This window comes from Gopherus flavomarginatus, chromosome 8 (genome assembly GCF_025201925.1).
Source record: "Gopherus flavomarginatus isolate rGopFla2 chromosome 8, rGopFla2.mat.asm, whole genome shotgun sequence".
Taxonomy (NCBI): Eukaryota; Metazoa; Chordata; order Testudines; family Testudinidae; genus Gopherus; species Gopherus flavomarginatus.
In genome coordinates, this window is record NC_066624.1 from 63611618 (window position 1) to 63682029 (window position 70412).

General features: G+C 50.8%; 1 protein-coding gene across 4 annotated transcripts; it reads left to right on the forward strand.

The window, feature by feature from the left end:
* The first annotated feature begins 252 nt into the window (after positions 1 to 252).
* ETV5 (ETS variant transcription factor 5) lies at positions 253 to 37818 on the forward strand. Of its 4 annotated transcripts, none has more exons than XM_050965555.1 (13): positions 253 to 322; positions 2547 to 2694; positions 2837 to 2924; positions 3046 to 3093; positions 3195 to 3245; positions 17370 to 17499; positions 18428 to 18715; positions 24667 to 24923; positions 27902 to 27964; positions 29018 to 29086; positions 29395 to 29564; positions 33928 to 34029; positions 36126 to 37818. In XM_050965555.1, the coding sequence occupies exons 2-13, from the start codon at positions 2650 to 2652 to the stop codon at positions 36345 to 36347; spliced, it is 1533 nt and encodes a 510-aa protein (XP_050821512.1). In that variant the 5' UTR covers positions 253 to 322; positions 2547 to 2649; the 3' UTR covers positions 36348 to 37818. The 4 variants fall into 4 exon arrangements, with proteins under 4 accessions (XP_050821512.1, XP_050821511.1, XP_050821514.1 ...); XM_050965554.1 differs by lacking the exon at positions 253 to 322 and adding an exon at positions 329 to 414; XM_050965557.1 differs by lacking the exon at positions 253 to 322 and adding an exon at positions 329 to 414 and having other exon boundaries at positions 2840 to 2924.
* Positions 37819 to 70412: the final 32594 nt, after the last annotated feature.

The following is a 70412-nucleotide window of genomic DNA, read 5'->3' on the forward strand; positions in this document are numbered from 1 at the left end:
CTTGCAATTATTATGCAAATTAGACTGTGCCGATTGGCTGGTATTCCCCGGAGAATAAATTATGTATATTAGCGCTGGGAGGAGGAGGGCGCAGAATGCGCCGCTGGGGTACTGGGACCAATCAGAACGGGAGGCCCCGCAGGGACTCGCGCCATTGGGCGGCGGTAAGGGTAAACAAGCAGTGATTGACAACTCCTGGAGGGACTGTGGGCTAATGAGGACGGGGGGGGGGGGCGGGCTCTGGAGGCCGCTCGGGCTCTGGCAGCGCAAAGACTCTGGCTCCTAGCGACTCCGTGGCGGCTGCGAGGCGCTGCGGGACCCGGTGAGCACGGGTCGGGGTGAGGCCGCAGCCTTCCTGGGGGAGGGGGCTGCGCGGCCGAGGAGCGCACGGGGCTCGGGCTGGCGCAAGAAGTGGTGAGCGCGCGGGTGTGGGGGTGCAGGCGAGGAGGGGAGCACGGAAATGGGGGGCAGGAGGGTGCGCACGGGGCTTGGGAGGGAGCGAGAGGGGTTTGGGGATGCGGGCGAGGGGCGCGCGGGGCTTGGGGGAGTGTAAAAGGGGGGCGCGCGGGGCTTGGGGGTGCCGGAGGAGGTGCGCGGGAATGGGGTACAGGGGTGAGGGACTAGGGGGTGGGAAGTGCAGGCGGGGGCGCGTGGGGCTTGGAGGTGTGGGGGTGGGGTGCAGGCGGTTGGAGCTGGGGGTACCTAGAGTACGAGACATGAGTTTGGGGGTGCCAGGGGTATGCATGTTTGGGGTACAGGAGGGTGCGCAGGCGGGATTAGTCTCGCCGTGCATGTGGTGGATTTGAGGCTCATGAGGTGCGGGGGGTGGGCAGGCGTTGAGGTGCACAAAATGTGTGGGGGCGGGAGCAGGTGGATGGGTCTGGAGTATAGGGGCGCGCGGCAGCCTGCTCTCGCTCGGGGCTGCCGGACGGAATGGCTAAGCTTGGCCGCGGCTGCTCGGAGTTCTACGAATGTGGGCGATTTGTGAATGAAGCATTAAGTTTCCCCTCAAACCGCGGGGGTGGGGGCTGTCTCTCCCGGGGCTGTGGGGGCGGGGGGCGCATCTGAAGGAGTTTCATGAATGGGGAAAGCTGGGAAGTGTGTGCCTTGTTTTGTGAATGGGGCCCTGTGCTGGGGATCCAGTTACACTCTACCTGCTGCTGCTCCCTCTTCCATTCATAAAGCTAAAGCCAGATTTGTGTTGTGGGGGAGGGGATGCTAATTTTATTGTTTGACTGTTAAAGCTTTCCTGGGGGCACAGGGAAAGGAACAGGCGAAGAAGTGTGGCTTAACTACAGGCACAGTTAAATACATGAGGTCTAGAGCCCTCTAAAAATGCTGCTGTTATTGAAAAACTGGACCCAACCACTACTTGGGAAGGATTTCTGGACTCGAGGCATCTCCTTCGCATTCTTTCCTGCACTACTGAGTGTTGGAGCAGGACTCTGACATTTTAAGAGCAGGCTTTAGTCTGTAACACACAATACTGCTTGGATATGGAAGCTGAAAAGGTCCCTCCCCTCCTAGGTGTTATGAAACTTGTGGTGTGCATTTTTCCTCTTAATGCTAAATATTTAAATACTAAATTCCTTATTTCTGTTTATGGCAAGAAGAAGTAGAAGGTTTATATGCCATTGGATGCTTTTAAAAAAAAATTACTGCAATTGTAGCAGCACAACAATCCTGCACTCCATTTCACACCAAAGCTACTCAATGTTTTAAAAAAGCAGTGAAGTGAAAGTTGCTCTTAGATTAATTTACAACAGTCTGGCTTCTGGAATGGCAAGAGTTGCATCAGTAGCAAGGGGAGTAGTGATTTTCTGTTTCATGTAGACTTCAGTGTCAACTGAACATATAGAAAATGTTTGCTTTTTGTTACTGGGTGTTTAACTTCTCAAACATATGAGAGCTTGGGAAGCCAAATGCTTTTCTTAAAATAATGATTTTCATTATTTTAAAATGGCCCCTAGAGAAGTATTCTCTCTTTCCCTGGCAGTACCCAGAAGAGTTAAACTTTATTTTCTGTTGTCTTTTGGTAGATTAGCTCTGTCATATTTGTTAAGTAAACTGGGACTTACTTTCCATGGACTGGTTGCTATTTATAGCTATCTTTTAGCCATGTAGAGAGAAAATATTTGTACTCTGGGCAATATGATCTCTCCCTTGTAATCCACGCCTTTGCCCATATGCTTGCTTTTAAGCAGTTGTAATCAATCATTAGTGATGTCACAGCAGTTTCCATAGTAACTATGTGACATCACAAACTAAAGGTTATGACCTCTCTGTTGAAGCAAGAAGTTAGGATATAGAGGAGAAACTTGTGAATGAAGATGATCAATCATAGCAAGTTAATTGGTAAGGGGAGAAAATATCAGAGGGTAAATGGATTAGTCTTTAAACATAGTGTGTTTGGTGTGTGTTAATTGAGCCCAGCAGTTAATCTTTAAAGCTCGCAGGCAGTGTTCTTTCCATGCCATTAGAGAAGGGGAAGTCTGTTCAGGCTTAAAGGCAGACCTTGATGCTTTGCATTTTTTTTTGTTCCTTAGTGTTCAATCTGCCATAGTAGGTACTTTGAAGAAAACCCTCTTTCTCTGGAATTGGCTTCAATGCTGAAAACATTTAAGGGGATACTGAAGATATTGAAACACAATGGATGGCTTTTATGATCAGCAAGTCCCATTCATGGTGCCAGGGGTAAGTCTTGCTTGTCTCTGCCTCCCAAGCACTTTTTGTTCTTCATCTCTCTTACCGTAAGATTCCTCTTCCTTTGTCTAGTGTGTGCTGTCTCTGGTAAGTTTGCTGTGTCCTTCATGGCAATATGTGGTCTCTCTTTCAGCAGTCTTGCACAGAGGAATGTCGAGGCCGGCCAGTGACTGACAGAAAAAGGAAGCTTTTGGACACTGACCTGGCGCATGATTCCGAAGGTAGTTAAGTTTCCCCCTCTTCATTAAGATTCAGTTTAAGTTGTCACTACTGCCTCTTTTCTCCATAAAAGTTGAACTTTTTTTTGTAACTGTTCTACACAATTCTTTTCTTCTGTCCTAGAACTGTTCCAGGATCTCAGCCAGCTTCAGGAGGCTTGGTTAGCTGAAGGCAAGTCTTCATCTCTGCCCCTTTTCTCTATCACGTTTTCTAATGCACATGTATTTGGAATGACTAAACTATTTTACAACCCCCCCCCCTTTTTTTTTCAGCCCAAGTTCCTGATGATGAACAGTTTGTCCCAGATTTTCAGTCTGATAACTGTAAGTAACTCCATAGCTTATTGTATGTTTTGCTGTGAAGTGCTTTGATTCTCTGATGTGATAAATGTTATGCAAAATTCGATGCTGCTTTGAGTTGTTCCCTTATTACAACAATGTAAATATAGCTGTTTTCTGCACTAACTCATGTAACTCATTAGGATTAAGAAGAAGGTAGCATGCAGACTTGCATGGTTTTGGTTCCTCAAGATGAGGTTAGCCTATATTTCCAAGTAGTCTATCTTGACTAAATAGCTGTATAAAGATATTTTAGCATTTGTGAACTTGCATCTCTGGGATTCTTTTGAACACCCACTGATTGATTCTCCATAATACAATAGCTTTTAAAATCCATTTGATAGGCACACAGGTGCAGTGCTACTTGGATAGCTAACATCTCTCTGTGGTGGCTTGGAGCCTTTCTAGTTGTAGCCTAGTGAGGCTGTCAAGGGCAAAGCTGACTGGTGAAACTCGAGCTGTGCTGAGCAGCAGCAGGGAGCATTAGTCACTGGCAAGTAGGCATGTTTAAGAGAAGATTGATGAAAATGCAGTCCCTTGTGAATTGCATCAGAAAGAGAATTGTTCCTTAGTCACAGTGATGATAGAAAACACCTGAGCCAGTTAGGTCCTATTTCCCCCCCTTTATATGCAGCAGGCTGGCTGTGTCTGTATGTTCTCCCTGTGTGTATTTTGGACTGACCATACTGGCATTAGAGGCTAAGTAAAAGCAGGATGTTCTTGGATTGTTAACTGCAAACATAAATACCAGCTTGGTCTTTATTAATAGGCCTTTGTACTAAGTCATACTGCTGCAGAACATAGAGGAAATCAAATTTAGCCTGCAGTGGAACAGATTCTTTGCTGAAACTTTGTCACAGCATGCAGCAGAGTATCTTATGCTACAGTAAATGCATGTTAATTATTGCTCTTTGATTACTTCTAAGCGAGTGGGATGCTTGCCATGAAACTGCTCCAGACAGCCAACATTTTTTACACTCTCTCTCTCTGCTTGGAGATAAAAGGCAGGCCTGGAGTCAGAGACACAGGTCTGTGTTGACATTCTAGCCCAGCCCTTCCAGTTCTTGCCTGGAGCAGTATAAACTGCAGTGTGTGTGGGAGGGTGACTCTCTTTTGGCAGAGGTTCTTTCAAATGCCCCTCGGCAGTCTTATTCCTGTGTAACCTGAGGAGCTGCCGAAATGACCACTCCTGGTCGCTGGGGTTTTTGGAGTGAGCCGAGAGACATAAGCTTTCGGGTCGAAGAGGCTTGTCTGTGGCTTGGGTGGCTAAGATGTGTTGTGCTGCCACAGAAGATAACTTAACTGAAACAAGCTGAGTAAAGAGGAGTTTATGTTGAAACGAGGCTGTCCAGGTAACTCCAAATCGACATTTTGGTTTTATGGCGTAGCAGCACTAAAAGAATTTGAATATTTTTACTTAGGCTAAGGCAGTTCATCCTCCTGCCCTTGAAACCTAGAGCACCTGATGCAAAGGGCAGAGGAGGAAGAAGTGGTGGAAGGCTTGGGGGGGGGGGTATGCTATGTGCCATAGTCTGTCCTGCCCCAGGGGAAACCCCGTGCCTGCTCTGAGTAGCTTGCTGCATTGGTGCCTAAACTTAACTTGAAGTGAGAGGTTTGGAGAAACCATGTACTTGCCTCCCACCTCCTTAAGAAGCATCCTGCAAGCAGCACCCTGGGCAGTGGCAGGACCTGAGCCAGCGTAGGTGTTCTGCCAGGCTTTCTGTGGCCTGATGGGAAGGAGAAAATAAGGAGGGGGACACGCAACCTGCCGCGGAAGCAGTGAGTTGGGAGTGCGCTAGCACAACGCCGGCAAGGCTGGTAGCAGCCAGTGCTGGCTTGTTGGCTTCTTTCTCTCTCTCCCTCACCTGCTAGATGGGAGGGAAAAAACTGATGTCTCCCCTAAGGGAGCTGGCTGGAAACAAGGAGTATTCGAACAGACTTGCTCTTTCAACAAAAGGCTGGTTTGGGGCTAAAACCATGATAGTTTTGTGTTTGTTTGTAACACCCTCACTGGCCTGTAAAGAGGGATACAAATATTGCCTATTGTAAAAGGTCATGGTGGGGCCTGGAATGCACCCGTGGGCAGCTTCCTCTGGGCGGGATGGCAGTCTTGCACTCCAGTAGCTTTCCTTTGATAAACTGAATGGTCAAGAAGTACTAAGGGGAGCATAAAGAGCACTTGGATTTCAGTGCCTAGTGACGCCTGTGGACACACTGCTGCAAAAACAGCATAGTCCGTGTTTCCTATTGCACGTGCCGTCTTGGCATTGAACCCAGCTGCTGCACTATTTAAAGGGACACTGTCAACACAAATGACACATTTGTCCTTATTTGCTATTGTTGAGATTGGGTGGGGGCCTTAATTTTGTGGGGTTTTGCTGTCTTTTGGGGATTTGACTGTGCTTTGTGGGTTTTGTTTCATCCTGCTGTTCTGCAATAACATGACATAATACTCACAAATCACTGTCGGTGGCGCTGACAAGACACACCACAAGAATGCTGGGTGTCTTTTCCAGTCTCACAAATGCCTCTCTGGAGGACAAAGTGTGCCCATAGTGACCCTTCCTGTACGTAGTTCCGTGGCAAACATTCTGCCTGGCGTTCTCAGGACTGGGTAAAGTCAGTCTCATCAGTTGCACCTTGCCAGAAGTTTGACAATGCAGCGAAGGCTTCAGGAGGAAAAGCCCCTACCAGTTTTTGCTGTTAATTTCACAGTAACGGAGATGGTCTCATCAAACCCGTTCCTCTGAAGATTTCCATAACGTCATACTTAAGAGCAAACTGGAGTTTAATAATCTTCTGGGTGACAGAGTCACTTTATCATGTGTTGTATCTAGGCTTGGAAAGATTTTGTTTTTTAATTGGCAAAATGTTGGTACCCCTTGATTTTTTTCACCAAACACACAAGCAAACAAATATGTCCGTTGATGATGATCAACATTTACCAAGCGGCAAAGTAAGAAACCTGCTATCTGAGAACCCTAGAGTTCTTTAAGGGTATTGACTTTGTCTATTTTGACATGTGATGTGAACAGTTCTGCGTTTTAATGGTTATGAATCTTTAACTGTTTGAATCTGTCTCTCCTGTCGTTTAAATAATTAGTCCAACCCCCACCATAACTTCCCACAGCTGCAGACATTAAAAAAATGCTTAAAGCCCATCATTTTGCACAACTTTGATAATTTAAATAATATATTGAAAAAATGTTTTAAAATGAACATTGATATTCTCTGTTGAAATAAATAAATATATACAAAATGGAATTCTGCCAAGCCTAGTTGTATCCTGTTATAATGTAGAGGAGAAATGATCCCCTGCTCTCCACAGGATAAGGGAGCCATGGACCTAAAGTTCCTCTCAGTCTCCAGCATCAGAGGCTGAATTCCTGAACTGAGACCCTTTCCCAGTTGTAACTGTAACATTCATCTCCCAGATGTGGCTGGGGGTGGATGTGCCCACAGCCAGGGGTTCCAGTGCATGGTTGGGACAAAGGCGAGAGAGAGAAGACCCTCTGTGACCTCTGGCCACTTGTACCCATTCGACAGGCAGTTTAGTCTGAGGCAGGCAAATATTTTAAGGCCCTATTCCTGCTGTGAGCTCTCTAATGGCAGTTCCCTGTGTCGATTGCTACCTTCATTGATGCTCCACAGGGATCTGCTGCTGCAGGATCAGCGCCATGCTGTCTAACAGGCTGTTACATTTATGATGTTCTTTTAAGCATCAGAGTTTGTTGTAAGCAAGCTTTTCCCTCGGGCTCCAGTAACACCTTAAGTCATTAAAGCAAATAAAGTCACATTGCTTTCGTTTCAGAGGAGAGATGGTTTTGTGGTTAAAACCAAGAAAGCCAGGAGGCTGGTGTTCCGTTGCATGCTGTGCTATAGCTTTGCTGTGTGACCCCCATAGGCATGTCCCTGAATGGCAGCGCCATGAGCTTAAATAAAAGGCTGAACAGGCACAGAGTGGCGAAATGTGCGAACAAAACAAGTGAGCACCATGCTGCTGGATGCTCCAGAAATGCCCAAGTCTTGTGCTGTTTACTTGCATTTCTCTCCGCCTGGACAGCTGAAATCAGTGGAGTCAGCCAGTCCTATTATACAGTGGTCACTGCTTTAATATATTGATTTCAAAAATGACAAAGAAGGTTCACTTGTTTATTGGCCTTCCCAGAGCTTGTTTCTACAGACGCTAGATCTGGGAAGATACTGGGGTCAACAGCATCCCTTCAAAGTCAGAGCTTGGTTGAAAGGGGTTAGGCATGTGTTACTGCTATGAAGGAAAATAGAAGGATTTTAATCAGCAAGTGTCCTTGAACTTACTTGTGAATGGCTGTGGTCTGTTTTGTTTGCACAGGAGAAGGCCTGTTCCTTCTTTCTCACCCCCTTTGGAGAGTCAGTAAAATGGGGAAAATAAAAGCTCTAGGTTGACATGAAACTGAGCCATGTTGAGGGCTTCAATTAGAGCTTGAAAAGTGTCACTCTCCTCCCCTCCCCCCTCCACTTGGGATCAGCTCTAGGGGTTGGGTTGGGATTCTTGCCCTTAATATTTTATAGGCTTTATTTTAAGACCAGAAGAGATCCCTAAGATCTAGCCCCAGGGGTTTGTAACTTGAGGGTTGTGAGTAGCCCTAGGGTGTTACTGCCACTCACCCTTTCTTTATGGGGCCCAAACCTTTTCTCCACTGTACGGAAAAGGTTGAGAACCTCTGATCTAGTTGGACCTCCTGAAGAGACCAACGCAGGACATAGTTGGCAGACATCTGCTTTTTTCCTTTCCAGCTGCAAATCAGATTCTTATCCGCTCGAGGCTACTAGCTCACTGTGGTGAGCTAAGTAAGGGGCAATGGTGTTGGATGCCAGAATCCATTTTTTTTTCTTTTTTTAATATCCTAAACTTCGCCTTGTGGAAAGATGCTGAAACTAAGTCTCTAGGATTGAGTATGCAGGCAGGGAACATGAGTTTGATGGGTCAAATGGGGCATCGTGGTATTTTCTGGTCTGACCCATAAAAAGCAGTGTCAGGCTGATGGTGTGAAATGTAATAAAATGCTGTAGTGAAAGCCAGGCTGGACAGACAGGTGTCCCTTCAATGGTCGTAGGACAGAGGGTCCGTCCTAGGCTAATGTGTTGGTGCTGCCAGGGCCGGTGCAACCATTTAGGTGAACTAGGCGGTTGCCTAGAGCGCTAGCATTTGGGAGGCACCATTTTCTTCAGCAGCGGCCGAATCTTTGGCCACCCTGTTCGCTGCCGGCATTTAGGCAGAGGGAGCTGGGGCAGGGGAGCGCAGGGAGGGCCGCCTGCAGCAAGTAAGGGAGGGAGGGGATGGCACGCAGGGGAACTCCCCGCCCCAGCTCACCCCTGCGCCGCCTCCTCCCCGAGCACGCTGTGGCTGCTTCACATCTCCCGCCTCCCAGGCTTGCGGCGCCAATCAGCTTAGGCACCGCAAGCCTGGGAGGCGGGAGAAGTGAAGCAGCGACGGCGTGATTGTGCACAGAGCTGGGGTGGTGGTGGGGGTGCCTGAGGGTGGGGGGTGGGGAGCTGCCGCAAGGGGGGCACCTCAGGGCGGGGGCGGCACAAGGTGGAAGTTTCACCTAGGGTGCGAAACATCCTTGCACCGGCCCTGGTGCTGCTCCCATGCAAGAGCAGAACTTGGAAGCGGCAAATGGCTTACCTGGCCAGTTCAGACATGGAGCAGCTCTTGTGGGTTCCATCCTGCCAGTACTACGTTCACGGCTGCATCTCATAATGGTATGGGGAGATGCGTTCTCTAACCTTCTCTATAGTTAAGCTAGTCACTTGCTTTTTTCAGCTTTTAATTATAGTGGAGAGCAGTAGAATTGAGAGGTTGGAAGCCTGTTTGCGTATTTGTGCTCCCTCACACATGGCCTTTGAGACATCGCTGCTCCAGCCATGCTCTGGCACAGCAAACCTTTCCTAGGCAGCACCCGGGGAAGCGGTGCTGGTGCCAATAATGGATTATGATCACTTTTGTTGTTAGCTCACTGATGGGTCTCTTACTGGGGTCCCGCCCGCTGCTATGTGCTCCCGGCACCTAGGGGGAGTGAAGCACAGGAGGGTTTGAAATGAAGTGGCCGGCAGAAACATGCCTCATTCCAAGGCTTGCTGTGGGGGGTGTCCTGGGCCCAGCTCTAGGGCAGCCTAGGAGATACAATCAGAACAAGTTCTCCCCTGCCATGGGCTTTAATCCCCCAAAAGTAGCTGCTAAAGGTTATTTTTTCCACCTCTGGTACATGGAGGGACCTCTGCAGTTCATGCTCCTCTCCCCATTCCCTGGAACCTCGGAAATGCATCTATGCTCTGCTGGCCATGAACATGCTCAGTCCCTTGTGAGGATCAGCAGTTCTCCAAGTTGATTGCAGCTCCCAGAAGCAAAGCAGGGCTGCTGCAGTGTGGCTGGGCAGATCTTTCCTCCCAGTGAATAGGCGAAATAGAGAGGAACGGCGGGGGGGTCCCAGAGTGGTCCACTGCCTAAGTCAGTGAGGGAAATCTCACCCAGACATTAGCACGCAGCAGTTGTGTTTTGAAAAAAGGAGCCCAAGTTTAACTTCTTGCCTCCTCCTTTGGCTGAAAGGCGTTTCCGGCCTTCGCCACAAGCTGAGTTGCACAATCGTGCTGGTTTGGAGTGAACGCTGCAAGAAGCCAAGTTCCCCAGTGCAGTGCAGGCCATTCCTGCAGTGTTTGAATTCCTTATGTAAACGTTGCGCACAGCGCAGGCTTCTCTGTGTGGACAGCTGGTCTCTGTTATGATCTCAAGTGTTGTTTCCCTTTTCTTGAATGGTAGCGCTGAGCGGGAGGGATTGTTTTTTGGTCTCTGGTGAATGGAGCGTTCCAAATTGGTTGTGAATGGAGGGCGGTGCCCACTTGCAGACTTTTTCAATGAATAACCAGGCCCCATTGTGCTTCTGGCGGAAAAACAACCCGCTCAAACAACACAGAGGCTGTTGGAGAGAAACATGCCTGTGATTGACAGTTGGAGCACCTCCAAAATATGTTTCCTTTTGCTTTCCCTGCTGCTCCGCTGCTCAGCAAGGCCAGGCTTAATGGGTGTGATAGTCTTTCTCTTCAAGGGAGGGAATTAACACTTGGCATGCCGAAAGGCAGCCTGAATGTACTTGGGAAGCGTGGCTGCCGCTTAATGTGGAGCGGGGGGTGGTGATGGCAGTAAACCTACCATCCATTGCCGAACGTCTCTGCCTTCACTAAAGCAAGGTTTGATCAAGAGAGTAATTACTCTTCCCTGCCCCAGCTAATGGCACACTTGTGAGTGCCCGTCTCTGCATGTCTCCTGGAGAAGTATCGGCCAATGGAAGGCCAGGTCTATACGCCGTAAAGGATTCTGCGGCGCCCTCTGATCTCAGGCAAATTTTTTTAAAATCTAGTGATGACCAACTTAATTAGCTGAGCCTGGAGCTGAGCTGCCTCCTCTCCATTTCTGGTTGGAGAGAAAATGGGGGAGTGACTTAGCTATGAAGCCTCTCTCAGGATTTTTCCTAGTCCCTTAGTACCAGCTGAGCAATTGGGGGGGGGGGTTCCATGCTGGGGGCATTAGCCCTGGGGGCATTTGGGGAGCAGCTAACTAGCTGGGAAGGCTGGGAGCATTTAGTTCAGGACTGATCTCTGAGAGTGTATGGGGGATTTATTCAGACTGTGTAGAGCTAATACTCCACTTCTGGTTAAGCCCAACTGTATTGTTCAGTCACTACTGGGTAAAGAACTCTGATGTCCTCCCTTGCCTAGAGTGGCTGCTTTTAGCAATTAATTAGGTTAAGCATTTATTAGTTGGTTTAAAAAATTATATATAGTGAACAGACTTTGAGTATGTCAGAGGCAGCCTCAACTGGGAGTGATCTGGTTTAGGTTTTAAAGGGACACTGTCCTTTGAACTATTCAGGGGCATGGCATTTTTTTATTCCACCTTAATCTGACTAACTTGACTCTTAGTATTTCCATAAAGCCATCTGCAAGTTCAGACGGCCAGTAGGATGGGCATTTGAATTTGTCTCATGACTGCTTGTGCAGGCAGAGGCAGTGTTACTGCCAGTGCTGAATTATGTGTGCCTCCAGGATCTTTGACCCATGGGGCTTTCTCCCAAAGGAGCAGTAATTAACGCAAGGCTGTAATTATTGGCTTCATACAGCAATGAACACTGCCTAAGTTCTCATGCATTTAACCCTCCATGTCCTGCCTCTTTTCCCCAACCATCCAAACTGCTCCATTCCACACCTCAGAACTCAATACCCAGCCCAACGTCTTCCAGCTGCCCCAGCGCTAAGCCAGCCAGGAACAGCTTTGTATGGGGTGCGGGGACAGCTTTGCTTCTTCAGGGGATTGGAGAGGACTGGCCTGTGTCCCCCACCAGCAGAATCCTTGGGGTCCTCTTTTGCAGGAGCCATTAAGTCTCAGAGAGGAGGAACTTTTGCAGGTCGCTTTCTTTTGGCTAGTGGTGATAGCTCCATGAAGACAGTGGAGACTATTTAGGTGCATGCTGGCATCTCGCTGGAATTCTAGCTGCCTAACTCAGAGCTGGTGTTATTTCAGTAGGGAGAAAGGGGATACTGCATTCCAGCTCTTAGCTTTTGAAGTAAGGAGATCAAAGCTGAGTTACTGAATGAGATGTGCCCCTCCCCCACATCAGACCATACCCCAACCAAAACAACCAAAACAGAGTATATACAGTAGCTGACAAACTTCAGCTTCAAAGTACAGTGGGGAGGAAAAATCCTGTAAAAGTAACTGGATTAGCCCCAACTTTTTGTGCTGCTTCTCTGGCTACAAGAGCTGGAACAGAATGAGGAGCATCTTGACCCGCAGAGAAGACGCTAGCCTGCTAATGATGTTGCCTCTATAGTAGGAGACAGAGGAAACATCTCTAAAATATCTAGCAGAAAATATAACTGCTGAGAATAAACCAGATTTCAGATCATAGAACCACAGAAGATTAGAGTTGGAAGAAACCTCAGGAGGTCATCTAGTTCAACCCCCTACTCAAAGCAGGACCAACCCCAACTAAATCATCCCAGCCAGGGCTTTGTCATGCTGGGCCTTAAAAACCTCTTAGGATGGAGATTCCAGCACCTCCCTAGGTAACCCATTCCAGTGCTTCACCACCCTCCTAGTGAAATAATGTTTCCTAATATCCAACCTAGACCTCCTCCACTGCAACTTGAGACCATTGCTCCTTGTTCTGTCATTTGCCACCACTGAGAATAGTCTAGATCCATCCTCTTTGGAACCCCCTTTCAGGTAGTTGAAGGCTGCCATCAAATGGGAATTAACTTCTCCCGAGTTATCTGAAACCAAGCTGTGAGTGGTTCCTGACCCTGTTTGACAGCTGGCTCCCCAACCACCAGGGTGGACCTGCACATGGCTGGGTCTGCCTCACGGGACCTTCAGAGCCACAGTCCTGTTAAGCCTGATCAATGCGAAAATAGCTGCAACTTCAGCAAACAAGAAAGGTTAAATATATGGGGCCGCCTGTCTGAAAAACCCCAAGGTGCGGTTCTGTTGAGTCTTGTGGAAGCAGGTTCCAAAACCAGATGACTCCTAAGGCTTTGATAACCTATAATCTGAAGCTTTATATTCCGGGCTTTCTACAGCCATGGACTCTGCCTTCTGCATTGTGCTGTCTAGCAAATCACTGCCTCCCAGTCCAGTGTTGTCAGAAGGAAAAGCAGATTGACTAGCATGCTGCCAAAGGGCAGGGAGTGCTCCAGAGACCAGAGCTCCACTAGCAATGTCTGAGCAGGGGAATTCCTACTCCCAGGAGCTTAGCGGACATTGTAATGGTGTAGCAAAACCTAGGGGACCTCACTGAATCAGACGGGAGCCACCCATGTCTGTGCTGTGTCAAAACTTGTAGTTGCCCCAAGTTTTGAGCGGGTCTGTCCTTGTAAAACACATGGGTCCTTCCTGTTTCTATCTTCACAGTTTCAAAAGTATTGGTCCACGATCGCAGACGGGGACAATCTGCTGGTGGGTTTGCTTGTGTGCTTCCCTTGTGGAAGGCTTCTGGGGATGTGCATGTGAGCCGTTCACTCATGGAGGAAAAGCTTCCTGACTGTAAAATCTGCTTAAGAAGCTGGGCTCTCCAGCCTGGTTTGCTGCTGGCTCTTGGGAGGAAGTGTTTAATTTGGGGTTGTACTCCAGGCAGAGCTGCCTAGTAAAAAGTGTTGTCCATATTCTTGACCTCAGTTCAGGGGTGAGTCTTCCTGTTCTCCCTCAGGAGTAGGATGGCATCTTACTGTGTTGCTTTGAGGGCTCCAGATGAAATTTGGAATCCGAATTAGGGCCTGGCAACAAATACTCAGTAAAGCCTAGTGTTGGGAACCAGCTAGTGAGGGGATTCACAGTGAAGTTGCTCTTTATAGAGCAGATCTGTCTAAGTGGCTTCACAGTCACTTTACTGCAAGCAACTCTTCATAGTCATTTCTTGACTGCCCTGATACCATCCACAAACATACAGGTGAGACCCTGTGGAGTGAACCTTAGCTGTATTGTGCACTGGGATCACACCCACAACAGTGGCAGCTCCCCACTTCTCAGTCCAGAGTGCTCTAAGAATGGGGCTTGGATTATGATGTCTGACAAGCTGTAACAGTACATTCAGCTTTACAACAGCCAGATAAACAGCTGACTGGACAAATGAACCAGGTGTGCGCCGAGGCATTACTTCTGTAGTTTTTATTTTGCTAATCTGTGAATGTTCTGTCCTTCAGTGGGTCTTGTTCATTTGCAGGTTAGCAGGTTTCTGCTGTATTCATGCAGTTATGAGCTGCACTGCACTCAGTCTGTGCACTGGCTCCCTGCTGTGCCTCAGAAGCGTTGTCCTCTAGAACTAAACAGATGTTTCATGTAGCCTCTGAGGTGTATTGTAGATATGTCAACAGGCCCTCTTTAAATGCACTCCTACCATGAGCTCTCAGGCCCATTCCCCTTCAGCACAGTCACCACAGTTCTGCCCTTTCAGGGTTTGTCTATGCTGCATGCTTAGCCTGGGTCTGTGGGACCCGGGCATATGTTCTAGGTGTTTCCAAGCCAGTTGTTGAGCATTCACGCTGCATTGCAAACCTGGGTTTACAGCTGGTGGACCTGGGAGTCTCAGCCGTGCTAAGTGTCCATACTGCACTACTCAGATCTTCTGACTAGGATCTGCATCTTGATGTATGTCCACCCTACAAAATGACAGGGCTTGGACCTGAGTCCCAGCAGCCCTTGAGCTCTGACCCATCCCCCAGCAAGGCCTTAGGACCTGGCCCCTGAGTGCTTGCTGATCTGCATCAGATTGATTTGTTTGTGGACAGAAGTGGGACTTGAGCTTAGTGTGCAGCGTAGACATACTCTGAGGCAGGCTCTGCACCGCCTTTCTTCCTTATTTGTGCTCCTCCGCTGCCCCAGTGATCATTAATGCCCTTGCTTTGCATGATGGGAACATGCATTATGCTAAGCACCATCAGACTATTTCTGATGTGGTTATCGCATATCTGAGCCTCTGGCGGGCTGCCATCGTGTCTGCTGCTCATCCCCCTCTGCTGCCTTCTCGCTCATGGAAAGAGCCAGCAAACACCATTTGTGTTAAATGGAGTCTGGAGGAGGGGTTCCTCTGTTTTTAACTCCCTTCCCTACTTGAAAAGGACAGCATGGCAGGCAAGCGTGGTCCAGTCACCAACTCAGAAGAGCAGCATGTGATGTTCTACCCATACCCCAGCTGGGAGCTGTGTGGCAGTTCTCGTCATGCAGTCAGCAGACTCCCCGGAGGCTGAACGACACACTTGCTGGGCCAGAATCCTTGTGTTTATCTTTTCGCTTCTTCCCAGAGCTATGCCCAATACCAGCCGATGGTGGAAGGTGGCTGTCTATACTTAAATTGCAACAGTGGCACAGTTGTAGTGCTTCAGTGTAGCCACTCACTACAACCACAGTGGCTATAGTTAAACCACTGCCCCGAGAGAATTTTTCTGTCAACTTAGCACTGTCTGCAACAAGGGGCGTGGAGGGTTAATAGGCTAATTAAGTAGGGGGGGTGTGGATTTTTTGCACTCCTGCTGACATAGCTGGGTCAACAGAACTGTTTAGTGTAGACCTGGCCTTAGTCTCTGTGTTCTTCTGTGCAGGGGCTAAGTTTGACTGGCTGACGTTTCACCCAGCGAATGGCTCACTTCCATTTAAAAGACACATGGAAAATCTCAACCGGCTTTTCATAGCTGCAGAGACCAGAAGGACACTTCTTTTTTTTTAAACCTAGTCTGAGCTCCTGCATGACACAGGCCGGAGAGCCTCATCCAGTCTTCCCACTACCCGCAGGGGAACCTGTTGGATTTTTCCAGCCTGGTTTGTCTCTAGGGCCGGTGGCAGTCCAGTGAAGACAGTCAGGGCCTGTTACTGGAGCAGATAGTTCTGCTGGTGGGGTCAGGCCCAAGCTCTTGTTCCGTCGGTGACCGTTTCAGTGGCGCTCTAGCTCCCTGCAGAGCGAGGAAAAGTGTAGTTGTTTCTTGTGGCTTGGTGATCATGGGTAGCCACTGAAGAGACCAGCTTGTAGAATTGTCGCTGTTGTTTCTCAGAGCTGCGGGAATTCTGCTGGTCTCATATTAAAGAACTGTGATCACTCCTAGACATCAGTGATACTAGGACAAGGGGAGAGACTGGCTCCCTACTAGATGCCATGTGCCACTCTATATGGGGAGTAAATACTGCCCTCCCACAGTTCCAGGTCAGTCTCCTCTGGCCAGGGCTGGTGGGGGAGCTCGGGTCTTGCTTCTGCATTGCTCTCTTGCTCCTTGGGGTGTGGTGCCACCACACACTCGCTTGCGCTGGGTGAATTGCATGGATTGGGGCTCCGGCATCTGCACTGAGGTACTTCAGTCCCTTGCTCAGTGGGTAACCCCCTGCTCCCCACTCATGATGCACAACCAGATCTTGCTTTGCAGCTGGCTTCTTCAGACTGAGCACGAAGCTTACATACCTCACAAGATCCTGCCTTTCCCAGAATCCCTTGCTATCCAACCTACTTTCTAGTGGAAATAAGAACCAGGCTGTGCGAGGCCTGAAGCATCCCTTAAAGGGCCAGCATCCTATTAAAGTCCCCTCCGCTCTCTTTCCCAAACCCCTGTCTGTAGCTGAAGCAGCACAAGTCCCCGATCACTCTGACAAATGGTTTTCCCTTTGTGGGAGATGGATGCAGCCTGTATTCCTACATCCCCCTCCACAGGTGAGAGGAGCCAGCCAACAGACTCTCAGAGTCCACCTCTGAAAGGCACAGCTGTGCTGCCTCCTTGCTGAGAACAGGCTGGAGGCTTGTCCTCCACGTTAGCTTGCGTGTCCCTTCTTGGGGGTCCTGGCCTCTGTGTTCCGAGGCAGTGGAAGGCAGATCTGCTCGCAGTTACTGAGTAGTGTTTGGATTGCAATGAGGATGGCGAGGGTCACTTTCTGTGCGAGAAACAGCATTGATTCTTGGCCCACCTGTGCCAGGCTGTGCGTCAGGAAGCTCCTGGCTTTTGAGGATGTGCTCGGGCAATAGGAAGCGGGATTGGATTTTGATGTCCTTGATAGAACAGATTACAGCCAAGAGGCCTGTCTGCTATCTGAAACCACTAAGATACCAAGGCCTGCTCCTTTAAATTATGGGCCTTTCCCAGTGCCTAGCCAAAACTCCATCCCTCTGCTACTGGGCAACATGCTGTGCACAGTTTCTGCTCGGATGGCTGCCCTGTAGTCTGGGGGAGGCTGAGTTCCAGTGGTGCAATAAGCAGGTCGCTTGCGAAGGATCCTCTATGATAAAGGCGGTGTGTGAATGTAAGCCTCATCTCCTGAATGGTACGTGGGGATCATACGTTACTGTCACAAAACTTTGGCTGAAATTTCATATTTTAAGCATAAAGGGGAGTAAAATTAGAGAGATTCTGCTCTTAAAAAGGATTGTGTTGCGTACTAATTAGTGCGTGCAGTTAAGCGTTTTAAGTATCCATCCGTTTCCTTCTCCCACATGGCTCCGCGCTCACTGAAATCCATGCCAGTGGATTGCAGCAATAGTCCCAAGTATGGAGACTGAGAAGCTGTGATGCATGTTAATCACTTGTTTCCTCCTCTGATTTTAGTGGTACTTCACGCCCCACCTCCGACAAAGATCAAGCGGGAACTCCACAGCCCTTCCTCTGAGCTGTCGTCCTGTAGCCGTGACCAGGCTCTCTGTGCTAACTATGGAGACAAGTGCCTCTACAACTATTGGTAGGTAGAACTGAGATTCGTCCCCTGGGCTGCAGAAGGTGGGGGTGGCATGGGGACTGGGAAGCATGGAAACCAGACAGCTGGAGAATCCATCTGAGACAGATGTTGTCACCTCTGTGTTGCTAATGAAACCCCCTCTAGGCTTAGTTGGAGGGGAGATTTGAAAGAGCATTCGCTTTGAGAGCTAGCTTCTTACTGATTAAATTCCTGAGCTCGCGGAAGTGAGGACAGTGCCAGGCTGCACAGAGCATCAAACTTCCTTGTGTTTCCATGAGCACTGTTCGCAATTGCTGATTTAAGTCGTGAAACCAACCCTAAATACACAAATGGGCAGGATTGGCTTCTGAGAGATGTTTCTTTAGGGCTCTCGTATGTTAACGTGCACCAGGGCAGTTGTTTAGACATCCAAAGGGCTGCAGGAATCCTGGACAGCGCTGTGCGTGCAGGCTCCTTCAGGATGCTCATTTCCCTGGAAATGAAATCTACACGACTCTCTAACGCATAGTGCCATCTAACTGCTAGTGAGCACTAGGTGATGATCAGCTGCATGTTAACTACTAGTATCAATTAGCAGCAGTTGGTCCATCAAACAGGTCACCACTAACTCCTGCAGAATACACTGAAAACAGGCCTGAAGGGGGTTGGGGGGAAATGCGACAAGTTATTCTCTTACTTTTAATGAGTGGAAGCTAAAATTATCTTAGAGGAAAACGTGTGGCAAGTGTTAAAGCAGGCCCCTGTGACGCAGCCTGTCTGTCACTCTTGTGAAGTACAAAGATTCCCTTGGGGCTGCTAGTGGATCGGGCTGTGTTAGCGCTGTCACTGCCTGACAACCAGGAATGCAAACAAGTCTTGTTCTGAGCAGTGGGTGAAGCAGCGTGAAAGCTGTACTCACTACATCATGGTCCTCTCCATCTTCTGTTCACAGTGCCTATGACAGGAAGCCCCCTGCTGGGTTCAAGCCATTAACCCCACCTGCCACCCCCGTGTCCCCTGCCCAGCAGAGTTCCTCGCTTCCTCACCCTCCACCCGCTGCATCAGTGCAGGCTGCTGCCCATGTTGCCCCAGCAGGCCTGCTGCGGGGAACCCCCCCGGCGTCTGCCCCGCATGCTCTCCAGGAGCCAAGGCAGCAAACGTTCGCTGTGCCCCGGCCACCTCATCAGCCCATGCACATGCCAAAGATGATGCCTGAAAACCAGTATCCAGCAGAGCACAGGTAATGAGCCAGGTTTGCTTTATCACGTGGTGCATGCACAGCAAGAAGCCGGGTGTCTTGTGTTCTGAACTCTCTTTCCTCATTGGTTTTGCTCATTTGACCAGAGGCGACATGCAGGGTCACATGCCTCTTTTCCCTCCCCCCACCTCAATTGGCATGTACTGACCATGTCACATGGACAGAGCATGCTCAGTAACACTGCTGAAGCCTGCTGCCCTCATGCCCCCCACCACCACCACTACTGGCAGGGATGGGTCATCTCTTGGTCTCACACCATGTGTTGGGGAGAGGAAATACAGTTTTCTGTGGGGCACTGCAGTACCTGTGGCGTAGTTGCTAACATTCGTTCTCTAGTCCTGAAACCACAGGATTACTGTAAGCTGGGGTGGCTGGCTTGTAACAGCACACTTGTCAAGGTATATCACCTATTTCAGTGTCAAACATGAGGCAACTTTTCTCCTCTTTTCCCTCTCCTAACAGAGAGTGAGCCTGGGGGCTGCCTTGTCCTCCCAAAGGGAAAACAGGGTTACCTCTGACTCCAATACAACAGCTTGCTTGTGGAAAGCCTTCCTTTGCCTTCACACAGCACTAGAGAATCCTGTCTCAGGGCTATGTCTTGGATCCATGCCTAGAGGGCTCTTCCGTCAGTTTGCTTCACTGCATAAATGATCGATGTTAATATTGGAAACTTCCTTTGCTGTAGTTTACACCAATTACTTGGATCTCTGCAGATTTTTCTCTGAGCTCTTTTCTTTTGAAAAGACGCCGGTCAGCAGCCTTGGAGACTGTCTGGGCTCTTCCCAGAAGAGACACAGCATTAGCCATGATGGCACTGACACTCTCCCACCCCCCTCGGAAATTTCTCTCAAACTACTATCTGGCTTGGGGGGTGGGGGATGACTTCCTCTAGGGATGAGCTGTTAGTTTGGTGTGTCTGCCCGTTTTGCTTGTCAGACTGATCCTGCAGTAAATGTGCCGATCAGTACCAGTGGTGGGTTTTGTTGTAGAAGCTAGTCAAACAGCACTTGGACTGGGACTGCTAAACTAATTTGATTTTAGGAAATGGAGCAGCTAGTTCTTTGGATCACAGAGACCCAGGGTGGGATTTGAACTGATTTTATAGAGGTGATAGGTTCTGTTTGCTATCCATTCCCACATCGCTTCTGTCGTCACTTACTGATGGCAGTAATTGAGTCTCATCTTTAGAACATGCCTTTCACGTATCTGTAGATACACTTTGGGTATCTTGACCCCCTGCCCATCTCTTCCCTAGACTGAACACGTCCCATTCTCTTAAGACCAAGGAGAAATTGTTCTCCAAACCTCACATTGTATTGCTTTCTTCAGAATTCACTAGTTCCTTTAGAACATTTTTAGTGTGCTGCCCATACACTAATATAGTACTGACTCAAGCTGAGGATTAATCTGTCTGAGTCAAGCCAGATTACCTTCTGCTTTTGCTATGTGACTCCCCCCTTCACAGAGCCAAGTAGATGAGGTTTTTTTGCTTTTTTTGGTGAATTGCACTGTTTCTCTGTTCCTGTTTGAAGTTTAATGCACATATGAAAACTGCAGAGCCTGGAGATAGATAGATAAATAAATAAATAAATATCTAACGGGCTTGTTGCAATGTTTTGTCACTTCCTGCAAGAATCTCAGCTACTCTCTTCCTCCTTGAGAACATCCTTTAGTGAAGCCAGCACCCTGCCACCCTGTTCATACGGCCTTCCCAAAACTCCTGGCTGTACATCCTCCACCCTGGTTCAAGTCCTCCAAGCTTTGGGGGTGACATGCTAGGAGTATTTGTGTGTTCTGCAAAACAAGGCAACATTCCCAACATGTGTTTTTTCCACTTCATCCCAACTTTCCAGCAACGCAGACCACAATGCGAAGCCCTTCTCTACAGTACCACTTGCTTGCTCATCTGTCAATGTAGTCATTCCCTCCTGTTTGGAAATCACTTGACAGTTGCGCTTCCTTGACCTTGGATTATTGTGTTGCTTTTATCACACTTCTGCAGTTTGTTAGAATTGTACTGTGTATTTTAACCATAGCCTCCCAAGTGCTTGTAAACCTTCCCGTTGCTGTGTGTCTGACACTGCTCCACGTTGTTTCTACTCAGTCCATTGCTGGAGAACACCATGACAGCCCACTTAGTTCTACCTTTCAGCCTGAGGCTGAATTTTATCAGTTACTCTGCTTGACTCTTGCCAAGCTGTGTATCCATCTTATTCCATCAAAGTGACCAGAGAGAGCTATGTGGAACATATCTGCACACACAAGACTGGCTGCAGTGACAAAGATGTGCAAAAAAAGCATCTGGGTTCAACCTAGTTTAAACAGTTTGTTTTCTGTTTGTTCACATGCTTTTCCTTAAGCTGGTGCTGCTAGAACCTGGGTAGGTAGATTGCTTTAAAAGACCTAGATGGGCTTTTGCCTAGTTCAGGGGGCAGGAAGTCTGCATCCTCATCTGTATTCCTTAGTCCGAGTTAGCCACGCCATTGATTTATTCCCTCCGAAGTGCCATAGATGTGCATGGTGGTGCATTTAAAGATGGAATCTGCTGAAATAACGGGGGAATGGAAAACGGGGTGCTGGTTAGCTACAAATGGAGCTGGCCTGTCTATCTGTCAGGTTCCCCTATTTCTGCCTCTGTAGACGGGTGCTTCGTTTTCTGCCTCAGCTGTGGGATGTAGATCGATCCCACAGAGGAACAGGCAGGGCAGGTGGGGGCTATAGTCCAATGAAGGTCAGTGCACAAAGTTGGCCACGCTTTATTTTAAGCAGGATGAGAGGTGAAATGCTTCCCTAATCTGCACAAGTGGAAACCATAGGAACACAAGTCAACACTGGGCTTCAAAAGCTGAGCCCACCTCCCTGGATATATCTGCTCTCATCTTTCTCCCCTCACTTCCCCCTACCCACTCCAAAAAAACCCTAGTGAATGGCACTAGCATCTGAGGTCGCCTTGCAGCCCCCAAGCTCCAGACGACCTGACAGCTATGCTTGGGCTACTGGCTCGCACCCGTCCGGAAGTGCCTCTTCCTGCGGAGGCCATACCACCACAATGCTAGAGTTTCAGGCTGAAAGGTTAGAGGGGCACCCATCGGAAGTGGAGTAATCCAGGCCCGTCAGCTGCAAAGGATCCAGTTACAAAGGTCCCAGGGGCCTTGGTGCTTGGGAAAGGAACTGATTGGTAGAGATCGCCTTTCAAGGTGCTGAGATGTTGAGCAGCAAATTGTGTGGTGGGGGCTGGGCTGGGCTCCTGTCCACATCTCTCCCAAGTCACAGCACTCAGCCTCTGGAGCATTACAAATAGGCACGGATGCCTTTCACATCCCGATCTCCTCCCCTGCAGGCGCCGGCTGGGGGTTACCCGGCATACCCTCTGCCCAGGTACAGCAAATCATAACTTGTGCCTGCCGCTGGCACATGCCTGGGCACCGTTCAGTGGCTTCCTTAACTGGAGCGTTAAGGATCCAGGAAGGATGTGTGACAAGATTTGGCAGCAGGTCACTTGGCTAGAGGTGCCTCAGATGGGCTGTGTTCTGCAATGGCCCAGGTTGATCTCTGCCAACTTGAGCATCCATGAGAGCTCAGAGGCCCACACCCCACCAGGGAGTTAAATGCTTAATCCCAGCCACAGAGGCAGATTAGAGGCCACTTGGCTTTCTCAGGTTGGAATGGATTCAGCGTTATGTAATTGCCGGCTCCTCAGTCCAAGCTGTGTGACAGCGCAGGAGCAGAACTTCCTGGGGCTCTTCTCTCCTCTGTCCCCTGTCTATGAGGTCTTGTCCTCAGCAAGGGGTAGGAACAGGGCTCCCTGGTTCCTGTGGAGGCAGGTATTCATCTCACATGCTTGTTGTAAGGTCATGGCCAAGTGGACCCCTCTTCTGGGGCCTAGACCTTGCCATAGCCACGTCTGTGAATTTCCTTGATGCAAGCGGCCTTGTTTACCAATAGCTGGCTAGAGTGCTCTTGACCAAAGAGCCGGTAGCGATGGCCTGGCCAAGAGGGACTGAACTGACTTGCTCCGAATGCCCCACCCATGAAGATGGTGAAAATTCCAGAGAGGCAGGGGAAGGCAGTGACTTGTCATTCCCCCACCCTCATCTGGATGTAGCCTGGTGATGGCTCCCATAGCAGCACAGGAGGCAGGCGTGGGGAGGGGCCTAAGGCCAAGCTGCCCTGCCTGAGTGTGTGTGTTCCCCTACTTGGATGACTGGCTAATCCAGGGCAGTGTGGCACAGGTTACATCTGATTCCATCTCTAGGGTTTTTGATGAGCTACCCAGGTACCAGCTTGTGCCTGGGTAGTGGAGCACTTGGGAGTTGGGCCAGATGTTGGAGGGAGTGAAACAGGTTTGGCCGGGCTGGGCCCGACCCACCTCTCATGAGCATCTCTTGATGTGGTCTGCACAAAAACAGCTTGAATGCTGCCTTCACCTGCCTGAGTCTGCCACGGGCTAAATCCATCCGGGCCCACATGGCTGCTGGTTTTGTCTCATCCTGAGTGGTGGGTTGACAAGGAACTGCAGAGACCCTGATCATAAAGTTCACATAGGGCTTGGTAGCCTAACTACACCCCATTTAAAAAGCCATCTGCATTGTGGGGGACCATGGTGGTCCTGACAATGTTGCTGGTTCGGTTTGAGCTATGTTGCTCCTGTGATGAGCTAGCTTTATGCGTGGAAAGCCACTTTCCAGGTGGAGGTGACTGTGGTGCTCTCAACGAGGGAGCTCCTGGCCCACCATCTACCCTGTCCTCCAAGGAGAAGATGGTACTGTGGTACCATCGGAGACTCTTCCCCAAGATGGTGTTTGAACTCTACTAAGGCTGTAGCCCTGCCAACGTCCTTCCCACACTGCTGCTTCAATTCCACAAGGCCCTTCTCCACATGTTTGGTGTCACGGGGTTCTAACACCCCACTTCTCTTTTCATGTGCCTCAGGTCCCAAAGTAAAAGGCTGGCTGAATGCGAGTCACTGCTGTGAGCTGGCCCACTTACAGCCACCAGGAGGTCCCTCTCTCTCCCCTCGGTGCTTACAAGGGCCTTGCCCTCCTCTCCCCTCTGTTATCGCGTCCCCTGGTTTCGGGTCATTCTGTGGAGGTGATGGGCTCGCTTTCTTTGGACAGCCTTTGCTTCCCACTGGCTGGAAGGGTCCATGGGTGGTAGCTAGAGCCTTGGGAGGGATCAAGACATGTTTTTCCCCCCAATGCAATATGGCTGCCTGTAGAGCCCCGAACTCTAAGGTTTTTGGTCTCTATCTCTCTCTCCCTAGGGAGTAAGAAGCCCAGGACTGAGAATCTTTTTATGATAACTGCAGAGAAGCAGGGTTACAAGCTGTCCCTCGCCTCTCTTTAAAAGACCAAACCAGGCCCTTGGCCCAGCCCTGACCGGCGGCGGCGGTGGCAGCAGCAGCAGCACGCTCCTAGCCACGTGGGAAACCTCCCATCTAACCTAGTTCTCAAACTCCATAATTCTCTGTTATACAGTCTCTGTGCAGCTACCTGGTAGGAGCTGGTTCCTCCACGGTGAATGGTTTGAGAGGCAATTGGAGAACGTGAATGCCCCCTGAGCCCTACTTATAAATGCCCTCTCCATCCATTCCACAGTGCTTCCATATTGGCTCCTGGGGGGGAGTGGGAGCATTCCTCAGAAACCTAAGGCTGCAGCTAGTTAGCTCAGAATTGCAGCTCAGCTTCTGTTTCAGAGGGCGAGTGCATTTGACACCTGTAATCTCAAGTTAATGAATGTCTTCGGTGAGGTCCCTGGGCATTGCCAATAGCGGCTGGCAGTGGGGAAAACAGAGCTAGGTATTTTACTCTTGTCAGGGTAATGGGTGTGAGTTCCTGTGGGCTGCCTGTTCGGCAGAGCTGGGAATGGATGGTTTCACCGTACAGTAACACCTCTCTCTCTCTCTCTTTCTCCTCCACCCCTCTCCCCCAAAGGTTTCAGAGACAGCTGTCTGAGCCCTGCCATCCCTTCCCTCCTCCGCCAGGCCTTCCTGGAGACAGTCGCCCCGTCTACCACAGGCAGATATCCGAGCCTATAGTCCCGGCCGCTCCGCACCCTCAGGGATTCAAACAGGAGTACCATGATCCCCTCTATGAGCACGGTGTCCCGGGCATTGCAGGGCCTCCAAGGCATGGATACCAGTCTCCAATGGGCATTAAGCAGGAGCCCAGGGATTACTGCATTGACTCAGGTTTGTATGGGAGTTAGGTCTCCAGCTCTGGAGATGCCACTGAAAGGTTTAGCCAGGACCCCGCCTTGGTGCCTTTGCTGTAGTGTTCCTCGTGCACAGGACCCTGGGCCCCGGGGCTTCACGAAGGCTGAGCACCCTTTTCTAAGGAATAGACCCCATTTGGAACTTGCGGACCTCAGCCAGCGCCTGTAAGGAGTGCGGTGTCTCAGAAAGGGAAACTGCTCCCTAGGGTGGAGTGCAGGCACTGCAGCAGCTGCAGAATGCTGGCAGGGGGAGCATGGAGAAGTCACTCCCCACAGCTCTGTTGAAGCCGAGCAGCATATCGGTTCATGCCCTAAGCTGGAGCAGGCGCTGCTATGCCCTCTCAGTCCGCTGGGTGTTTCCAAGCACAGCGAGGAACCAATGGGGAAGGGAACAGCAATGTTTACATACAGCAGCCTGTTGGCTTTCTCATGCCAACAAAATGCCTCCAAAGAACCCTTGCTGGCAGTAGGTCAATGCCCAGGCTTTGCTGAGGCCCTGTGGAAGGAAGCGCCTTCTGCCCGAAACCTAGCACACCGTGTGCAAGCGGTCTGTGTGGCTGGAGTCCTTCCCCAAATGGCTGGGGTGTGGAGCAGGTTGATGCAGTGAGTTCCAGCTGATTCACACACTCCGGGCTAGAGCCGAGCTGTATCTTTCCCCATCTCCCAGTCAGCGCTGGGGGACTGCAAAGTGCCACTAGATCTGCCACGCTAGGAGAGGAACGGAGCTGCAGTTGGCCCACTTGCCTCTGCTGAGGTTTAGCTGGCAACTTCCTTTAAGGTGTCTTGATAATGTTGCATTAAAGCGGTGACCTGTGTGACCTAGACGTTTCCCACTGTGGGTGTGGGAAACCGCGCCCCGCCCGCTGCCTCCAAGCTAATGTCTAACCGGGTTAGAATGTCAGATGATTCTTTTTATTTTATTTTATTTTTTTCATATAAAGAACAAGCATCAAGCACTCAACAGATGTTGCTGTATTTAAGCTCCAGTAATCTGCACAGCGGTCCTGCTCGACCGGGCTGCAGACCTATGTACAGATGCCGCCTCCTCCCCACCTTCCCTTAGCTCACGGGGGCAAAGGTTATCTGAGCACACAGAGTTATGTGGGCTCGGGCTAAGCTTTCCCCTTGGCCCCAGGTAGCCGACTCTGTTGACCCATTGTGTGATTTCTGCTGGCTGCTGACAGTGCAGGGCCTAGCTACACAACAGAAAATCCTCTAATCGCCTTAGGCCTAAAAATACGGTGACCTCTCAAAGGCAGGATTGAATGCAGTCGTCAGCAACAAGATAGAGCAGATGCGTGGGGGGGCAGGGGGGTTCTAAATTTTTAGAAGGACTATTGTTTATCTTCAACTTTCCTCCCTTCTCATGTTGCTTGAGCTATTTAGGAGAAGACAAAATATTGGGTTTGATCTCTTTTAAAACCATCTACTAATGTGGATTGTTGAAACAGACCTTTCCCTATTGAGTATCTCCAAATCGCCTTTGCAAGTCAATTTGGATTGCCTTTTCCAAACCAAGAAGGAGCCTATACTTTGTGCTGATAACCTCTCGCTACTCGTTTTGAGACCTTTGTGCCATTGCAAAGAGATGAGAGTGAATGAGAAGGGGGCTGTCCCTTGTAGGAAGAGGAGAAGAGCTGGTTTATAAAACCTGCAGGTTAAATATGCTGTACCTGCAGTTGCAGTAGCATATTCACACCCACAAATTCAGGACACCTCAGTTTAGTCTCTGATTTATCTTTCAAGTTGAATCCGAGGGGGTAAATAGTCATGTGGGCTAGGAATAGTTCAGAGCTATGAGCTGGCCTGTTTTCCGAGGCTTCTCATTTCCTAGATGAGAGGGAGTTCTGTGTTCAGAGAAGTCCGCAAGTCAAAGCAAACATTGAGTGAATGATCAATCTTTCGAGCGGTCCCTGAAATCTTATGTGGGGAGCTCTCACCTCTTGAGCGCCTCTTGCTGCTATATGCAGTACTGCAGCCCTTTTCCTGATCCCAGGGCCCCTCGGAGGTTGTTGCTCTCGCCTGGTGGGTCTTCAATGGTTCAGCCTCTGGCTGGTCACACAGTGAAAACGAACCCTTCCAGGGTAGCAAAAGTCCAGCAAAACTGTCTGCCCTCACCTCGATCTTCAGCCCCAGCTCTGGGCCCTTCAAACTCAGACCTTAGATTGGGCTGCCAAACGAGCCTCGTCCCCATCTCAGGGTTGACACCACTTCCCTGGGGAGGGAGGGAACACGGCGCCCCCACTGCTCTGGGTGCCAGCCAAGGGACCCAGTAGCCAAACACAGCTCCCTGCTATTCATTGCTGCTGCTTCCCCGGGCCTCTTCCCACCTGGACCCTTTAGCCTCCCACCTTAGCTTGGGGTTGATGTTCCCAGGGCGCTTTTCTCCCCAGCTTAAGCAAGTGCAGCCCGGATCAAACCCTGGTTGCCCCTCAGCTCCTATGGCCAGAGAGGAGCCCCTGTCCCTCTGGTCCCAGCTGAGCTCTGGCTACTTCTGAGAGGCCTCTCTAAGCAGGCCTGGAGGACCCCGCCTCTGCTGCTTCTGCCCTGAGTGGGAGTGGTGGGGACAGGCCCTGCCATAGGGTGCCGGAAAGACAGGGTGCGCCCTATCATATGTCACCACACTAGAATTGCTTGTAGGGCTGTATGATCTCGCGGGGTTTCCTGCTCGCATGACGCTGCCAATCCCAGGTGGGAGGCACACAGCATGCCACGGAGCAGCGCCAGGGTCCCGGGAGGATGCTTCAGCCCGTGATGGGGTGACACTGACCCCGCCTAGCAAGCGAAGGTGCCGAGCCATTGCACCTGCTGACCACGTGCACAACGGCTGTGTAACATTCCCAGGGGGGCCAGTGCAGGGCTATCTCAGCAGGCTGCTTCTGCTGTGCCATCTGACCAGGGTGTAGTGCTGCCTGGTTCAGCACAGACTTAACTCGGCTGTTGTCTTGATTGCAGAAGTGCCTACCTGCCAGTCATCGTACATGAGAGGAGGGGGCTACTTCCCCACAGGCCAGGAGGGTAAGTGTGCATGCGTGTACGCAAGACGGAGCACTGCAGGGATGGCCATGGGTGCACAGTTGTGTGTCATTGACTGGGGCAGAAGGTTGTGAAGGCTGCTGACACAAAGGACCCTGAGAAGAGTGTCTCTTGACTGTGCTACTACAGTAACAGAACCACCACTGCTTTAGAAAGGGAGAGGCCTACGAACTTCCCTGGTTTTGGTACCCACCCCCACCCATCTGTAGCTTCCTTTCTGTGCTGGGGTCCAGCACCGCTGTGAAAGCAGGTGGAATGGCAAACCAGCGTCACTGCTGATTTAGAGATCCAATCTGCCCCTTACCAGGCGCTCTGTATCCTTCCGTACGACTGTTGAGACTCCCATTTACCGCAGCATGAGTTCTTCCTTCCTGCCCCGCTCTTGGGTGTATTAGATAGTGGTACCGGTGGCTGTGCCTGATGCAGCTGCTAATAATAGTGCATCTCCATTTCAACTGATGCTTCACCTGAGCTAACAGACCATCCCAGCTGTGTGAGAGAGCAAGGGGAAACCACGCTGCCTTGCTCAGCCACACATCTTGATAGCCGCATGCTTGGCTGTACCCTTTAGTCTGGGATAACATGCCTGATAGAGACAGTAAGAGGGTTTTCAGTTACTGGAGCTACATGGGGTGGGGAAGAGGAGAAATCTGAATGGTATTTGGCCAGCGGAGTGGCTTTCAGCTCGCTCACTGAAATAGTCTAGACAGGTTTTCTGCCAGCAAATAGACTCTAACATTCTGAGGGCCAGGCCGAGTGAGCCAATGCATCGTTAAGCCCAGAAATGGGACTGCTCGGATGTGCTTCTTGCAAGTGAAATGTGCTGACTTTCTAAAGCTGGGCCTCAAATAAAGCCACAGTCTCTATAAGCAAAGGGGGTAGCTGGCAGATATCCAGGAGATTTCTGATCTGGGGTTGGGTTGATTCAGTGGCACAATCGGCTAATCACACCTCTGCACCTATATCATACATGCTTCAGCATAGGTCGCCTCTCCAGTCTGGACTGCGGCGCTAACGGGCATGCTTCCCTCCTAGGATTTTCCTATGAAAAAGATGCCCGGTTGTACTTTGATGACACTTGCGTGGTGCCGGAGAGGCTGGAAGGTAAGACACTGGCTGTAATGCGGCAGGGTGGAGGGGGGGGGCAGGCATGGAGCTGCCTAATAGAATTCCCATGGCCAGCTCTTCTGAGGAAAACAGGGTAAGAAACCCAAGCCAGTGGCAAAAGGATGCCGGAGCTGGGCTCTGTAGCCAGGCCCCACGCCCTGTCCATCACATGGTGACATCCTCGGGCAGCCTCATTCTAGGCCTAGAGACCAGCCAGGCTGGCCCCGAGTGCAGGAGACAGCAGGTCGGCTGCGGCCCTGCGGTGCTGGGAGCAGGTGATCTAACATGTGTCTCCTCCCACGCAGGGAAAGTGAAGCAGGAGCCCACCATGTATCGGGAGGGGCCTCCATACCAGAGACGAGGGTCACTGCAGCTCTGGCAGTTCCTGGTCACACTCCTGGATGACCCGGCAAATGCCCACTTCATTGCCTGGACAGGTCGGGGCATGGAGTTCAAGCTGATTGAGCCCGAAGAGGTACGGAACCGGACACGAGACTTGCCAGTGGCTGCTGGCTTGGTTACAACCCAGAAACAACAAAGTCCTCTGTTCCCAACACGCTTCCTCGCAGCGCTCTGGGCATTGCCTGGTGCAGCGTGGGGGAACAGCGGGGGAAGGGTTGAGTCTAATGGGGTTTAATACTTTACTGCAGCGGTCCCCAACCTTTTCCGGGTGGCAGGTGCTGGACGGCGAGCCACTGAGGACCCTGGCCGGCGGACAAGCATCTGCCGAAATGCCGCTGAGAAGCAGCAACGTCAAGAGGCATCGTCGCTGAAATGCTGCCGAAAATCATGGCATTTCGGTGGCGATGCCTCTTGATGACACCGCTTTTCGGCAGATGCTTGTCCTGACGGCCAGTACGTGGGCAAACTTAGATTCCCTGGCAGGCACCATGGCGCCCACGGGCATTGCGTTGGGGACCACTGCTTTACTGGAAATGAATGACTGGCTTGGAGCCTCAGGCTGATCAGGGCTCTCTCCTTTCCACCCATCTCACTCTCTAAATGGTGGGGGGGAAAGGGAGGAGGGGAATAGGGAACGTCTTTGCTGGGGGCATGGAGTATGCTCTGGATCTCCAGAAGGGAGACTCATGGGCACTGTGAGCAGGGGGCTGTGTACAGCTGCTTTGCAGCCTCTTGAGGGAGGCTGGACAAGGCAGACAGAGCCTTGGGATGGAGCAAATGTAGCCTCCTTGGTATATGTTTGGGCAGTGGTGGGGAGTAGTCTGGCTCTTGCCCAGTGCTGGAGGAGGTCTGAGACTCTGGCTCCCCTAGGATGGAGGCGCTGAGCTCTCCGTTTGTAGAGTCAGTGCTGGGCTAGCCATGCAGTCTGCCTCACACTGGAAATGCAGAGGGTACAGATGGGGTGAGTGCTGGAGCTTGGGCAGGAATATGGAGGTAGATTTATGGTTGGTGCTGTGGCCTCAGTCTCTGTAGTGGAAACATCCAGCAGTGAGATAGTTAATGTTGATATTTAGACTGTCATTGCTAGGTTTCAGAGTCAACATACAGCACAGTGAAGGGAGAGGAGCAGTTCCCAGCTCTCAGCTATCTGCCAGCTCAGGCAGGCACTGCTGCCTCTGCTATGCTGTGTTCCTGTGGGTGAATGAAGTGTGTTTTCTGTTTGCTTACTTGGGGCTGTTTTGCTGTTCCAAGGCTAGAATGGTTTTCAAATGGACATGTAGATTCTGGAGCAAGGGCGGGATTCCGCAGCCGGGCACTACAGGCAATCGCAGGTGTGGTGGCCGTGACGCATGCAAGTCCTGCCAGCAGCATAGTCTGTAGCTTTCATTTTACATTCAGTCTGCTTTTGAGTGGTTTTCAAGATGTAAAAGCCAGCAATGCTGTCTCCACTGGCAACTGGAGCAATTAACCTGCAACTTCCAGCCCCAATTCCTGTCTCAGCAGACACCGAAAAGCAGAACTGTCATGTGGAAATATGTCCCTCCTGCCCCAGAACAGCTGGGAACCCCAAACAGAGCCATTTCGACTGCAAAGTGCAAAGGGGGGGGGGGGGTTACTGCTTTGATGCCAGTGTAAGCCATGCCCTGCTCAGGTCCCTCTGCTTAGGGGCCCATATTCCCACCAGCAGTGATGGTGCTTTGCCCAGGGCTGAGATGCGCACGTTGCCTTTGGAAGAGCGTTCCCTCTTGTGGAAACCAGATTGCCTCCTCCACAGCCCTGGTTCATATGTCCTTCACCCACAGGAGCCCATTGCTTTGTGACCCCTGCGGGCGACCCTGGGTAGGATCCTGTGTCACAGCTTGTTGTCGGATCTTCTCCCGCCTGTAACAGCCCAAGGGAAACGTGTTGAAAAGATGGCATAAGCCCAGGTCTCCATGGGTTCTGCTATGTTGGAGCCCCAGATTGGTAGCAAGCAATCTGCCAACCAGGAGCCCTGGGTGCTTGTGTCATTATCTCCTATGCTGTAGCAGCCAGGTCATGCGCTTTCCCCGGGCACTTCATGAAACTCATTCCTTCCCTTTCGCTCTAGCATGTTTCCTTCCCTGCCCACGGTCCTGGGCTGGCCCAGCACTTGCCGGGTGCATTGGACACCTAGCAGGGTCCATGAGGTTTCCACTGTAGCTATCAGCTCTGCCCTGGTGATCCCAGGAAGGCACCGGACTTCTTAAATCACCCTCTGAGGAGCATCAGGGCACATTTGCAGGGTGACGCAGAGGAAGAAGCAGTTTAAGTAATTGAAACCAGCTGCATCGCTGAGCAGTGCACTCTGGGTAATGATCCATAATCTCTATTGCGCTGTGCATGGAAATTGTGGTTTTCAAATGGCTTTTTTGGCAGGCTCCCTAATCAAGTGGCTTTGATTGTCTTCCAGTTGAGCCCCCTCTGAACGCTGACAGACGGCTCGTCAGTCTGTAAATGCTTTCGCCATGAGTCTGCTTTTATTGCCTTGGGGGGGAGAATGGAGTTAAGGGGGGGGGGGCAGGGAATGCAAGGGGCGGGGGAGGTGGGACATGTGGCAAAAGCCCCCAGACCACAGGGAGCCATGGTCTCTGGGATGCCGCTGCCTCTCCTTTGTGGAGGAGATACAACAGGAGTTAGGTAATCTCCCCCGGCCAAGAGCAAGCTAGGCAGGGAAGCCAAGCTCTCTTCTGTCGAAGTGCTAAGTGGCCCACACACTCCTGGAGCAGTCCCCAGCCAGGGCCTGGCTAGCCATGAGTAGGCCTCGTGGGGCTCACCAGCGCACAGTGTCATGCAGCGGTGAGATGGACAGAGCTCTTCTGCGGCCCCCTCCATTAGCGGAGCCTTGATGCTAGAAAACGATTATGTAACCATAGCTACCGGGCTGCTTGGAAGCCCTGCGTGTACAAACACTCCTCTTGTTGCATATGGAAGTGGTGGCAGGAAGAGGCTGTGACTGAACAGACAGCGTGCTCTGGAGGCACTTCCAGAGCTGCTGGTGGGGAGGAGTGGAGGGATGCCTTCCTGCCTACAGTGCTGTAGCACCTTACAGCTTTCACTGGGGAAAGGCCAGTGTGGGGGGTGGAGTGATAGCCGGGCTTCCTTTTCCCTCCAGAGGTCGCATCTTTGCTTTGAAGTGCTTAGATTTCTAGCAAATAAATCATTGCTGTTCTGCTGCCCCTTGTTAAAGAGACTGAGTGTCTGTTATCAGGAGCTGGCTCCACAATCTGTGTCCATTCCCTTCCACGAGCCATGAATAGAGACCAAATCACTGAACCTTATAGAAGAGGGATCACTGTTTCCTCTTAGGCTTGGAGCAGGGAAGGAGATGGAGAGAGATGTTACGTTCCACAGGTGTGGCTTGGGAGGCTAAACCCAGGTGCCTCGCTGATTAGCTAGGCCAGGTATACCTTTGCCCTGATTTTAAACAGCTGAAGAGGAGAGCAGCTCCCCCACTTGCTAGCCACTTCGCTGCTGAAACTAGAGGTCCTTGGGCCAGTTTCTCACCCCTCTGCAACTCACCTGGTGAACAGAAAAGGGTTCCTCCAACCTGAACATTGGCCAGGGGGATTTACCTGCCCTGCCAGTCAGTATTGCCATTTGAACTGCTCTGTTTTCAGCTCGAGTTGCCGCCTCAGGCCTCTGCGTGCATTTCCCCTCTGTTACAATGCCTCAGGTGGATGGGGTTTGGCTTAGTGCACTTAGTGTCAGGAAATCCCATTAATCTATCTCCAAGTGGATAATGGTGCCGCGTGGCTTATTGTCCATTCCAGAAATCCCCTGGGAAGGGACGGATTGGTTGGCAGCAGCCTCATGTCATCAGATTCCTGCTCCCGAAGGGAATGGAAATGAGTAAACCTCTTCAGGCTACTCTGGAATCTGCTTAGAAATGACCGGGTTCTCTTGCAGCCCATTAGCAGCTCCTGCCTGTGGCTGCCTCTCTCAGGTTTCTGAGGTGACCATTCTAGTAATTCCTTATTGACTGCAACCGAAACCACAGAGCTTAGCTGCCGCGTGCTAATGGCTAGTGGTCGATAACCCAGGGGTTGGGTTTAAGTGATTGCTCAGCCAGCCTGCTATATTCTGAGGCCCTGGGTGACTCAGGCGGTTAGTAATGGGACACAGAGCCTGGTGGTTGCAGGGCTGAGTCCAGCGGCCATCGTTTGGCTGCTCTGTGATGTATGAGCAGTTGCTGGTTTAGGCCCAATTTCTCATAGAAACATGAGCACATAACAAGCCACCACCTTGGCTAGCACAAAGACCGAATGGTACGTGCAGGTGCCAGCTGTGCCTGGGTCTATACCTGTTGGAGGACTCTGGTCACCAAGGCTCTTGGGGACCTCTCTCAGTAGCACTAACCTTTGGCAAACCCATCAGAGCTGCCCCTGGGTCTTCATGCCTGTCTCCTCTCCCCTCAGGTAGCTCGACGCTGGGGAATCCAGAAGAACCGACCAGCCATGAACTACGACAAGCTCAGCCGTTCTTTGCGCTACTACTATGAAAAGGGCATCATGCAGAAGGCAAGTAGGTCACCGCTGCCTGTCAACAGCAGACCAGATGCATGAGGGTTGAGGGCTGGTGCATGGGGACAACCCCTCTGGGTGAGGGGGCAGGGACTGGCAGCAGCAGCAGGACAGCATGAGGAGTGCTCACAGCTAGTCAGATTCCTGAGTGGCTGCAAAACCTTTCAGGAGCAAGAGCCAGGTCCCATGGCTTCTGTTGTTCTGGGGACAGACACTTGGAAGAGGGAAGTGACTCCACCAAACCGAGGCAATGGGAAACCATGATGTAACCTGGTTTCGGGTAGGGGCTTTTAGGGGAGAGACTGGGGCACCAATTTAATTTTTTAGCATCTCATGGGCGAACTGTAAAGATGCAGCCTTATGGAAACGGAATGCAAAGCAGCGAAGTGTTAATTGTTCTGTTGGGGTGCAGCTGTCATACTAAAATAATGACAACCCTAGCATTGCTGGCATGCCTAAACCTAGACTGAGCTGTTATGGGCACATTTATATCGGTATAGCTGCATGCGTGCTAGAGGATTGTGGCTTGTTGGCTAGTCCGCTTTCACCCCAACCTGTTTCAAGCTAGACGGAGATGGTCTGTAGACCAGCTGTCTCCTCTAATAAACGATCAGATGAAGCACTTCGGAACTGGAGACCTGGTTTAGCCCCATGGAGGCTGTCTTTTACAGTAGCTTCAATGAAAAGCCCTCGGAAGTGTTGTGCTGCTTTTCACTGGGAGAGGAGCAAAGTTTGCCTTAACAAATGACAGTAAATATCCCAATCCAAACAGCACTGCTGGGAATGTGAGCATACCCTGTAGTCAGGGGCCTTGTGAATGAATCCTCCAGCCCTTATGCAAATTGTACCATTTAACTTCTAATAATGTCCGAATGAGTGCTCAGTTAAGGGCTTCATTCAATATTCTGCCCACTAGTGGAAGAACTGAGACATCCCATTCTAATCTACATCAATGTGTCCTGAGCCACGTGTGACAGCTGAGATTCTAAGAACATAACAGTTATACTGGCCATACTAATGGCCCATCTAGTCCAGTATCCTGTCTTCTGACAGTGGCCAATGCCAGGTGCTTCAGAGGGAATGAACAGAACCGGGAATTATCGAGTGATCAGTCCCAGAGCATGGGGTTGCATCCCTGACCATCTTGACTAATAGCCATTGAGGGACTTATCCTCCATCAAGTTATCCAATTCTTTTTTGAACCCAGTTATATTTTTGGCCTTCACAGCGTCCCCTAGCAATGAGTTCCACAGGTTGACTGAGCATTGTGTGAAGAAATACTTTCTTTTGTTTGTTTTAAACCTGCTGCCTATTAATTTCTTTGGGTGACCACTGGTTCTTGTGTTATGTGAAGGACTAAATAACGCTTTTTCTCCACACCCTGGTTTTATAGACCTCTATCATATTCCTCCCCTTAGACTTTTAGTCTTGGAAAAGAGATGACTGTCTTTTTAATCTCTTCTCATTTTGTATGGATACTTGGGATTGTTTTCCAATGTGCATTACTTTGCATTTATCAACACTGAATTTAATCTATTTTCTTGCTCAGTCACCCAGTTTTGTGAGATCTCTTGGTAACTCTTTACAGTCTGCTTTGGACTAAACTATTTTGAGTAATTCTGTATCGTCTAAAAAATTTTGCCACTTCCTTTTTCTCCAGATCACTTATGAATATGTTGAACAGCAGTGGTCCAAGTTCAGATCCAGTAGGGATACTGCTGTTTACCTCTCTGAATGCTGCCTAGGGGATTTAGGGACATTTTCAATTCAAGTGTAATGGAAGATGCATGTCCATATTCCCTAGACGTCTCTTGAAAAATATCAGCCAACACATACACAATTCCCCCTCCACAACCTCTTTCTATCTGTTGCACCCCTATCCATGCAGGCATTTGACAGCCCACAGAGATGACCCATCAGTTTTAGTTTTGTGCCTTTTGGCTCCTACTTCTGCATTGTTCCTCTTATTACGGATGAGGTTTGTGAAGTGTTGCACAAACTGTCTTTACAAGTAGAAGGAGCCGAATGTTTTGGAGCATGCTGGAGCCTCCCAATTCTCCCATCCTAACACAGGTGTCTGTCTTTGCTTTTAGGTGGCTGGTGAGCGGTACGTCTATAAATTTGTCTGTGACCCTGATGCCCTCTTCTCCATGGCCTACCCAGACAATCAGCGCCCGTTCTTGAAAGCCGAGCCCGACTGCCACGTGACTGAAGATGATACCTTGCCTCTGACACATTTTGAAGACAACCCCGCTTACCTTCTGGAGATGGATCACTGCAGCAACCTTCCCTATGCAGAGGGCTTTGCTTACTGACTTGCTGCAGGCTAGCGCTAGAAAGTCAAGTTGGGGCAAATAAAGGCAGTGGTTTTGTAAAGAATGTTTGCTCTTCGTAAAACTGGACTCTGTAAGCATGATTGGTGGAGCCTAAAATGTACAGTCAGTGACCCCGCTGAAGACCGAATCTGATAGCTTAAGGACTAGGAGTAGATCTGCCAAAGGCTGCAACCATGAAGAGTATTTCGGGGAGAGGGTTAACTTGAAGCCTTTGTTCCAGGCCACACTGCTGTGGACATACGTGTGAGGTGTGGCCAATGTGCCCAATGGTCCCCCTGGAACTTGGCTAGACAATGTGACTGTACAGCACACCATCCTGACAATCTGCTTTGCATCAATCACAATACTTGTAGCTGCCTTGTGTGTTGGAAAGGGCTTTGTTTTGCACAGACAATGGATTTGCGGGGTGGGAGGCAATCTGAGCTAGTCTGGTTTAGGCTTAAAGTGTGGTGCTTGGCCTCTTGGGAGTGGGACAGCACCCTGGGTGGTTTCAAATGCATGGCACCCCAATTGGACCTGAGGAAACTTCCATGTTCTCTCTAAACAAAAACAAACCCCACCAGACAGCTCCCCTAACTCCTGATCCAGTTCTCTGGAACCAGGTTCCTGCTCTCCTGTGGAGTCCGTCGCTTCCTCCCTGTTTGATGCTTGGAGGGATGGCTTTAATTACAGGGGAAGGGGGGTTGTGGCAGGGTTTTTTCCCTTGCGTTGGGGAAATGTTTATAAACCAGTTTTGTAGCCTTTTGTATTTTAAGGCGAAGCTGCTCTTTGCAAGCCTGCTGCTTCCCCTCCTCGCAGCAGTGCCAATGCTCTGAGGACACTGCACCCTGTGTGGCAGCTTCGCCACCAGCCACGTCCGTTAGCATCTTCTTTGTGCTCTCCGCATCGGATACCGAACAGAACACCTCCGCATTATACGTTTGAAGTGTTCTGCAAGACAGCAGGGCCCCACTGTTTGGGTCCTGTGTGCGCAGCTCCCATGCTCTGGGAATTATATGTATATAATCCATGCATATCCCACTGGGTTAACTCTCCAAGGTGTGACCCTGTGGCATGGCTGCTGTGGTCCTCCTGAACTACCTATTCCTCTCCATATCACTGCTCAAATTTTAACCCTCCATCGCACTCCTGGGATTTGAGACTGGGTGAAACATACAAATAACAGAACTCTCAGCTTAATTTCCATGTCACAGTTCCCTCCCTCTTCAGTGTGTTTAGGTTGATTGTATAAGAGGAGGCTTTTTTTAAGAATTAAGCTATAATACCTGGATGGGGGAGGATTTCAGGGATATCTCACCATAAACAAAACATACTCCAGTTCATCTAAATCCCATGGCCTCATGCAGTTACCGCTTCCTAACTTACCTATACCACTCCTATATACTATATCTATATGCATATTTTCCCCAACTATCTATACATTTTTGTTGTAAATGCTGTATAGATTTTGTTTTTTGGGGGTTTTTTTTTGTTTGTTTTTTCCTTCTTAGTTAACCTGGTTTGGGTTTGTTGACTGAGTCGTTACTTTTTTTGAAAGTATGATAATTAACTCTTTGTAGACTAAACTTCTCTCCCCATGATGTATTAAGTGGCCTGTACAGTCACAAAATGTGGGATGCAGGCATCAGTCCTGCACCGAAGGGATGGATGCTAGCTGTTGTTCAGGGTGGAAAGTCTACAGTGCAGAAAGGGTTAATCTGAGGAGTGATCTGAAATAACTTTTCCTTGAGCAGGGTCTTGCATCTCCTGCAAAGCTGCATTACGTTCTGTACTGTGTACAATAAAGGATTTTGTTTTCTGTTCATTCGTGGCTGGAATTGCCTTTTTTCCTCATTCATGTGGGGTGTGCATTCTGTGTCCAGAAAAGACGACTTGGGGAAGGCTTTTCCAACTAGCCTCCAGATCTCTGTGCAGGGGTCACATCATCTACACCACGCTGGGGGGTTCTGCTGTGCCGATGATCCCAATGGGGAAATGCCGTTTGTCTCTTTGCTGATACAGCCTATGAAAATCCTTCGGTTGTGGGGGAGGAGGGTGTTTGGTACAGAGTGGTCAGGCATAGGGAGGACAAACCAAGTACCGTGGGATCATGAAATGGCAATATCTCGAATGCTCTTCCAACTCCCATGTTGCAGGAGATGGACTCGGTGGGGGGGCATTTGACCTGGAAATGAGTGGCCCAGCTTTGGCTGTGTCGGTACCTACTGAGCTGTTCTACTTCTTTGACCTATAAATATGTGCACAACAATGAGACCCTGAAGCAGCTTGTACAGCTCTGTGGCCATCCTTCCTGCTTGGTTATTGCAATGCCTCTTCACATGCCAATGCACTGAGACATGCAGGCAGGGAATTCCGTGAATTTCAATACCAATTGGTATTCCTTTCACACTGTCCTACTACTAAGAGCTTTTTAACCAACCGGGGCAGTGTTCAGGGTTCCCCATAGCCCCAGGATTCTTTCCTAGGGTTAGCTCTGACTTCCTTTTCCAGTTTGGTAAAATCATGTTACTCAAGGTGCAGAAAAAAACTAACCATGATGAAACTCGCCCTGATTTTGCCTGTTGGGTTGAGGGGGAGAGGAGCTGAACAGAGACCTGCAGAAGTGGGTGTTAAACCCCAAAGCTTTGTAACTATCCTTATTCTGGAATCTGATGAGAGCCTGCTCTGAGTTTTTTGATGCCAGCTAGAACCCTGTAGGCACCTAAACTCCCCTGGTGCCTGAATCTTCACTGTAAAGTTCCCTCCAGGCAGAGAAGCCCCAACTCCCCTGTGGGGCCTGACCTGGTGGGTGCACTCAGAGGCTGCTGGAGAGGGTGGTGCTGATCTTGTTCTGATCCCAATGGTTAGAGCACTGACTGGGGATGTGGCAGACGTAGGTTCAATTCCCCTCTGCCTGAAGGGGAAGATGCGGTTTGAATGTGGGTTTCCCACCTCTCAGGTGAGGCTCTAACCACTGAGCTATGGGAGGAAAACTCCCTCTCTCCTAGTGAACCTGTTCCACTGTGGCTAGTCCCACAGTGGGTAGAGCACTCTCATGAGAGGCGGGAGAACCCCATTCAAACCTTTTTTCCCTCAGGTAGAGTGGGAATTGAACCTGGCTCTCTCATGCTCTGGGGCAGTGCTCAGCCTGCTGGATGGTGGTGGTACCACCGCTGCCTCCTCCAGCTATTTTGTGCAACATGAGGCAGGTGCCTCACTCATGCTCACCAGAAGTGTCTTAGATGCCAAAGGCGTCCAATGCCAGAAGAGGGTCCTGGGTTGTGCATTGCTAGCAGAAATAGATGGCCCTGCAGCCTGGACTTAAACACCTTGCTCCATGAGATGTGGGGCTTAAAACACATGCCTCGCACTGGCATCTCCCATTGGCTAGCTAAGATGCTTCCCACAGTGTGCTGGCTTTTGTGGATCCCATGCGTAGGTCTCCCTCTCTCCCTGGTCACTGTGTGGGGAGTCTTGGCACCTAGCTCAGGCTTGGTGAATCCCAGTCTCCTGCCTAGGATTTTCTAGGTGGCTCCAAATTAGACATTGCCATGTCTAAAACCCTTTGTTGCCCCAGGCTTGTTCCAGATGAAGACAGCCACATGGCTTCCTCTGAAATACCTCCTCACTGAACTGGAGCAAATACTCTCTCTCCATGTTCTCCCTGCTACTGGTGGTCCCCTAACATGACTGAAAAAAATCATAAGGCTCCAATCTGCCTGATCAACTGCCAGGTCCACCTTCAGGCTGTGCTCCTGGGCATGTTCTCATGGCCAGCTCGGCCTCACCCATCTCCGCCAAGCCTCCTCTCTCAAAACCAAGGGACCTTCTCCAGCCAAACCCAGAGCCAATGCAGCCAGCGGCAGGGATCACACTGACTTGAGCTTTGGTAATCAAGTGATCCATGAGGGACTGCTGGAAACCTACCAGAAATTCCTATGCAGCCAAGTGAAAGAGGTTTCCTCTGGGTTTCTCTATAGAGAAGCATGACCAGCTTTAACACCTGCAGCCATTGATTTAATTTCCTCCTGTACTTCAAGATAAGTTCCCTAAAAGTTCATGCTGGCAATAGATACACTGAAGTCCCCTTCCTGGGGCATGATGTCTTCATAACCTTATCACATTCTCAAGGGAACTGTCCAATACCCTTACCCTGCCCATGAGCTGGTCCTTGGACTGGCTTTAAGGTGGTGATTTCGTCAGCTGAGTCTCTGGGAAAGTTGATCTTTTCTTCTGTAATTCAGAGAGGAGCATCACTGATCCCCAGGCACCTTCCTCTGGGGAAGCTCAGGTGGCTATTAGCCAGGATGGGCAGGGAATGGTGTCCCTAGCCTCTGTTTGCCAGAAGCTGGGAATGGGTGACAGGGGATGGATCACTTGATGATTCTGTTCTGTTCATTCTCTCTGGGACACCTGGCATTTGGCCACTGTTGGAAGACAGGATACTGGGCTAGATGGACCTTTGATCTGACCCAGTAGGGACATTCTTATGTTCTTAGATGTGTGAAATCCTCAGCCCAGGCAAGCTCTAAAAGGCCCTGACCTGCATTTGAACCAGATCACTAAAATGACATTTCCTAGCAGGGCCATCAGAGTCCATGGCTTGGATGCCTTGAGGGCCCTTGGCTACTCCCTTTAATGGCCACTTGGCCTGGAGCTGGCCCTAGGCTAGAGTGCTGGGGAGAGGGTCACATACTGTAGCGAGGCGGTGTGGCTCCCCTCCCCCTCCAAGAGGGTCGAGCCCCATCAGTCATCCACGGTGGCGGGGCTGCTGAGTGGAAGTCCCGCCCCTCAGAGGGTCAGGCGGCAACCCGGAAGAATAAAAGCCAGGCCCCAGCCTTCAGTTGCAGGTCTGCCACCGGCAGGAGCAGACGTGTCTACCGATGCCCATAACTGGGAGACTGCCCGAGGCAGAGACCAGGAGCTGCCAGAGCGTCCCCGCGGTCGATACGACGAGGAGCCGCTGGAGGGTTCTTGAGGCCGTGATGACGAGGAGCTGCCAGAGCTGCCTCGTCCCTACTACGGCCCTGAGGAGCCCCCAGACCAGGCTTGGCCTACGTTCCCAGAAGTATTACCGGACCTGCCGCCCAGCCCGGACTGGGAGGAACCGATGGTTTTGGATGTCCCCGGAACAGAGGCCCCGGTCCAGGTGGGAGTAGAGGGGGAGGTAGGAAGTAGCCCGGGGGCAGCTGACTCCAGTCAGGCTGCAGAGCTACCGTTGCCCATGTCAGTGTGTTTTGGTCAGGATCCCTACTGACCACCGGTAGCGGTGACAGCTGCTACCAGGGCCCCGGGCTGGAACGCAGAGGAGTGAGTGGGCCTGCATTCCCCCTGCCACTCGTATCCGGGTGGCAGACTTCCCCCTCTCACTGGCTTAAGGTCCAGAGCTGCTTGTAACTGTGTTTGGTGCCCCGCCCGAACCAAGGGCTGGGCCCCTTTTGACTTTGCCACTGCTCTGCCCTGCCCCAAAGGGCCAGAGCTGATTGTAACTGCAGGGACAGACCTCCCCAGGGCAGGACCGCGGGCCCGAGGAGCGGCCCCGGGGACAATAGTGAGGCCGGTGTGGCTCCCCTCCCCCTCAGGGAGGGTCGAGCCCCAGCGGAACCTGTCTACACATACCCTGGCCTGAGCGTCTGATGCCCAGTTTGAGAGAGTGGCTCTGCAGGTATTGGCCTACTTGTCCTCCTGAAACCCACCTTCTCGGAACAGTGCTTCTGCCTCTTGTTCTCCTGAGAGCGGGGCTCTGGCCTGACAATATTGGGCAAGAAGTTACTCGCCTGTGCCTGGGCTGCTCTGAGCACACCTTTGGGGCAGATGGCCATGCAGCTGCTGATAGCCAAAGCTTTTCAGAACGTTGAAATTCAATAGTACAAAGCTCAAGGCACTTAGGGGCTAATAAGAATTTCTTCTACCGGCTTGGGGGGAGAGAGTCGGGGGGAGTCATCAGCTGGAAGTGACAGAAGAGGCAAGATAGCTGGGCAGGTGAGTTGATCGCAGAGTGACTATGAACCACCAATGTGATGTGACTGGGAAATGGCAAATACTGGGATGTCAGGTAAGGCATTTCCAGCAGCAATAGAGAAGTAAAATCCCATCATACAAGGCAGTGCTCAGTCCTCATTTGGAAGACTGTGTGCAGTTCTGGTCACACATTCTCAAGAACAATGATGATGCGGACAGGATAGGTGAGGGTCACCTGCCCCCCTAGATTGCTTGGTCACATGGTGTAACTGGGCCCTCTCCCAGTGGAGCAGCTGAGCCAGTGAGCCAAACCAGGCAGGGAGAGGCAGCAGTTGAGGCAGGAGACAGAGCAGAGGACTCTCTGGGATCCGCAGGTAGGGCCGCTGCTTTAACTGTTCCGGGAGAGGCAAAGGAACAGCTGGGAGCTGCTCATAGGAGGCCAATGCTTTCTGGGAGAAGAGGGGCTGCTGTAGGGGGTGGGGGGAGACTCTAACTGTTCTGGGGTATGCCCCCCGGCTCTCGGTAGGCACAGGTCTATGCTCAAGAAAGATGAATTTACAGAGGAACAGCTGGAGAGAAGAGCTGTTAGGATGACTGAGGCATGGATGGCTCATCTTATGAGAGGAGCCTGAAAGAGCTTGGCTTGTGTAGCCACCAAAATGAACGTTGAACAGGGAGCTGATTGGTCTTTCCTCCAGTACATTTACAGCGAGCTCAAAGAGAGTGCTAAATTACAGAAGTTAAAGGACAATGTTGGCACGAGAGCAAACTGGGAGAAACTGAGGCTGGAAATAAGACAATGGTTTCCAGCCATCAGAGGTTCTGCAACAGGCTCCCTATAGGAGCCATGGGGGCACAAAACCAAACTGTTTGGATACAGTGACCTAGGAAGGCCCTTTCAGTGCTACATTCCAGGCTTCAGTGCAGTGCACAGGCCTGACCCAGGAGCAGGGCTCCGTCCTTTGCTGGCATTGAGTAGGGTAAGCCTTTAGCATGGCAATGTGGGCAGAGCCGCGGCCTCCGCTATGCCAAGGGGGTAATGCTCATTTTGTCAAGGGCTGACTATGGCCTGGACACGTGAACTGTAGGCCAAGCCGTGCGAAGGAGGAGGAGCTGTTCACGTGAGACTGCACCTCAGCTGACCCCAGTGGCTGATGATGCCGTGGGTGACGGCAGGCTTGGGGGGCACCCCTGTAACCAGGCTGAGCTGAAGGGTTCCAGGAAGCCAGCGAGCGCTGCTAATTCTAAGCATCTCAGCCAGTACCGTAGCACTTCACTTGCATTACCGAGTATGGCATGAAAGGGGAATGTGCTCCTTCAAAGCTGGTTGACAGGCTGGGGTCCTGGGAGCCAGGCAGAGCTAATAGGGGACCTCTCTCCTAAGGTCACTCTGTTTTCCTCCTGTGCTCCACGGTTCATACGCCTGCACCAGGATGCCTCAGGAGCGGAGGCTAGCATGGGAGCTATGCTTCTGTTTGACTGTCACATGTCTGCTGCAATTGCCAGGCCTGGTTTCCATAGCGATGAACACTGCTGCTTGTTCAGATGCAGACGCTGCCTTAAACTTGGCAGTTGGCAGCAGAACATCATGGAGAACTGCGAGGGCAATTATAAAGCCCCTCATCCCCACCCCCACCCCCAAAGCATCTAGCCAGTCTTGCTCAGGCTCCTGAATGGAGACATTTCTCCCTGGGGGCGGGCAGGATGCTGGATCAGTCATTCCAATGGGCTCTATTCATTTGTCAGTGTAATTGGAAGGTGAATTATAATGACTGCAGTAGCCCTCCCGCTTTGGGCCAATTGCTGGCATAGCAGCTGCCTAGTCATCCAGGAGGAGGCGTCTATGTGCAGCGCTTTGAACCTCCCTGCTCTTTGCAGCCGCCTAGGAGCCAGGAATGGCAGAACATCCCTAAAAGTGTGTAGGGGGGGTGTCAATAGTGCCCAAACCATGGGCCTGCCCCACACACTGCCCCTTCTCCCCAAGGTGCTGCCCCCATACTGCCCTTTCCCCTGAGGCCCTGCTCCCAGACTGACCCTTCCCCCGAGGCCCTGCTTCCATGCCACCTCTGCCCCCTCCCTCCATTTCTCACCATTCCAGCCAGTAAAGAGGCCATTCCAGAGCCCCTGCTAGGAACTTTATCCTACCATACTAGGCACTGTCAGCTCCGAGCACCTATTCCCTGAAAACTGGCCCCTGTGTGGGGTCTCAAGGCGGCACCTAGAATCACTCAGCACTTTCCAAAACATTAGGGCCAAAGACAGCAACTCAAGGCAGCCAGTCTTGAGAATTTTGGTCCTAGGAGAGTCAGCAGAACTGTTTGGGGCTGGCTCCTCTAGCTGGCTGAGGAACTCTCAGTGCTGGACAGAAGAAAGTGGTGGTTAAGAAGGTGGCAACTCCTTCACACACCCCAATCCAGGGGCTGGCCAAACACCCGTGGGCTTCCCTTGCAACTTATAGGAGTCTCGGGGATGCTCTATGCTGAACATCACTAGAGCTGTGGAATGTGGCCTAGTGATGCTCCCTGGCAGTGTCATCTTTGTCCTGTGCTAAAGCCTGGGGTGTGGAAGGAGAGCAACAAGCCAGGTCAGGGCAGCCTCCAGAGGCTGTTTAAACTGGCTTCAGAGCCACTTTGTAGTTGCTGAACAATACATTGTGGGAGCCTAAAGGTCCCTCTGGGTCAGGCTCCTCCACACTGGGCAATGTATAGACACCTGCTCAGTGAGGGTCCCTGCTCCAAAGAGCTTGCAGTCTAACTGGCCAGCCAGAGCAGGTGGACAAGACAAGCACATGGGGATGGGGGAGCCACCCAAAGTGGCTGTAATGGGGCTGGGAATTAGCCCTTAGTGCTCTGGTTTATGGCTAATCTAGGCTATGCTTCCCTGGCACCAGAGCCCAATCAGCTCCTATACTCTGCGCAGGTGAGCTGTCAGTGCGTCCTTTCATGGAGGAAGGGGAGAGCTCACCCTGGCTCTAGCTATCTTCAGTGGGAGGGTGTGTTCCTCATCTTGCCGCTCTCTGAACTAGGATCAGCACTTTCTCCGACAGCGGGAAGAGCTGCATGTGCTTCTATTATCGCAGCCGCTCAAAGCCAAGTCCTCCCTCTGCTCTACCAGCTCTGTGCTCGTCACTGGATCTTTCAGCCTTAAAACTGCCTTGCCTCTTCCAAAACCAACACACATTCCACTTGGCTTCAACATAAAGACAAGGTTTGTCAGCAAGGCCACCAAGGACAGGGGAGGAGTAATAAGGCTAACGCAGCGCAGCAGTTTAGGAAGCAAGTGCTAAAGGTTAGATTTAATTGCTGTCTTGTTTTCTTATCCCTTTTCTCTCCAGTTCCTTGAAGTCCAGTCTTTACACACTTCCTAATTAGCCACCACAGGACTCCTTCTGTCAGCAGGCAGGGATCATGGGGAAGTCAGCTGAGCTACTTTTGAAGCATGGCTGCTGCTGATTCTTTGTAGGTCCAAATAAGGCGCTCAAACCTGCACATGGTCTAACTAGGGAAGGGCAAACGTCCAGAGGGGAGAAAAACCCGTCTGAATGCATTCTCCTGCACCACACACAGCCGTCTCCTGAGAGCAGCATTAGCGCCAGAGGGCTCGGCTGCCTTCTGATTTCTCTTCATACTAATAGGTACCTTTTGTCCAAGAGCCTCTCAGTTTCTTCACAAAGGCAGCAAAGTATTATCGGCCCCTTTATGAAGCACAGAGAGCAGCATATCCAGCCTCACTTGGTGCTCAAATGGCAAAGTCAGGGCTAGAATGTAATTCTCCTACCTCCTGACCGAACAAATAGGCAGCTACCAGCTGATGCACAGCCCAAGGGCATGGCTCATTTACCACATCTCTGCCTAGAGCAGGCCAGCTTTTCATTGCCAGACTAGAATGTTACTGCTGATGAAATGAATGAGCCATTCCAACACCACGCTATGAAACCAGCTGAATTTGTGAACCAAAGAGCAGTTTATCCCAGGATTTGTAAAGTAATCCTAAAATACAACTATTCTTTATAAAACCTAACATCATTTTGACTCTATCATCGGTCAGCAAATGGCTTTGTTTAGGAGCTGCACACCTTTGCCAAGCATGTCAGGGGAGAAATAGACTCCATTTCCACAAGCAAGGATTCTAAATTACAGTCTACGACCATCAGCCGGAGGAAGAATGAGACTCCCCCTCCATGCTTGCTCCTAATGGAACAGTCCATTGTTACTGTGTGTTCCACTATTCAAGGAGCCTTCTATAAACCCAAGAAAATTATGAGCTAAAGAATATGTTGTATACAGGACCGGCGCTAGGGGTTTTAGTGCCCTAGGCGCATGGGAATTTCGCCGCCCTGGTCCCACGTCTCTGGTGGAGCTGCCACAGTGTTGCCTGCGGGAGGTCCACCGGAGCCACAGGAGCAGCTGACTGTCCGCAGGCACGACTGCGGCAGCTCCACCGGAGCCGCCTGCCACCCCCTCCAGCAAAATGCCACCCACCAATAATCCTGGCACCTTAGGCGATTCCCTAGGCCGCCTAAATGGAAGCGCCTGCCCTGCCTGACTGGCCTCGGTGAGGTCGGCCGGGGGTGTCTGGGCAAAAATGGGAATGACTCCTGGTCATTCCCTTCTTTAAGCTTCTCCTGGAGAGGCAGACGGTGCAAAAGCCTTGGTAACCGTTCTCATCATAGGAGCTGGAGGCTGAGCTCCTCCCCCACCCGCTTTCATGTCCAATGAAGATTCTGTATTGCCTGGACTATCATAGCAGCTGGAGGCTGCTTCCCCTTCATTTTATCTCACTAAAAAGTCAGTGTTTCTTATTCATGCATTCTTTATTACTTCATCACACAAATGGGGGAACATTGCCACGGTAGCCCAGGAGCGATGTGGGAGGAGGGAAGCAACGGGTGGGGTTGTTGCAGGAGCACCTCCTAGAATGGCATGCAGCTCATCATTTCTGCAGGATATCTGGGGCTCTGACCCAGAGCAGTTGTGCTCTCTGGTTATCTAGTAGACTTGCCCCATATTCTAGGCAGGACTGACTATTTTTAGATAAAATGTAAAGAAGGGAATGATCTGGGGAGTCATTCCCATTTTTGTCCATGCGCCCCCGGCCAACTTCACTGAGGCCAGCCAGGAGCACCCATGACAGCAGCAGATGGTACAAAAGGACTGGTAACCATCATTGCCAATTTCTAGCAGCCAGGACCGGAGCTAGGGGTTTGAGCGCCGTAGGTGGACGGGAATTTCGCCACCCCGCGTGCTGGTTCGCGGCTCCGGTGGAGCTGCTGCAGTGGTGCCTGCGGAGGGTCCGGTGTTCCACGGCTCCGGTGGAGCTGCCGCAGTGGTGCCTGCGGCAGCTCCACCGGAGCCGCGTGAGCAGCCAACCCTCCGCAGGCACGTCTGCGGCAGCTCCACCGGAGCCGCGGACCAGCGGACCCTCCGCAGGCACCCCTGCGGCAGCTCCACCAGAGCCGCCTGCCGCCCCCTCCGGCAAAACGGCGCCCATCATTTATTCTGGCGCCCTAGGCGATTGCCTAGGCTGCCTAAATGGTAGCACCGGCCCTGGTTGTATATTTTATCTTCTGCACTGGAGCTTTAGGCTTGTTAGCTTAAAGGGCCTCCTTTCCACCTGGGGGCAGAATCACTAAAGCACTGGAGGCAGGGTGTTGAGGGGGTTAGATCAGTCAGGACTAGGGCTTTGCAAACTCGCTGCAACCTCCAGTTCATGGCAGTTGCATGGGCAGGGGTTGCTGCTGAGCTTCCCCCTGCAGCTTCTTTTGAAGAGCTGGGGTCTCCAGGAACCAACCACCCACTATCAACTTTCATTTGTCTTCAGAGGGTCTCCTTGCCACTGCATCCATGGGCTGGATTCTCCCTCTGCCTGAGCTGTCAGAGAGCTGCATGGTTGACGCCTGTCCCCCAAAAGGCTCAGATGACATCTTGGTGTGGGCCACTGTGATGGGGTGTTTGCCCCACACAGGTTAAGAAAGGGTTAACCTCATCAGGGAACAGCAGAGGTGGGTCCTCCAAGTGGCCCAGAGAGGCTGCATGAGGCACAGACAATCAGGAAAAGGCTGCAAGGAGCAGCCCAGTCAGGGCCCAGCAGGCTCACACATGAGGAGCTACAGGGCAATGCAGGGTCAGTTGCTGCTGAGAGCCCAAGGGGGTGAGACTGTGTTCCTAGCAGGCTGAAAGAAAGCTGGCACAACAGACAGGTCAGTTGCTTGCAGGGACTGGGGGGAGCAAGAGAGAGCTCCTGGCTGGCTGCAGGAACTGGGTAGCTGAGTACCCTAAGGCAAGGGCGAAGAAGATGCTGGGACAGTGGGGAAGTGGCCCAAAGGATCATAGTAGTGATCAGAGGAATTTGCAGCATGAGGCTGCTATCCACACACAGGGTCCCTGGGCTGGGACCCCAAGTAGTGGATGGGCCCAGGTCCCCCACACACACACTCGCCATTGGGGAATTGGCCTGATAATTTGATTGAGACACTGACCCCTGGAAGAGGAGACCAAGGATGGTGACACAGCCGGAGGGCTGAGTTATGAAGAGGGCACTGGGGTTCCTGAGACTGCGAGAGGAGCTGCAGGCAGCTGCAGGGATGGAGTGACAGGGTGTGAACTGTGATGAGGGTGTTGGTCTTGAGCTAATCCCCAGAGAGACCAGAAGGAGGCACCAGTCTGGCAGTGAGTGATGCGCCCTGTGGCAGCCACTAACCTTCCAAATCCTGAAGGGCCCCTCTCTTGAGAACCTTAGGAACTCTGCAGCTTGAGAAGGCCCTGGAGACTGCCTTTGCCTCAGAGCCTGCAAATTTTGTCAGGTACAAAGGAGCTGCAGAAGGCTCCTGAAGACTTTGTAACCCCTGGGGAATGTCAGGAACTCCACCACAGGAGGAATGGGGCATCTTTCATGAGGGATTTCAGTGGCTTTAGCTTAGCCCCCCCTCCCCCCATCAGCAGACCTCTCCTGGAGCCGGCATTTGGTGGTGTCCAGTCAAATAGCTCCAGGTTACTGCATTTGCATGAGCTATTTGGGATATTTGCAAATCAGCAGAGCTTCTGAGTCTGGAGAGGGAAGAGGCTCCTTCCTGGAGATTTTGTTTTTGTAACCATCATTTGCTTTTCAGACAAACATCTAGAAAATTCTATAAGAGAAAATCCGAGATGGGAATGTGAAGGATGCATGTTGACTCAGGCCCTGGAGTGTGTCTCTGGGAATCTCTGGATGTTTGTATGTTGGGAGACCAGACCCGATACGGTCCCCCAGGCCCTTCTTTACCTTACAGCTGTGTAATCAGGGGCGGCTCCAGGCACCAGCACGCCAAGCGCATGCCTGGGGCAGCAAGCCACGGGGGGCGCTCTGCCGGTCGCCGCAAGGACAGCAGGCAGGTTGCCTTCGGCTGCATGCCTGTGGAGGGTCCGCTGGTTCCGCAGCTTTGGTGGACGTCCTGCAGGCTTGCCGCCGAATCTGCGGGACCGGGGACCTCCCGCAGGCTGCCACCAAAGGCAGCCTGCCTGCCGTGCTTGGGGCAGCAAAATACCTAGAGCCGCCCTGTGTGTAATTAAGGCAGCTCTACCAAAATAAATGAGGGAAAGTTCTCTGCAACTTGGTGTGGGTCTGTGGTGACTAAGGGCTAGCTCCACAAAGGGACCTGATGCCTAAGTCCAACATTTAGGTGCTAATGAGATCCTCAACACCCTGCTTTGCTGCTGCCTCACCTTATAGGCATCTGAATAACCTAGGCCCAAGTTTCCACTGGTAAAGCCCCTAGGCACCTAAGTTTTGGCCAGTGGGCATGCACAACCCCCCCCCCTCCCCCTGCAACCTGACACTGCTAAACAGTGCCATGGCCTCATTCACACCTAAGTACTGGCAGGATTCTCAAACTAGGTAAATCATGAGGCCAGGCTGGTCACAGAGGGATCTGGATGGTTTGGTAAGCTGGGTCCTTTCAAACAAAATGTGTGTTAATACAGTCAGATGCAAACTTATACAGCTAGAACCAAGAAGCACAGGCCACACCAACAGACTGGGGGACTGTGTCCTGACAAGAAGGGACTCTGAAAAGGATCTAGGGCAATGCTCTGGGGCTAATGTGACCCTCAGCTGCATAAACATGGGAGTAATGAGGGCTCGATGCAGGGCTAACTGGGTGAAATTCAATGGTCTGTGATGTAGAGGAAGTCAGGCTAATGGTCTCTGCTGATTCTTAACTCGATGACTACGACTGTATCTATGTAACCGTGACAGATTTGGGTTCTCTGTTCAACCCCTTCACATTGCTAGAAGTCTACTTTGCTGGAGGCAGTTGCTATTTTGTGTTCAGTTCCTATGCAGCCTCTTACAGAAGAGATGTACACATGGTGTTCTCCCATGGAGATTTCACTTATGTTCTTTCTTGTGTTATTACTGTCCCTTAATCTAAAGTAGCAGGTCACTTAGAGAGCAAACCCAGACTTTGAGTGTATGTAGGGAAAACATGACAGCTAGGACTCTGGGTTAACAACCCAACTCTTACAACACAGTGGAGCATCCAGAAGGCAGAACTTGTGTTCTATATATGGCAGCTCCAGAACACAGCAGAGACTTAGATGGGTGGCAGGCAGGGAACCTCGATGTACTGCAGCCTTCCCTCCAGCTGGTGCCCAAGTCTTTCTGGCTGCAGGCTCCATGATGAAATCCCAAATGAACTGTTTACAAGGCGCGCTGGGCATTCTGCTTCATCACCCCTGAGTTAAGCATCACATCCTCATGCTTGAGGTTTCAAACCTACATCTCTCTTCTTGACTTCAGAGTGGCTAGCTGAGACACTATCAGAGTGAACTACAGATGGGAGAGAGCAGTGTGATCTCCTGCTAAAGCAGATTAGTTAGCTAGATGGGCAGGCATGGCCCTGATGGAGAAATGCGCATTTGGCGGGAGAAATAAGAGACATATACACAACAAGACTTGTTTCTTTGGCAGCTATTGAATGTATTACATAGATGTGTCCTTTTCAATGAGTGCTGATGCTGTCCCACATTTGTATAACAGCTGGGCTCTCAAGTTATGATTATTTAGGTATCTCTACACACACACATGCACGCGCACGCACACACACGCACACACTTCAATAATTATGGATGTTTCTTTAATTCCTCTTTAAATTGCTTTGGTCTTTTTGTTCCTTTTTTATTGTAACTAATTTTTTTTCAATCAAAGATCAGTGCTAATAAAAACAACAACTAAGGAAACTTTCTCTATTTCTAATTACACTAATGAACAAACCTTATAAAAGAAACAGTTGGGGAGGACATGGGAAAAACCTGAAAAAATACAACAAACCAAGGCTTTCCCCCTAATTGGCCATCACAACACCCTGCCCCAAGAAAATCATTTAAAGCGCCATTGACCCATCTGAGTTTTCACTCCAAAGGCATTCTTGTGGGGTTTAACCAGGGGCACAAATTGGTTTTAGCTGCAGAGCAGAATCCTCAAACCACGCACTGAATTTTCTGGTAGTAGATTAGTGCCTAGCCCAGTATTTTGCACCATTGACCTAACTTTGCTTTAGCCTATTTGAAGGTGTCTAATCGGAGCTCTTATTTTCTCAAGGACGCCTGACCCATTTTAAACATGCATGAGCAGAACGACAAACGTTTAAGAATAACATTGACTGATGCCAGTGCAGCCAGCTCCTCATCCAATTGTCACCCAGCTGCCTGGTCTTGGTCCTGCAACCTATTCATATCCTGCTTGGAAGCAAGGAGTAGCCTCGCCTCCCAGTAACAGGGGGGTGAGGAAGGTGCTGGAGCATCTCGCAGGGATGAGTCCAGGGCATTGTGTACAGCTCTCAAAGGGACAAAATGTGTCACCAACCCTAGGAGGGCTTTGAGAAGGAGAAGTCTCAATCTTTTACACTCAGTGAGTAAAGTCTCACAAGCACTCCTGGAATGCAGGTACTATTAATTATTGCCATTGTACCAAGGAGCGAATGACGCACTAACCACTACGTCAGGCGCCCTACCAATTTCTCTTAAGACAATTTCCCAAATTTTCGAAAGCTGAGCCCTGCTTCAGGAAAATGAAATCAACAGTAATCCTCACATGTGCTACTAAAAGTCACTCATCCTAAATTATACAGGGTCTGCATGCCCTCTCTTCCACAGCGAGTCTGTTATGCCAACACACAGAGACACCCTATTGGAAACACTGGGGCGGATCTTCATAATATGACACTTCTCGCCTCTTGTACATTTGATTCAGCAGTGAGATGATTAACAATATTGATCTTTTAAGTGTTATCATTGGCCTCTGAGTTAGCACCTGTCGAGATGCACAGGACAGTGCAACTTCTCACAGCTATTGCTTCAGGCTCTCTGCAAACTCAGGCAGGCAGCTCTGCATTGGTTACAGTAGCTTCATGTTTTGAAGGATGGGTTGTTTTGTTTTTTATGCAACCACAGCAGCTGGAGACTTACTTGAAAAAAAGGAAAGGACTGGAAATTTCTGACTGTGGACAACAATTGAGAGGTCTGTCCACACCCCCTGAGCTAGCCCTTCCTGCATCCCCATAAATACAATGTGTTTGCCCCACATTTTAGGACACGCTGTCTTACAATAGCATATACATTCACTCAAAATGTTTGACACCTAGGGCTGGATCCACAAAGGGGATGTAGACTCAGCATTGCAACATTTAGGTGCTCACCTGCCCAGTGCAAGCTGCAGCCCCAAGTCAGGCATCCAGGCTCCCTGGACAATGTATGGTGAAAGTTGGGCACCTCAGAAAGGATCCACAAACACCATCAAACTGCAGAGAGGAGAGGGGTGTGGGCTAAGCCTCACCCTTCAAAGGGAGCTAGGTGCTAGCTCATTCGAGCAGGAACTTAAACTTCAGACTACCATCTCCCGGGGGAGGTCCCTAGCCACTGGGTTACTGAGTCGTTCTCTCACACTGTCTTGTCCACACAGTCCAGGGGGTCACGTGCAAGGTGGGAGGCCTGGGTTCCACTCCCTGCACCTCTCAGGCAGAGAGATGTCCACCTGGGTCTCCCACATCATGGGTGCTCCAGGCCCTGCTTAAAGGTTACAAGATGGCACCTCCTGCAGCTATTCATTGTGAGGCATATTCCAATCAGTGACAATGCCAGCTCGAGGATCACACCGAACGTAGGCATGAGCCAGGTGGTTATGTGCACACCCCCAGGCAGACATGTAGGGGACTTCATAGGTAGAAACCTAGGCACCTACAAAGTTAGGTGGCAGCTGAGTGGGAATTTTTAGGATCTAAATTTTGGACTTAGGTACCTAAAGTGGCAAGTAGGTGCCAAAATCTGATGGTGGATCTCAAGCCTAAGGAGGGAGAGCAGAACAGAAACGACAATGCAGGGAACAGCAGTTGGAAAAGTCACATGTCCCAGAAACTGAAACGCACTAAGATGGAAATAAACAGAATACTGATGTAGTAGTGATGGATAGTTCAAATGCAAGAGCCTTACGGCAGGCCAATGAGATCTGGAGAGGGAACAGGGGGGCCCTGCTACCCTGTTAGAATATTCAGACTTTAGTAGTGAGCTAGAATTACAGTTGGATTTGAACCGCAGGGCAGCACCAATATTATGCTGTTTGGTTGCACAGCTCCCCACTAAATGCCATGAGTGAATTGTTGCACAAGTCTGGCCTTTCTCCAGTATTTACAAAGCAGGCCTCTTGCCTTTCAAACAACACTAAGCTGTGCTAAAATAAACACTGACTTCTCCATAAAGAACAACCCAAACACCAGTGGGTTAAAGGTTTGCCTCCTGGGTGGATTGAAGGTTCTGAAACAGATCCTCAGAACTGATCTTATTTATAAGGAATAAAGAGCCAGTTGGGAGCAGATGCATCACGAGTTCCCTCCTCTTTGCTGATATTTGGAGCTGAACAGGGAGACCCAGAAAATGTTCAGATCTCTAGTAACAGTAACTAAGCTTCCCATCTTTGATGTGTCCAACCCATTGCAGGCCTTGGTATCAGCTCTGACTAGAACTGAGCTAGTGATGCAAAAAATAGTCCACAAATAGTCAAACTTCTAAGCAAATTCACTTGCATGCTGTTCACACCACTTTTGTGTTAGTTTTCCATGAAACATACTTACTGGCGGGAATATTCCTTGAAATGGTGATTTTTAAAGTGAATATAGGAGACTATTCCTTGGGTCACCCCTCTACCGAGTGAGTGCAGCTCTTGGGGCTTTGCACACCTGTTTCTTATTGAAGGAGAAATCAGTGCTGTAGAGTCTAGGCATTTTCTTAATATAACCTGTTTACATTACTCTATACACACCAATCCTTGAACAGAGGTGGTCACAAACAGCATGCAGGTAACCTCCTCTTTCTGAAATCTCAGCCCAGACCCCAACATCCTGCTCCCAGGAAGCGACTGTACAGCAAGCATAGATGCTAATTGACTACATTAACTATGAGATGATGTGACAGGGGGCTGCTGGCTGCCATAAATAGCCAGCACCCTGGTCACTTAGAACACACAAAGCAGTAGGCAGTTAGAGTAGGAGGGAGTTAGCTAGTCTGATTGGGTCTGCAGGGAGTCTGATGAACTAATTAGCTCGTCAGCTGGCTAGCTTGGAAAAGAAAGCAAACAACAGAAAACAGTTGAGCCAGGGAGGAGGCCACTCCAACCTGCTGCTACATTGTGTTGTACCTGGAATGCAAAACAAGAAATAAGACTAGACACCTGGTGAAGGTACCTGGTGGAGTCTGTTTGCTGTCTGAGCACCAGGAGGGCTTACCAGGCTGGAGTTCTGGTGCTGGAGGAGGAACCTGTTTACGGATGACTTAAGTAGATTTCAGAGCAGCCTCTGGGCAGCAAGCAAACTCTCCTACTGGTTGCGACAGCTCCCCAAATAAATCACAGCACAAAACTAACAACAGCGCAACACCTCTTCAAAGGCAGAACCCTGTTCTGACATGAAGCAAAACAACGTGCAGGGCAGCATTTCCCAAACAACAGGTCCTGACCCACCAGTGGGCTGCAGAAGGTTCTAGATGGGTCGCCATGTCTAGGGCCAGATTAACCCAGCACAGGGCCTTGGTCTAGGCAAACATACACTTCCTTTGGCCTGGGTGGGGGAGAGACCTGGGAGAGAGGTTGGAGAGCAAGCCCACCCCATACCCTGCAACAGCACAACTCCTGCTCCGGGCATTCTGACCTGTACACAGGATGATAGCACCACTCGGGTTTGGGGCTGGGTGAGGGGGCTCTGCCTACTCTCCCAATGTTTGCAGTGGAGTCCCAGCTGGCCAGCTCACACTACCCAGAAGCTTCTGGGGGTGCCCTGCTGCCATGCTCTCCCCTGCCCCCACATTAGCTGTCTTCTGAGGGGCTGACAAGTGCACCCCCACACCTGTCATTCAGGGGCTGGGGAGTCATTCAAAGTATTGGTATTCCCACCTACTGCTACTAGCACAGAGCCCTTCTGTAGCATTTCCCATGTTCTCAGGGCTGGGCAAGCACTGCTTCATGGAGCACGGGTCCCTGGGCTTATGGGGAACCGGTGGTTGCATGCTGCTGGCTCCCACAGTTAAGGATATATTTGATACTTCCTGAGTGCTACTTCTCCATGGCAGCAGTTGTCTCAGGGATGTGGGAAGCTGGCCTGTGGGAAGGCCGGTGGGAAGGCCATCTCCTCTCGGTTACCCTGGGGTCCGCCCTGTACAGCCATTTGAGAGACCCTGAATTAATCCCTCTGGGGCATCTCAGGCTGGTTTCAGGAGCAGCAAGTTCATGTCTTGCTCCATGACAACAGCATGTGGAGGATGGATGCTGGAAGCAGCTTTCCCACAAAGGATCCTTTCCTTTCCAGATGGGGAGGGGCAGAGAAAGACTGTTATTAACAGGCTCTAGTAGCACACAAGGCCGGAGGCAAATCGACACTGGCTCACCACCTCCTGCATTTTGTTCTGCACCAACATGGAAGGAGCCTGCCGAACTCAGCACCCCTGCACTCCCCCATGGGAAAGTGCTGCTGGGTCCAAGCATAGCACTACGCCTCTCAGACAGCCATCTTCTCCTGGGACCTGAGCCAAACCCCATTCAAGGCAAGTGTAAGGCTGCTACTGATTTCAGGAGCTGAGGAGGAGACCCTTGCTACTATAGATGCCCAGGGGAAGGACAGAGACTAGGACAGGAGGAGACAAGTAAGGGCAGAGATAATAAAGGACTGAGAAACAGAAAGCAGAGGATGAGCCCCAGCCCACACTGAGGGCCACGGGAGCAGACACAGGGACAGAAATAGTAAGGAAGGGAATGCTGCCAGCCATTGACTTTATTCCCAGTGTTTCCACTGGTCAGGAGCACAGCACTGAGTCTAGGACAGAGCAAAGACAGCAGCTGGTTCTGCTCAGTTTGGGATTGCACCTGGCTTAGCAAGCAACCAGTGTTTGGTCAGACAGAGCCAGAGTTTGCTGACCTTCAGGTCACTGTGCAAAGCCCATCGTCTATTTACTAACACAGCTCTTCATGGGGCTGATGAGGGAGGAGAAGGGGTTGTTTTTCTCTTTAGGGGTATGGAGAGTCCTTGACTTTTTTGTTTGCTGGGTTATTTTTTGCTAAGTGTTTTTATACTTTCTGTAAATGCTTCCAGAGAGCATCGGAGAGAGATCAACAGTTATTGGCCAGAATGTTTTCATAGTGGAAAAGACCATCTTATCCAAATCAAAACTTTCTGATCTCTGAAATCCAACGTGCTGATTTCAACAAACAAACCAAAACCAAAACACTGGAACGAAGCATTTCAGTAAGATTGAAACTTTCCTTTTTGACCTTAGAACAGAGTGGAACATTTTGATTCTTCATTTCAAAATGACCTTTCATTGCAAAATGTATATTACTTTTATATTCTTATAAATCAAAATGTGAAATGAAGCTTTTAAATGGTTGAAATCAGAACAAAATGATTGATTTGATTGAAAACAACTGTTTCGATTGACCTGAAACAAAAAATTTTCAAAAATTCTGTTGGCAATGAAAACAACTTTTGAAATGGTGGAATGTCCCACATAACAAACTGGGGTTCCTGCACAGCTCTAACCAGAGGCTCAAAACATGGAAAGTGAAATCACATACAATCCTGGGGCAATGTGATGTCTAGCGATTTATTCGTGACCCTACAAATGACTCACTATGTGACGTGACACTACTTCACCTTCCTGCTCAGTTTATTCAGCCATAAGGTGGGCCTAGTAAGATGGACCTCAGAGGGTTGTTATGAAGCGTCATTCATGTTTGCAAAGTGATTTCAGACCCTCAGACAAAAGAGGAAATTATTTGGTTATTGTCAAAATGGACCCCCTGGCCACCAACCCCTGGTGGGGCATGCTGCAAAGGGAATAAGAGACAGGCCCTGACTCCAGAATCTGCAGGGAAAAAACACCAAGCTGAACAGAAGTTTGCGAGGGGCCTTCTGTTCTGGGATTCCCTTCCTTGGCATGAATCCTCTCTGCCCTCCAATGGCATGAAAGCCCTGACTTTGCAGCCTGAGTGGGTTATTCGAAGACTAATGCACTTTTCCTTTCTTCACCTCAACTCTCTATGTCCAGCTTGTCTCCCAGGGGTGGGCAAAGGTAGATGAGGGTGACACACGTGATTTCTTGCTTGCGTACATCTACGTTCTAAGCTCTTGCTAAAGATAAGCTTCCAAACATCTTTAGCACTAAGCCCTCCTGGGCGGACTTCTTTTGTTAAGTAATAAGCGTTTTAGTGTGGTAAGCAGATTAGGTGGGAAAGCAGCACCTGACTAATGTAGTATTAGCCATGAGCTAAAAGGCTCCCACCAGCTAGTCCACCTCAACCGCCCAGAGAAGAATCTGCTGGCTGGAGCATGAGGCCATCAGGGCACTAGCAGTAAAAAGCAAAGTGACAGTGGAAACGAATGACAGAAGCAGCTGCTTTCCTCTAACACGGAACAAGGGACTTTATTGGAATAAAAAAACCAGCGTCATCCCTAATGCTGCTCCCTCTCTTTCTCTTCTTCACTGCAGAGATCTTGCCTGGGTTCCGGCTGCAAATTTAAAGAGACAGTGCACAGACGCCACACCTCCCCACCTGCCCTGTGTTAAAAAGAACATAAGACTGGCCAGACTGGATCAGACCAATGTTCCATCTAGTCCAGCATCCTTCTTCCAACAGTGGTCAATGCCAGGCATTTCAGAGGGAATGAACAGAACAGGGCAATTATCAAATAATCCATCCCCTGTCACCCATTCCCAGCTTCTGGCAAACAGAGGCTAGGGATACTTCAGAGGACCCAGTCTGGCCCATCTTTTCTCCTTGGGATGGGTTTTGCCAGGATGATTCATTTGAGAGCCAGGGATGATAGTGAAGTTGTCAATGGTGATAGACAAAGGGGAAGGCAGATCCCTGGATCCATGCCCATATCATGATCAGTGGAACTGGAGTCAGAATGCCCATGTTCCCTGGAGGGACTGTTATCGACGGGACACCAGGAGAACAGGCAGTGCGGGGAGCCGGACTGGAAGCAACGAGGTCACGACAGAGCAGTGCACAGGGTTTAATAACATTCCACTTGTTCAGCTTACCCGCCTCCAGCCTCACTCTTTGCAAATGAAACATGGTGGCAGCACCGGAGCAGTGAGTTCTCGGCAGTGCAATAGCTGGCAGCGTGAGCCGTGGCACTTGGTATGATGACCCTGAAGCCCTGGATTTTGCAGATACAAACCTAGCCCAGCGATGGATCCTGCACTCACTCTGAAGCTCACCATGGCTTCACAGGTGTCCTAGGAGCCCTGGGGACCTATTGCTCCTCAAAACAGAATGAGGGAGGACTGGTTTGTCACTAGAGACCCATCCTAAGGGAAGGAGATGGCCCCCTATGCTACTGCCTTACGCACACTGACTGCCACATGGAATTCTGGGGACTTGTCAGACTCCTTGATTCAGGACAGGACAGATTGGCAGCATTTGGGATATCCCGCCTGTGGAAGCGGCTGCTCCAGGAAGGCAATCTCAGACTAGACAGATGCTTACACATGGGACATGCAGTGGAAGCTGCAAGAGAAAGGATGACAGCCCTAGGAGGCACAACAGCCCCAGAAATATGTATAGTGAGACAACAGCAAAGGCGAGCAGGTGGCCAGGGCTTCATACCCATCATGAGATGCATTTACCGAGGGAGACGGCATGAGCAGGTAGAAGAGATGGGCCCTGCACTGGACAGCATTGCAAGGAACGTGGCAAGTTGATAACCACCAGCAGAAAGAGACTGTTACCAGGTGAACTGCCCACCCAACCATGGGAAAAGGTTGGAGCAGGTGTATTTACCTTCAAGGAAAAGCAGGACAGTGGACTACTATTCACCACTCAATGCCTTGCCTGATATCAGAAGCACGTCAGTCATTGGCGAACTGAACACCTGTTTGCGAGATGTGGCATTCCGGATGTGATGTTGCACCCCATAATGCTTTATAGGAATATGTTTACGAGTGTAAATATGACATAACTGGAATATGTTTTATGCCATGTAACATATCTTTTCAAAGCTTATGATCTACTGAATATATTAATTCTATTTGTATGCATGTATCATCTTTATATCTGAAGTTATGAGCATTGGCTCTATGCTTGTAATTAAAATCCAATCCACATCTGAGCTTTCCTGGGACTGTTCAAACTAACATATAAACAATGGTGTCGGCCTGCAAAAAGCTGAATAATTCATAGACACATGACTTGCCCAGGTGGCTAGAGACCCCATCTTGTGGCTGTGATGTGGCACAAGAGAGAGAATATAAGAGGTCCTGGAAATCCCTCCATTTTGTCTTCAGCTGGCTCAGAAGCTGGCTCCACCCCAAAGAGATGCCTGAAAGCTCCACCTCAAAGGACAGTAATTACGGGGGTGTGAGTGATTGGTGGACCCAGACTAGGAAGGACTCTAGTCTGTGAAACAAGTTTATTGGAATATCTCTGAGAGTGAGATTTACCTGCATTTAGTTTCCTACTGTATTAGGCTTAGACTTGTGTGTTTTTGTTTTATTTTGCTTGGTAATTCACTTTGTTCTGTCTTGGAACCACATAAATCCTACTTTTTATATTTAATAAAATCACTTTTTGCTTATTAAGTGACGCAGAGTATGTAATTAATACCTAGGAGAGCAAACAGCTGTGCATATCTCTCTATCAGTGTTATAGAGGGCGAACAATTTTATGTTTACCCTGTATAAACTTTATACAAAGTAAAATGGATTTATTTGGGGTATGGACCCCACTGGGAGCTAGATGTCTGGGTGTTGGAGATAGAGGCACTGCTTAAGCTGTTTTCAGTTAAGTCTGCAGCTTTTGGGGGACGTGGTTCAGACCTGGGTCTGTGTTGCAGTGTCTGGCTAGCGTGTCTAGCTCAACAAGGCAGAGTACTGAAGTCCCAAGCTGGCAGGGAAAACAGTCTCAGAGGTAGTTCCAGCATGTCACGTGGCAGTCCCAAGGGGGTCTCTGTGACCTAACCCATCACACTGGACACTGTGTTCACTGACAACAAACCTCTGTTTGTCTTGGAAGAATTCCAGGTGTTTGCACGCTACAGGGAGTTTGACCACCACCCCTCCTCCCCGACACACCCACAGAGTAATGGGAAGATGGAATCAGCTGTTACTCAAGGCTGTTTCTTCTGGTTCAATCCCATTGTTAGCATTTCTGGCACACAGGAATACCCATCCCAGGGGTGCCAAAACAATCCAGTGCAGGGAAGATTTGTTGCAGCCAGAAAGATGGAGAAACCACTGAGAGGAGATGGCCAACAATCAGAGAAAGCAGACACTAGAGTACAGCAGATCAGCCACAGACCTGCCAGCTGTAGAGACAAGCAATCTGGTGAGAGTCGAGCCATTCGAGACACAGCAGAGGGCACTAAAGGAGTCACGAGGGGTGCAGATCACATAAGGTGACTGCGCAGGAGGGACAAGTGACCCGAAGTAAGAGGAGACACTTGGGAGCCGGCAGACACATCACCTAGAGAGAGCCCACCGTGATACAGAGATCGCCCCCAAAGAGAGGAACAGAACTACGCAGAGGCCGACCCCTCAGGAATGGAGGAGATTCCAGAGACAAGTTGCTGGCCTCAGACACAGGTGAGGGACACAGAGCAAGATCACTCCTGGTGCAGTCACCTGCTGAGGAGACCAAAGTGTCTCACAGACCCTGTGAGCAGCTGAGTCAGGGTAAAGACAAGCCCAGCTCGGCTTGGTGCTAGCAGCCTCTGGTCAAGGGTCCTGGGTGGGAGCGGGTGTCAGGCTATATCAAAATGTCTGTAAAATCAGGAATATGGACCGTGACCAGTGGAACTGGGCCCGTGCCCCCTGGAGGGACTGTTGCTGAGGGGACACAAGCAGGCCAGGCAGTGCGGGGAGCTGGGCTGGATGCAATGCGGCCACATGGACAGAGCAGTGCATGGGGTTTAATAAAGTTCCACTTGTTCAACTTACCTGCATCCAGCATCACTCTTGGCTGATAAGACCCACGCCCAGTGTGCGCACAGCCTTCCTTTCACACTCCCTCCCATGGCTACAAGTGCCTGATTTCACAGCCGGAAACGCTGGCCACCCTTGAACATGTTTTCTCACCGGCTCTCTGACATGTAGGTCACCAGCATGAAGGGCCCCGCCCTCCACAGTCCTGCCTGGTGTGGTCACTCCCACCTGTGCAGAGAGGGTGTGAAACGCCACCCAACCAACATGCTCCACTCAAGCACGCCTTGCACTGATGTTGATGACAGTGGGAGGGGCAGGGGCCATAGGGCAATCAACACAGGAACCATTTTTATTTTTTTGGATGGGAAAATCCCTGCCTGACCATTTCAGGGATATCAGTAGTATTGCCTATGAATTTTCCTATCTGAGTCCACGTCAGGAGGCCCTCATGTCAGATCTCAAAGAGGGGAGAGATGAAGTAACTCGTGCCAGGACAGCAGGTCATTTCCAGGAGGGCAAATACCCCAGTGAGGTGGATGTGGTTATTTTAAATGACACACATGCACCCCACTCCAAGCTGGAGAAGCAGCGCTGTAAGGGACCATGAGGGAATCCCATTCACTCAGGAGGGAGGGGAGAGCAATTTAAGTGTTGCTCAAGGTTTGTGATCGCAAGCTCTTGGGACCAGGAGAAGAAAGAGGTGTGGACGCCCCCTCCCATGATGGCTTGGTTGAAAAACAAGGATTGTTAATGATGACTTTTGTAAATATGTTCTCAACAACCTGCTTAAATGGGCCCTTCCAGAAGTGTCTGTGGTGCTGTTTATACCCAGGAATGAGTTCATTTAAAGACAGCTTTCAGAAGCAGCTAACAATTCTGTGCTGCCCTGGGGATGGTCAGGCAGAGAGAATTTCTTCTGATGTTTCATCCCGGGGTTGTGATGGCGGAGAAACTGTGTGTTTGTTGACACTGCCTTTCAGGAACGTGTCCCAGCCTGGGTACCCAAACCCCATTATACTTTGTGCTGGACACAGGACCATATGCATCCTGTGCAAACTCTCTGTGTTTAGAGCCCTTGAATCCCGGCCGCGGCTCTGGCGGCTGGGCTGAGGTGGGGATTTAAAGGGCTCAGAGCTGCCCGCAGCTGCGGGCAGCCCAGAGCCCTTTGAATCCTGGCCGCGGCTCCAGTGGCCGGGCTGGGGCTGGGATTTAAAGGGCTCAAAGCTCCCCGTGGCTGCAGACAGCCCTGAGCCCTTTAAATCCCGGCCACGGCTGAGATTTAAAGGGCTCAGAGCTCCCCACCGCTGTGGGCAGCCCAGAGCCCTTTGAATCCTGGCCACGGCTCCAGTGGCCGGGCTGGGGCTGGGATTTAAAGGGCTCAAAGCTCCCCGTGGCTGCAGACAGCCCTGAGCCCTTTAAATCCCGGCCACAGCTGAGATGTAAAGGGCTCAGAGCTCCCCACCGCTGTGGGCAGCCCAGAGCCCTTTGAATCCCAGCCGTGGCTCTGGTGGCTGGGCTAGGGTGGGGATTTAAAGGGCTCAAAGCTCCCCGCGGCTGCGGGCAGCCCAGAGCAATTTGAATCCTGGCTGCGGCTGGGATTTAAAGGGCTCAGAGCTCCCTGCCGCTGCGGGCAGCCCAGAGCCCTTTAAATCCCGGCCTCGGCTCCGGCAGCAAGGCTGGGGCCAGGATTTAAAGGGTTCAGAGCTCCCCGCAGCAACGGGCAGCCCAGAGCTCTTTGAATCCCAGCCATGGCTCTGGCGGCCGGGCCGGGGCCAGGATTTAAAGGGCTCCGGGCTTCCCTCAGTGGCAGGAGCTCTGGGCCCTTTAAATCCCTGCCCCAGCCCTGCAAAGCTCAGGGTTCCCCCTGGTGGCCAGAGCCCCGAGCCCTTTAATTTGCCCCTGAGCCCCGGGGGGCTCCCAGCCACCTCTGCAGCTGGGAGCCCCTGGTTGATTTAAAGGCTCTGGGTCTCCCAGCCACAGCTGGTTCCCCAGGGCTTTTAAATCTTCAGAGGCCACGCCTCTTCTGGATGAGGCCACGCCCCCTTCAGGACTCCAGCAGTTCTCGTAAGTCCTGTAAGTTACTTTCACCCCTGGTTAAGTCTCATTCAAATGAGTCACTTTGTGCACTTTCCTGCAGTTAGAGGCTGAGATCGGCATGCTATGCACTATGTTGAAGGGGTTAAACTTGTTTCTGAAGAGCTGTTCTTAGGTTAACCCGGCCTGGAGCAGGCCCTGCTCTCCCGTTGCCTTGGCCTCCCCTGTGCAAGGTTGTACAAGGAATTTGCATAGAACAGAGCACTACACAGCATCCTCTGCATGACCCTCCAACATACAGTTCCCTCATGTGCCGCACAAACACTTTGGGGCAAATTCTCTGCTAGCATCTCTCCACTGCAGTCCCAGGGCTGTGGAGAAGGGGTGGAGTATCCCTTACTAGATGCATACTCCTGAGATGCACACAGCTGCACCGTGCACCTTCTGTTGGGGGTGAGCTCTCAGGACGACAGCCGGTTCAGGCATTTATATGGGGGAAGGGATAGCTCAGTGGTTTGAGCATAGGCCTGCTAAACCCAGTGTTGTGAGTTCAATTCTTGAGGGGGTTATTGGGGGATTGGTCCTGCTTTGAGCAGGGGGTTGGACTAGATGATCTCCTGAGGTCCCTTCTGATTTTATGATATTCTTTTTCCAAATGTAGCAGTACTATGCTCTCTGTTAAGGGCTAGTCACAGGGAGAACTTCAAGGCTGAAGGTTCAGCGATCAGTGTGGCAATAATTGAAAAAGTCAAGTAACATTTATTTTGTCCCTCTGCACAGAACTTGAAAGGAGCTTGTCATAAACAGATAGTTAAGGGTTAATGCCTCTTTTACCTGTAAAGGGTTAAGAAGCTCAGTAAACCTGGCTGACACCTGACCAGAGGACCAATAAGGGGACAAGATACTTTCAAATCTTGGTGGAGGGAAGTCTTTGTTTGTGCTCTTTGTTTTGGGTGTTGTTCGGTCTTGGGACTAAGAGGGACCAGACGTCAGTCCAGGCTCTCCAAATCTTTCTGAATCAGTCTCTCATGTTTCAAAATAGTAAGTAACAGCCAGGCAAGGCGGATTAGCTTTATTTTTGTATTCTCAACTTGTAAATGTCCCTTTTTTGCTGAGAGGATTTTACCTCTGTTTGCTGTAACTTTGAACCTAAGGCTAGAGGGGGTTCCTCTGGGCTATACAAATTTGATTACCCTGTAAAGTATTTTCCATCCTGATTTTACAGAGATGAATTTTACCTTTCTTCTTTAATTAAAAGCTTTCTTTTTAAGAACCTGATTGATTTTTCCTTGTTTTAAGATCCAAGGGGATTGCATCTGGACTTACCAGGGACTGGTGGGGGAAAGGAGGGGGATGGTTAATTTCTCCTTGTTTTAAGATCCAAGGGGTTTGGATCTGTGTTCACCAGGGAATTGGTGAAGTCCCTCAAGGCCACCCAGGGAGGGGAGAGTTTGGGGGGGACAGGAAGTGCTCCAGACACTGACTTCTGGATGGTGGCAGTGTACCAGATCTAAGCTAGTAATTAAACTTAAAAGTGTCCATGCAGGTCCCCACATTTGTACCATAAAGTTCAGAGTGGGAAAGGAACCCTGACAGAGCTGAAGGGCTTTCCCTGCTTACAAAGAATGCATTCCCGGTCAACTAGGAGCGCGAAAATGGATTTGGAAGCTCAGGTCTCCTATTTGTGACCCAGATTAATAGTACCATCAGTAAAGGTCTCTTCCAAATAGAAATGCAACTAAAAGCTTCTATCTCTGTCTGTGCTCAAGTTATTTATGGGACAAGCATCAGAAAAATTCTGGGGAACATTAGATGAGGGTCTTCATTATAGTTCTTATGAACTGTCCACATTGAAATGGACCTTTTTGAATATAAAATGGTTACAAATTAAAATAATAGGCAGGGGAGACAAAGTCTTAAGACACCATAATATAATGATTCAGCAAGCAAATGAGTGGGTTTTGGAAGGTGCACTTCCTGTGGTATTCCATCATTACCCAAGTCCACCATCCCTCTGAGCAGGCCGCAGTAAGGTCCTCTCTGACATTATCCAAGCGTTGCTTTACGGCTGCATAATCCCCAAACGGGACTTTTTCCAACAACAAAGCACTGTGAGCTTTGGCCCTCGTGTCCATAAATGTCTTTTGAAATACAGCCATTTCTTTCTGTCTTGCCTGAGTAAGCTGGCTACCTGGAGAAAACAAGGCCTTCCTTGCCAAGGTGATGGCTGTAACAGCATGTGCTCTTTAAGGAGGCCGCCCCAAACCCTGAGGACCAGACTGACAAAGGGATTTAGATGCCTAAAGATGCAGCTGGGCATCTAGGCCTGGATTCACCAAGGTATTTAGGCACCGACACCCCAGATTAAGGCTATATCTGTGTTAGGTGCCCACATCACAGTTTTAGGCTCCACAGTATTTCACAAAACTCTTGTCGAACCTTGTAGGAGCATAAATTCACCCAGCGCCTACATTTTCAGGGCAGAAGTTCCCTGTGCCTAGGTTTCTGCCTCGGCATGCACTCTGCTGCCTCCCTCTGGGTGTCCAGACTCCTAGTTCCTGCCTCAGCCCCAGAGCGATTCGCATGCCTAGGGAGACAAGCTCCAACCAGGGTCGGAGACCTCCTGGACTACGACCGGAGAGACTGGCTGGATCCCCTGATGCTCGCTCAGCGCATGGGGCTCTCCAGACCTTGTACTCCCCAGCGCGTACTTCAGGAGGTGAAGGCCGCTTTACTGCCCGCTGCTCGGGCTTACCTCGACCGGGTCCTGCGAGAGGGCACGCCCCGCCCACCCTCCACCCCAGGCCCCGTGGACATTTTTATCGGGCCCCTGCCCCGTGGACCCAATCGGCCCCCTCACCCTTTCACTGCCAGCCGGCTGCATGATCTGCAGCCGGTTTTGTTCCAGACCGTGCCACGGAAACATCTGTACTCGCTCGTGCTCCATACCCTTCACTACCTCACCCTCGCGTCCCGCCCCGATACCAAATGGCGGGACCTCCTGCCGCCTCTCGAGGGTGAGGAGCCCCAGTGGGCCAGCTTGTACTCTGCCCTGGTCCCGAGGCCCGCCGGGGATATCAGTTGGCGGCTCCTTCACGGAGCCGTGAGCACGGGCGTGTACTTGGCGCGGTTCACATCTGTCCCTAGCACCTGCCCTTTCTGTGGTGAGAAGGAGACCTTGGCGCACGTTTATTTGGAGTGCGCCAGGTTGCAGCCCCTGTTCCGGCTCCTCCTGAATATTTTCCTGCGTTTTTGGTTGCACTTTTCCCCTCACCTTTTTATCTACACACTTCCCATCCGTGGCCCCACGAAGTCGCGGGATCTCCTTCTCAACCTCCTCTTGGCCCTGGCCAAACTGACCATCTACAACACCAGGGAGAGGAGGTTGGCCGACGGGATTTCCTGCGACTGTCGGGCCTATTTCCGTTCCTCCGTCTGCTCACGCATCCGGGCAGAGTTCCTCTGGGCGGCGTCCACTGGCTCCCTTGACGCCTTCGAGGAGCAGTGGGCGTTGTCCGGGGTTCTCTGCTCGGTGTCCCCATCGGGTTCCCTTCGTTTAGCCCTATGACCTCACTCCCGATCCTGTTTTTTTCATTAGTTGTCCCCCGTAATTATTTGGTGTCCCAGACCTGTGGGTCCTCCCCTTAGGCTGGGGGGAGGCCCTTTAGAAGTGGGCGGGCTTCGCCCGCCCACCCCCACTGGATGCCAATAGAGACAAGCTCCAAACTCAGGCTTTGTGAATCACAGTGTGTTCCTGTGCTTTTCTAGGTGCCATGATGCTTAGAGACCCAACACCTAAGTCCCTTCATGAATCCAGGCCTGTGATGGGGCATTCACTGCACCCCTCACCTGAAAGGATTAAGATAGCTGGGAAGGGGTTAATTAGTCTGATAGGCTGCTCCTGGGGGAGAATTAGGTGACCTAAGTAGCCCCTGATTGATGATGGAGCCCAACTGAAAAGGAACATGTGAGGCTAGGATAAAGTCAGGCAGTTGGCAGCAGAAAGGGGTTGTAGTGAGTAGCTGGTAGTCACCCTCTGGACATTAGAGAGGGAAGGAAGGAGACAAGGGGAGAGGATATAGGAAAAGGCAGCAAGTTTTAAGACCGTGCAGCCCTTGGCTGCTGATTCAAGGGTCCCTGGGCTGGAACCTAGGGGAACCTGGGCCTGCCCTTTACTCTATCAGCCACTGAGGAAGTAGCACAGATAGGCAGTGGATGGGAAGACTGCTGGAGACAATGTATATGGAGGGACTGTGATACCCTGGAAGGGGAAAACACACAGTGACCTGACTGGAGAACCAAGCCAAGAAGGGAGAGAACCCTGAGTCACAGAGGAAGAGAGAGATAAAGAGAGAGAGGCAGCAGGGCATGCAAATGACTGGCCAATGGGGGCATCAGACCTGGAAGGAGCTAATCCCCAAAACATCCAGAAGGAGGCACCTGTGATGGGGTATACCAGACCCTGTGAGGCCCCTGCTGGAGGCCTCATGGTCCTGCTACACCCCACCCCAGAAAAAAGGCAGTGGAGAGGGTCCTCCAAGCTGAATAGAGTGACTGGCTGTGTGGGACACAATCAGAAAGGTGCTGCAGGGAGCAGCCAGTCAGGGCTCAGCTGGCTAGTATAAGAAGAGCTGCAGATCCAGAGTGAGTTCAGTTCCTTGCTGGAGCTGAAGGAGCCTTGATGGTGTGTGGTTGGCTGAGAAAGCTGCTGGATTTTGGACAGGGTAGTGCTGGCAGAAGCCAGGGGGAGCAAGAAGGAGCTCTGATCTGGTTGCTGGGACTCCATCAGGACAAGGCCCTGAGGTAAGAATGAAGATGGTGTGGGGCTGTGGGGAAGTGGATGAGGGAATTATAGCAGTGGCACAGCTTAGATAAAGGGACACGGCAGATGCCTACTGTCTACAGAGTATCTAGGCTGAGACCTGGAGTAGTGGGAGGGAATGGGTCCCCCTCATGTCCTCATTAGCCACTGTGGGGAAGTGGCCTGGACATTGAGGCACCCCAGAAGGGGAACTGAACCCTTCAGTGGCCCATTGGGAGAGATGGAGCCCTGGAGTACAGCCCGATACCAGGGCTAAGACCACTGATAGACTACAGGAGTAATTAAGGGCCTAAGCCCAAGGAAGGCTACAGAGAAAGTGCAGGCCTGCATGTACTAAGCTAAGGGAGCGCTCGTGAGAGGTGAGTGCACCCTGTTACAGTGCCCTAGTGGTGAGTGAGCAAGCTAGGTGCCCATCCCCACTGAAATCCCTGGGATTTGGTGGCCAGCCCGCTTGGGTGCAGTGCTGACCAGAGAGTGCCCATTCTGCTTCAAGCTCTGAAATTTACTCTTGTTCAGCACTGGAACAAATTCAGGGACGGGATGGGGTTTGGGACCCTGCTCTGCCTGCTTGAGAGTGCCCTGGGATGAAAGACTTTGCCCTGAATTGGGCAGAACAGGGCCTAGATCCTGGCTCTCCCAGGGCAGTATCTAACCCCACAGGCTGTGGAGCAGAAGAGTTGCTCACCCTACTTCCTGGGGAAAAGGTCGCTGAAGTCAACACGTCTCAGCTTTGACCAAACAAATTTCATTGCAGGAAATTTTTTCCCACCTGCTCTGCTTAGGTGCTGTTGTAACGCCACTCATCACCACTCTCCCATACTCATGTTTGGGCCATTCCCCACCCCCAAATACTGCCAGAGCGCTCAGAGAGCCAGCACAGCAGAAGGCTTTCCTTTGCAGCAGGCATTTCACACTGAACCCTTAGACCTATGAACACACCAGCTCTGGGACATGGTGTCAGCGGGCCAGGGGATGCACAGCTAGAATCAGTGGAGACCCAGCCCATGGCACGCTCCTTGACCAGGCAACTGGAAGAACAGGGCAGGGTTATCTTCCTGCAACTGCGGGATTGCTGTAATTCACTGACATGGCCAAACCCTCGCATCAGCCCCCGGAGACAGCTAGCTGTTTGGTTGCCCTGAGGAAGGCGACTGAAACTGACACTAGCAATAGCACCAATGTCAGCTCCCCCACCCCCTTCCAAGCCCCCTCTCTTCCTGGCTGCCGATCCCCCAGATGCAGGCAGCAGTGCTGTGGGACTAGCCCAGGAGCATTCAGGACATGACACAAGAGTTTTGCACCATAGATGGTGACAGAACTGGACTCTAACGCAGCAGGACGTGCTGGAGATGACATCAGCCATTGCCATGGGAACCCCCCCAGTGTGCTGGGATAGTTTTGGGTAGTAGGAATAATTGGAGGGGAAGTGCTTTGGAGAGCCTGTTGGTATCTGGGCTGGAGCCAGGGTGGCTTTGCTCTTTCCAGAGCTCAGCGTGAACATGGGTAAAGGACATTGGTGCTCACAGCAAAGCAGGACTCCCGAAGCATCCCACTTAAGGTGACCAGATGTCCTGATTTTGGGGGCTTTTTCTTATATAGACCCCTATTGCCCCCACCTCCTGTCCCGATTTTTCACACTTGCTATCTCATCATCCTAGTCCCACTGTTCTGCTATGGAAAGTCATGGATGAAGACTTCAAAAACAGGCCTTTTGGCTCAAGGCCTGCTTGGGACCAAGTTACTGGACAAACACCATGCAAATGCGGCTGGGGTTTTCCCTGCTCTGCAGTCCAGTTCATTCCCACCTCA

What these genes read in the sequence shown, in the direction of transcription:
- ETV5 (XM_050965555.1), top strand. Translation starts at nt 2,650, where the DNA reads ATGGATGGCTTTTATGATCAGCAAGTCCCATTCATGGTGCCAGGG. An exon ending in CCTGGCGCATGATTCCGAAG is followed by an intron (nt 2,925 to 3,045) that starts GTAGTTAAGTTT and finishes CTTCTGTCCTAG; the next exon opens with AACTGTTCCAGGATCTCAGC. An exon ending in AAGTGCCTCTACAACTATTG is followed by an intron (nt 17,500 to 18,427) that starts GTAGGTAGAACT and finishes TTCTGTTCACAG; the next exon opens with TGCCTATGACAGGAAGCCCC.